The 60,948-nt window shown below is 51.4% G+C and overlaps 2 protein-coding genes across 2 annotated transcripts; one reads left to right on the forward strand and one right to left on the reverse strand.

Moving 5' to 3' along the window:
- Window positions 1–8,052: 8,052 nt before the first annotated feature.
- LOC136138431 (basic proline-rich protein-like) lies at window positions 8,053–9,095 on the forward strand. Its single transcript, XM_065897111.1, has 2 exons — window positions 8,053–8,549; window positions 8,654–9,095. The coding sequence occupies exons 1-2, from the start codon at window positions 8,053–8,055 to the stop codon at window positions 9,093–9,095; spliced, it is 939 nt and encodes a 312-aa protein (XP_065753183.1).
- An 11,997-nt stretch (window positions 9,096–21,092) lies between these two features.
- Window positions 21,093–49,286, reverse strand: USP36 (ubiquitin specific peptidase 36). Its single transcript, XM_065897113.1, has 19 exons — window positions 49,034–49,286; window positions 48,325–48,546; window positions 41,422–41,532; window positions 40,665–40,767; window positions 37,194–37,261; window positions 36,660–36,730; window positions 35,948–36,030; window positions 34,664–34,775; window positions 32,594–32,734; window positions 31,892–31,992; window positions 30,795–30,933; window positions 27,729–28,394; window positions 26,999–27,129; window positions 24,842–25,429; window positions 24,239–24,432; window positions 24,036–24,089; window positions 22,413–22,514; window positions 21,589–21,704; window positions 21,093–21,224 (listed from the first exon to the last, which is right to left on the reverse strand). Exons 1-19 carry the CDS (start codon window positions 49,284–49,286, stop codon window positions 21,093–21,095), a joined length of 3,387 nt encoding a protein of 1,128 aa, XP_065753185.1.
- Between the last annotated feature and the right edge of the window lie 11,662 nt (window positions 49,287–60,948).

Consider the following 60,948-nt stretch of genomic DNA (forward strand, 5'->3'; position numbering starts at 1 on the left):
CTGAAAACTAGAACCCTCCAGGCTCCCACAGCATTTGTTTATATCTTCATCAGAGCATCTGTCCTATGTTCTTCATTGAAATGTTTCAATTCATCAACCCCCCTACACTGTGAGCTTCTTGAAAACAGGGCCCGTATTTTAAAATTCTTCATAGCCTCGGCATCAAGCAAATGCCCCAACACAAAGAAGATAATGAAAATGGGATGAATAGATGGACAGATGATGGACAGCCGGGAAATAATTTAGGAGGCAAGAAAGACAAAGGAGTAGAGTATTTTTTTCAAGCCTGAGTAACTGGGGTGATAAGTAAATGGGGATAAAAGTTAAAAAAAAAAAAGGGGGGGAGGAGGAGTCTGGAGAGGAGAGTAGAAGGGAGAGAGGCAGAAGGTCACCTTCCGGTGCTGAATTTGAGACGATGGAATACCCAGGGGGAAATGTCAAGCAGGCAGCTGAAAATGCAAGAATACAGCTAAAAATCAAAACACTCTCTTAATTTCAATCATTAGGGCTGTTGGAAAAAGTATTTCAGGGAAGCAGAGATCATCAGAGAGAGTAACTTAAGCTAAAAAGGCTGCAAACACATGCAGTCCAGCAGCTGCTGTGTGTAAAAGCCTCAACAGACAAGATGAAATACGAGCCCCATCCTACACGGGGCTCACAGCACATGGTCCACGAGAACCTCAATCCAAGACTGGTTCAGAGGAGTCTTCAAAAAAGAGTCTATACACAGTCTCAAGTGTCCCCAAATTTAAAACAAAAGCCTCTCCATTCTGCATTGCCTTCTAGCCGCTGCCCCCTCTCTGTTCATTTCATCTAGTTTCTTAAAAGAGTTCTATGTATACATATATAGAACTGCACAGTCTCCTTTTCCGGCTGCTTCCTCTGCCCAGCGCTTCAACGGTGGCACGCCCAAGATGACGTCCCTGGACCTCTTCTCAGTCAGCACGTCACATCACCCCTTCCCTGCTTCCACTCCCACTCGTGTGTTGGTAATTCCCTGAGCTCCAGTTCCTAATCCAGCTGCCTAAACAGACCTCCCCCCGTGGAGGGCCCGTACGAACCTCACGACTCCACTCAGTGTGTCCTCACCTGAGCTCCTGCGTTCAACTCTGCACACTCAGGCTAGACACTCTCTAAGTGGTCGGTCTCCCCGAGACTCATCCTGTTTCCTTATCGTCCTTCAAAGCTCTGTCCCTCCCAAACTCTGGCAACCAAATCCTATCAATTTCAACCAAATCCTTACTCAGTCTCGTGCTTGTTCCCCCCTTCCTCCCACCCCTACTGCCTTAACTCAGGCCCCATCCTCTACCCCGCCCGGATGCCTGCAACAGCTCCCAAAGGGGCTCCACGCTGCCCAGCTGCACCACACCAGACAGGGGAATCTTTCCAAAATGCAAAATAATCACCTCGAAACAGGCCAGCCCAACCCCTCATGGCTCCTCGTGGCACAGAGAAGAAAGTCCTGGGTCCCACGCAGGAGCCCTCAGGACCCTCCCCGCCCTCCCCCCAGGCACACAGAACCATCTGCAGCTCCCCGCAGGAGCCGGTTACTCCATTCGCCTGGCCTCTGCTCAATCTCTCTGCCTGAAATGTATTTCTTTGCCATATCCACCTAGCTAGCACCAACTCAACTCAAAATCCAGCCCAAGTGTCAGCTCTTCCGTGAACTGTCCTCTGCCCAATCCGGTCCCATCCTGACCCCAGGTAGAACTGCTCTCCTCTGTGTGCCTGAGTTTTCCTGTACACCTGTCACGTCCACTCTAATACTCTCCTTCACAGCCTTCTTCCACGTCTGTCGCCTCCTTCTCGGCTCGAAGCATCTGTGACAGTAGGGGCTGCGTGGTGTGGTCACTAGTGCTTGTTGACTGAATAAGCCTTTATAAATTGTTCACAGAAACCAAGCCTGTTTCAGGACTACTGAAGGGGAAAGTTTTTTAATAGCATTAAACCAATTCCATCATTCATACCCAACTTTAATAATTGCAATATAGGCTGCAGGGGCTTCCCTGGTGGCGCAGTGGTTAAGAATCTGCCTGCCAATGCAGGAGACACGGGTTCGAGCCCTGCCGGGAAGATCCCACATGCTGCAGAGCAACTAAGCCCATGTGCCACAAGTACTGAGCCTGCGCTCAGAGCCCACGATCCACAACAACTGAGCCCGCGTGCCACAACTACTGAAGCCCGTGCACCTAGAGCCCGTGCTCCGCAACAAGAGAAGCCACCGCAATGAGAAGCCTGCGCACCGCAACAAAGAGTAGCCCCCGCTCACCACAACTAGAGAAAGCCTGCGTGCAGCAACAAAGACCCAACACAGCCAAAAATAAATAAATACATAAATTTATTTTTTTAAAAAAAACAATATAGACTGCAACAATGCCAGATAAAGGCATGCTTTTGAAATAGAAATGCCCTTTTTATTTTGGGCCATGCCATGCCACACGGCTTGTGGGATCTTAGTTTCCCAACCAGGGATGGAACCCAGGCCCCCAGCAGTGAGAGTGCAGAGTCCTAACTACTGGACTGCCAGGGAATTCCCAAAGAAATCTTCTTGAAGACTCAAAAAAAAAAAAAAAAAAAAAGTGGAAGACACAGAAAGCACTAGGCTAAGGAAGGTGACATCCTGACCCTCTCTAAAGCGGCCAGGCCTCACAGGAAGCAGCTCACAGCCATCTCACCACCACAAAAGCGGAAAGACGCAGCATCTTGCATCTTGCATAATGAAGAATAACAAAAATCCCCTACACAGCCTTCACCCTATATTACATTTTTTTAGTCCATGGGAAGAGAGAAGGAAAACAACATTACCAGCAGTTTCAAAGCATGTAGGATTCACTTATTGAAAATCTCTAAATAATTTTCCACCTCCTCCAGACCTCTATTATTGCAACTGAAACTGAGTGACAATAATTAGAGAGACAGTCAAGAGGCAGTGTGGCAATGGAGCAGACGGACAGGTTCGGGCAAAGTGCTTTTCTTTCAGAGCCCCCTGTCTACAACTTTTATCTTGGAGGGTGAGCAGGAAAGGGGTGAGGAGGGCTACAGGAGTGGAGACTCCACCAGCCACATGGCTCTCAGGCTCAAGCTTTCCGTCCTCTGCCTCATGTCTCTCTCATTCACTCATACACACACACACACACACGTCCCCACCCTCCTCCACCGCCAAGTAACCTCTATGTTTGCTCTCACATTGGAATAAGACGGCGCTCTCCTTCTACTTCTTACTGGAGAACTACCTAATCTTAAAGGCATGAAATACATAAGAAAAAACTATTTGGCAAGATGGTTTTTGACTAACACCCAGGACATTCAGAAAGGGGCAGGCTGGTATGAACCCTAAGATTCCACAGACTGAACCCAAACCAATAAAAGCCACTTAACTCGCAATTTCTCCCCTAAAGGAAACATTTTGTATCTGGCCAGAAGACAATATATGGGTTGAGAGATCTTCAATCTTTAAGACAAAAACTAAGGAAAGGTAAATAAGTGACTCTACAAATGGTCAAAATCTGACCCAAATCCCAATCAGAACAAATATATATTTTCCCCACGCTTAAAATATCAGAGTGAGAAAAATGTAAATCAGCTGATTTAACAGAGGCCTTAAAGAAGGAGTTAATCTCAGGTAAATAAATAAAGAAACCATCATCTCATGTGAACAGCCAGGTCATAATACACAAATATGCAAAAGAAATTTTTTTTAACCTAGCTAGTAATCAACAGATATAATGAGGTGCTATTTGTAACCATTAAATTAGTTTAAAAAAAAAAGCTTTCATATGTTAATCCTCACCGGTGGCACATTTGCAGTGATACTGGAACACATACCCCGATACATGGCTAAGAACAGGGTAGACCGATACAGCCCTTTTGGAAAGCAAATTGGCACCACGCATCAAGAATTCTCAAAATCGGGCTTCCCTGGCGGCGCAGTGGTTGAGAGTCCGCCTGCCGATGCAGGGGACGCGGGTTCGCGCCTCGGTCCGGGAAGATCCCACGTGCCGCGGAGCAGCTGGGCCCGTGAGCCATGGCCGCTGAGCCTGCGCGTCCGGAGCCTGTGCTCCGCAACGGGAGAGGCCACAGCGGTGAGAGGCCCGCGTACCGCAAAAAAAAAAAAAAGAATTCTCAAAATGTTTATATCCTCTGACATATTAATGTCACCCCTGGAAATCTACCCTAAAGACCACAAAATGTATAATTATGGTAACCTTATGTTCCAGATTTTCTAAGAAAGCCCTGACTTCATGTAATTGTATTCTTTTCAATTAACGCAAATCACTAAGAGTGGAACTACCCTGGAAACAATGAAAGTCATCAATATCATAGAAAAGTGAAGGAAACTGGTTTGGCACAGGGTCAATCAGCAAAGTGTTCTAGTTTCTGTTTGGGATGAAGGGTTGAAGACAAAAATTCAAGCTCAATGAATGTTAACTTTTGCCACATGGAGCCTGGTTCAATCTGTTATTCCCTCAACAGTTGCTGAGCTGCTTCTATTGGGTACCGGGCCCCAGGCTTGTTCTGGAGGCACAAAGACGAAACAGCAAATCTCTCTAGACGCCACGGGCTCCCACGCACCATCCTGCGGCAGCGCCCATGCGTGTCACTGCCCACACCTCACTTTAATCTTCTGAGGACGGCAGGTGTGCCTGGTTAAGATCAACATCTCCACTCTCTCAAGAGGCTTATTTCTTAAAGACCTCTTGTCCCTCGTGCTGCAGGATAGGGACCAGCCTGGAGCTAATAAAAGCCGAGAGGAGTTAAGATCTGTGTTTGAGAAGTAAAAGCCTTGAACGGCCCGCTGAGTTTAACGATCTTAAGAACCCATGCTCAGAAATTTCATTATTTTGTCAGAGTCATCACCACTAACATTTCCGATGTTACTACTAGATGGACCCCGCCCATCTCTACCTCGCGACCTGTCCTAAGAGAGAGGCAGGCAAACACACCCTGGAGCAGCAATTCCCAGAGTCAGAGCCGTCTGAGAACCGGATTAAAGCTAAAGACTCTCCAAAAACGCACATTCACAGAAACTCTCACATAGAATCTCAGAGGGGCCTGAAAGCCCATTAAGGGGCAGGTTGCAGGTTAAAAATGTCTGCTCAAGTTCAGAGGTCACAAAGAGGAACAGAGTCACTGAGTCTTTTCTTGGGCAGGGAACCCTATGAAGGCAAAAATACCTCTTCCTTTTGCAAATGAGAATTGTGACATCCAGGAAGTACAGTCATCTAATAAGAAGGTAAAATGACCGGAAAAAAACACCTCCCGATTATTTCACAGTGTTTAGAAAGAAGCTGCCGGGGGATAAAGACCAGCCAGCCACAAGCATTATGAACATCTTTCTTAAAGTGTCAATTAAGCATTCAGAAAACCCCTAATTCCACATTTTTCCAAAAAAAAAAAAGCAGCTTTGAAATGACTTTTGTTTACCCTTCCCCCCCCCACACACAGGTCTTCAGAGTACAGCTTATCACACCACGCGTGTAGCCTGAACCACGCTGCACTGGTCTAGTGAGTTAAGACCCTCAGAATAAACAATTCAGGATCACGGGGAGTATACAGGAGAGAGGGCTGACAAACTCCGTGGTGTGGTCTCTGGGTCCGTAAAGGACACCAAAGAGTATGCAGTCAAGAAAGGCCCTCTGGGGCTTCCCTGGTGGCGCAGTGGTTGGGAGTCCGCCTGCCGATGCAGGGGACACGGGTTCGTGCCCCGGTCCGGGAAGATCCCACATGCCGCGGAGCGGCTGGGCCCGTGAGCCATGGCCGCTGAGCCTGCACGTCTGGAGCCTGTGCTCCGCAAACGGGAGAGGCCACAACAGTGAGAGGCTCGCGTACCGCAAAAAAAAAAAAAAAAAAAAAAAAAAGAAAGGCCTTCTGGTGAGTTTTCGAAATTCTCTTTCACTGAACAGAGAAACTCTAAGACTAAATCTCTTTCTTTAGCTTATTATAAATGAGCTATGTTTCAAAGGTTTTTTATACCAAGGTGGCAGCTTGGAAATCATAACCCATTTCCCCAAAGATACAATGTTAAAAACAGTACTAGTGTCCCAGGCTGATTCATGAACCACCAGTGGCGGTTCTGAGGGAACCCCTGGACCTGGCATTCTATGTGCTTTATGAGTCCATAGCACGCACTTCCTTTTGAAATGTGGAATCTGAATAGTTGTCTTATCTTTTGAGGTAAATTCTCTGTAAAACCTAGGAGAGAAATGGACAGTTCTGGAGACTAAGGCAAACCCTTAAAGAACTGGGAGCCTTATTCTTCAAATGATCATCTTGAGCTATTAGGTACTTTTTGTGTGGTAAACCCTATGGGTGGGGAATCTTCTTTAAGTCAACATTTCTGGCTCCTCCAAAATACAAAGAACATGATTTTTTTTAATTGCATAAAGAGAAAGAAAGGAAGAACTTCTTCCTCATCTTTATGAGTGGTCAGCAGAATAACGGAGCCCAGAGATGTCCCTGTCCCAATCCCAGAACCTGCGAACATGTTACCCCTACATATGGCAGAATCAAGGCTGCTGATCCTCATCCATATCCAGGTGGGTCCAATGGAACCACAGGGTCCTAATTAGAAGAGGCAGAGGTCAGAGAGAAATGAGAAGATGCTACCTGCTGGCTTTGAAGATGGAAGGTGGCCACCAGCCAAGGAATGTGGGCAGCCTTCAGAAGCTGGAAAAGGTAAGGAAACGAACGGACGTTCCCTTAGGACCTCCAGAAAGGAACACTGACCAGTAAACACCTTGATTTTAGCTCAGTGAGAGCAAATCTGGACTTCTGACCTCCAGAACTATAAGATAATAAATGTACGCTCTTTTGAGCCACCAAACTTGCACTAACCTGTCACAGCCACCACAGGAAACAAATATCCCCTGCTTCCATTCACCCCGTCCAAGCACAAATTCATGCCACTGGTGGCAAAGCAGTCACTGTGTTAAAAGCAACCAGACCAACAGCTTCCTGCCTCGCCCGGTGGGTAAGAACACCAGAAGAGGGCACGAAGAAAGCCTGGCAGAACACTGGGATCTGCAAGAGATTAAACAGCAAGAGAAGGCACAGCGGCAGGCAAAGCTGGAGAAGACTTCTCCCGGGTGGGCAGAAAGACAGAAGCCTCGAGGAGCCAGAAAATCCTTCGGGACCAGCCAGGAGGTGATTTGTTTTCAATCACAGAAGAAAAGCACACACTACTTTTACTTGGAAGGTAACAAGGGGACATCTGATGGGTACCCATCCCTCACATGCTCTGGGCTTCAGGCCACAAGTGGTGGGCCTTCCCCTGTCCGCCACTCAGGGTTGTGGGTCATTAACCCACCTTTTCTGCGGTCAGTGGTTCCTCAATGACTTACTCATAAATAACAGAAAACCATAACAACATGCTTCACCCGTCTCCTTTTACCATACTCCATGACAAAGCTTGCTCGCTCAGAACTTAAGAAACAAACACCACCTATGTCAATTAGTCAATAAAGCAGGATTCGGTTCCCTTTAGCCACACAAGCATTTTTAACTGTGCTCTCTATATTCTGCTACCAAACCACAAAAGTTCACCACTTGTTCTATCTGCCATTCTTTCATCTCTCAGGAATAAAACGTTAAATTAACTGAAGCATTTCACAGAACCTTCTAAAACCCCGGCGATCTGAAGCTATTTGAGGGAGGAATGCCCTGCCGATGGCCAACAGTTCCCAGGATAAGGTTAGCTGGTGGAGGATTTGGAAACTGGTAGTTTTGTCAAGTTTTCCCTGTCTGTGTGATGTGATGACTATGCCGCGTCTCTGTGCACAGATGAGAAAGCAAACTTGCGTTTCTCCGCGTCCCTCGGGCTTCACCCGCAGGCGCTTTGGACCAGCAGCCCGTTCACACGGAACGGCGGGCAGCGATCGTCAACCCGGGCCTTGGAGTGGACGTTGGCCGAGGTCCTGGTCCCGATGGCACCCCCTGGTAGCAGCCTGTCCACTTCGGGTTCGCTGCCTGTGTTTTCTCATTTTCGTTTCTGAACAAAGACATGGACCCGGGCACACAACTTGCCAACACCTAAGGGGCCGGAAACTACGGAGAATGCCCGGGGGGAACTTAAGCATTCGCGGGGGCCCGCGGCGGGGCTGTGGGGCGACCGGGCCTGCGCCGGACAGAGGCCCGCGACCCCCTCCCGAGACCCTGGCCCCGAATTCGCGGCCCCGAGATCCTCTCCTCGCGAAACCCGCCCGAGACCCCGGCCTCGAGACCCTCGCGCCGGAGACCCCCGCCCCGGAGCCCCAGGCCCTGAGACCCCAGTCCTACGAACCCGGCCCCAGAGACCCGAGCCCGGCGACCCCCGGCGCCGACCCCGGAGACATGGGCACTCCGACGCCGGCCTCTCAGCGCCCCTCAGCCTTCAGCCTCAGGGCCCCGGGTGACCCCTGCCCTGCGGAGGTCCCCGCCCGGCCCGGCCGCCCTAGGCTCGCGTCCGGCACCACAGTCCCCGGGAAACGCGAGCCGCCAGAGGCGCGGCAGGACGCCGGGCCGGAGAAGGGAGGAAGCGAGGGAGAGGGCGTCCGCCGGCCGGGCAGCGAGCCGTACTGACCGTAGCTGTCGTCCTCGTCCATGGTGCCGGCGCCGCGTTCCGCGCCGGGTTCGCCGCTCGCCCCTGGACCCTTAGCTCCTGGCCCTGCTCGCCCAGCGCGTCTCGGAGCCCCGCCCCCGGCTCCGCGCCCGCCACCCGCCCCTTGCCTCCCGCGGGGCGCCCCGCCCGCCGCCTGCGCGCCCCGCCCGCCGCCTGCGCGCGCGCACACACACACCCCAGCACGCGGCTGCCTCCTGGCCCGCGCCTGCGCACGCGCCCGGCCAGGCCCGCGGCCCCGCCCTCGCCGCCCGCGCGCCCACCCTTCGGGCTGCGTCCTGTAGCCTGCCCGCGCCTGCGTACGCGCTCCCGCTCAGGCCCCGCCCCTCCGACTGGCCCCTCGACCCGAGGCCCCGCCTCATACCACGCCCAAGCCCGAGGCCCCGCCCCGGCCGCCTACAGGGGCGCATCGGGTTTCGGATTTCTCAAGGGCGGCAGAGGCCTAGGGTACAGCACGGACTCTGGCTGCCCACAAAAGCCCAAGGTCGTGTCCGGCCACTGAAGGGCAGGGTGGTCCTCGCTGACGTCAACCTCGCAGGTCCGGCCCTCCCCAGACTGCCAGAGACGGCCGGTCCTTGGTCAGAGACCAGAGCATTTGAATTCATTATTTCTGAGGTCTGAACCTTAGCACCGTGAATGTCATGAGCTCACTGCCTTTATACTTCCTTTTATTTGTCCTCTGAATTTACCCAGATCAAATTTCAAAGAGAGGCACCTCATCTCCCAGCATTTCAGGATTTGGGTGACCTTGATTCCTGGGCCTCTTAAATTTACACGTTTCTAGACTGTGCCTTACATGTTTTATTTGTCCGCCCTGGGCGGACCAAGCCCCTCCCACTGGTAAACTGAGCTGCCCTTCGGGGAGCATGAGCAATAGCTCTTCACCGGGAGGTGGGCACCTCTCCAATTTTTAATTTAGAAAAATCAAGGAAAATGCCACTTTTCCTAGCCACTTCTGGATGCATACACTCTGTCTTGGTTTGGTGCTACCCCTAAAAATTATAAGTGCCTCAGTTGGAAGGAATCTCAGGATCACATATCACACAGGGATGGTCCAAGACCCCCCTGGGGGGTCATAACCCTGGACACCTAGCCAACGTGCTGTACCCAGGGGCTGCTGGAGAAGAGCTCAGCCCAAGGACCTGGCAATGTCCCTGGCAGTGTCTCCATCAGGGGGAGTTGTGACCCTCCTCAGCAGCCTATTGGGTGAGCCCTAAAATATGTCTCCCAAGAGACAACAAAGAAAAGTAATTTCCCCTCATGGAAAAGGAATAAATGAATGATGAAACTCTAGGCTTTCTTTCCAGATCTGCTTCCTATTAGCCTTGTGACCTGGGCAAACAGCTCAGTGCCCTGGACCTGTTTCCCACCCACACAATGGAGCCACTGCCTATAAAATCCAGGCTTCTACCCAATATTGATCTCTGAAGTGACAGATCTGTCATTGTCTTCCTCTTGACCTCTGCACATGGATGGAGGGATGGATAGATTTCAACACATCACCCTAAGGGATCCTAATCTTTACATTCCATCAGGGTGCAGCTCTGGCCCACCCTTCTGGTGGCTAAGAATATTGTACATTCACAAACAAACATCCCTCTTACTCCGCTGAGCTGTCTGACCCAGCCTTTGGTGGAGAAGCTTGATGTCTCCGGAAAGTCTAAGAAGATGGTCTCCATTTCCTTAGGCAGGTGTTTCTTTCGAACAGTTCCAGAAATTAGACACTTCCCTTGTATAGATTGTTATCTTACTCCTAAAAGGTTGATTCTGGTGGACCTAGCCGTTTAATCTTCACTGATTTCACCTAACTCTTGCTCAATGACCAAAACTTGGGAAGAAAAGCAATTGAGGCCACAGGTTAATTCTCACTATGATCTGAACTCCCAAACCCAGTACCTTTGGATGGGAAGGAATACGGGTGTGAACGCTAATCACTTCAATTAGCCTGGTACTTAACTGTTTACAAATTCCCCTAACTTACATTATTTCATTACAGCAGTGTTTTCCAATGGCAGGTCCTGACTCTGAATGGATGAGAAACCAATCACCATTGGATGAAAGTAAGATAGAATAAGACAGAATCAGTGTCCATCACATACCATAAGGATAATGTTTGTTTTGGTTGTAGATGAACGCACTGGGTAGGGATGTAAAATGTACCTGACTGCAAGTCACTGTCAAAGACCCTCTGTTAGCTCACACTCCTGGCTCCGGGGCTTTGGTGAGCTGTTATCTCCATATTGCAGATTTGGAAACTGAGGCCCACAGAGGTCACAGTGTAGAATGGGAGCCACCAGGTCAGCTTCACTTGCTACTTGTGTCCTCAACCCCTGGAGCATAGCGAGACCTCAAAGGGAGAGCCAGAGGCAGGGAGCAGAGGAGCTGAGAGGGCACTGGCCGTGGGTCTGGAATCTGCTGGTCTGCTACTTACCCCCAGACCTCTTCCCCCACGTCAAGAACTTTGAAAATGGGTCAGGGACTTCCCTGGCGGTCCAGTGGTTAAGACTTCGCCTTCCAATGCAAGGGGTGCGGGTTCGATCCCTGGTCAGGGAGCTAAGATCCCACATGCCTTGTGGCCAAAACACCAAAACATAAAACAGAAGCAGTATTGTAACAAATTCAATAAAGACTCTTAAAAAATTGTCCACATCAAAAAAAAAAAAATTGAAAAGAAAAAGAAAATGGGTCGGCGCTCCCTGCAGGCCTCTCACTGTGGTCTGTTGTTTTTAGTGGTTGATCCGCCTGACGAACGTTTTTTTTAAGTTAGTGCCTCCCTTCTGTCATCCTTGCCTTACATAATAATTTCAAAAATTAGAATGAATTAGGAAGGTTTTTGAGCAGAGGTAACCCAAAATATTTTTTTTTTCCTGTGCTTATACTGTGATGTTTAAAACTTTTTCAGAAACAGTATTCAAAAAGGGACAGGTTACTGGGTCCTGTCCCTTTCCTACAAGGGAGCACCCACAGGCTTTTAAAAGATTGAGCCTGGGCTTCCCTGGTGGCGCAGCGGTTGAGAGTCCGCCTGCCGATGCAGGGGATACAGGTTCGTGCCCCGGTCCAGGAAGATCCCACATGCCGCAGAGCGGCTAGGCCCGTGAGCCATGGCCGCTGAGCCTGCGCGTCCGGAGCCTGTGCTCCGCAACGGGAGAGGCCACAACAGTGAGAGGCCCGCGTACCACGAAACGAAACAAAACAAAACAAAAGATTGAGGCTTATTTCCGCATTTACCAACGTGAGACTATTCCCAAGCTGTATGAAGTGGAAAAACCAAGGACAGAACAGGGGTATATAATATATTTCCATTTCTAACAAAAATACATCAACATGTGATGTACATTTACATTGTATGTTCAGCCATTTGATAAATATTTGTCGGGGGCAGGGCGCAGTGCCGTGCCATGCGCTGTTCAAGATGCTGAGGACACAGCAGCGAAGAGAGCAGCTGGAAAGCCATGCCATCTCGGGACTCCCAAACTAGTGGGCAAGCGTGGACTGTGGCTAACAGGGCACACAGGAGACTGGGGGCCTCCCTGCCTCTGGGAGGAGAGCCAGTTGCCAGGGAAACAGGAGTGGGAGACTCTTCATTAAATACCCTTCAATACTCAAAGGGGTTGAATTGTGAACCCAAAAACCTAACCTCCAGTACCTGTGAATTGTGACCTTGTTTGGAAGTAAGGTCTTTGCAGATGTAATCAGGTTAAGATGAGATCATTAGGGTGGCCCAAATCCAATAACTGGTGTCCTTCTAGGAAGAGGAGATTAGGACACAGAGACACATAGAGAAGGCCATGTGAAGATGGAGGCAGACACTGGAGAGGCCGAGCAATGCCTGGGTCACCAGAAGCTGGAAGAGGCAAAGAAGGATTCTTCAGAGAGAGTGCAGCCCTGCCAATACCTTGATTCCAGACCTCCGGCCTCCAGACGTGAGAGAACAAATTTCTGTTGTTTTAAGCCCCCCAGCCCATGGGACTTTGTTATAGCAGCCCTGGGAAATACACAGCTTTTAAATTAAACACAATATGCCATGTATTACCTATTTTATTTTTTTAATTGAAGTATAGTTGATTTACAATGTTGTGTTAGTTTTGGGTGTACAGCGAAGTTCAGTTATTTATATATATATATATATATATAAAATGTATATATTCTTTTTCATATTATTTTCCATTATGGTTTATTATAGGATATTGAATACAGTTCCCTGTGATATACAGTAAGCCCTTGTTGTTTATCTATTTTATATATAGTAGTGTGTATCTGCTAATCCCTAAACTCCTAATTTATCCCTCCCCCAAGCCCTTTCCCCTTTGTTAACCATAAGTTTGTTTTCTATGCCTGTGAGTCTGTTTCTGTTTTGTAAATAAGTTCATCTGTGTCATATTTTAAATTCTACATATAAGTGATATCATATGATATTATTACCTATTTTAAATTAATGTTTTAAATAAGAATTTTAGAGGGGGCTTAGATATAAGATACCATGGTAAGGGACTTTACTATTACCTCTCTGTTCTTCCTTGTGCCCATATTTCATCTGGTTCCTTTTTCTAAAACAAATGATTCTACTTCCTTGCCTTTCTCTTCTCCCATCAAGATGAGTGAGACAGCAGGGGGCCAAGTGGGCAGCGCAAACTGGAGGGTCTCGTGAGAAAGGGGAGGACGGTGTCCCCTCCCTGCATGAGCACTGACACCCCCTCCATGTGCAAAGGGAGCAACTCACCCCGCACATGCTGAAGGAACACGGTCCCCTGAGGCCAACAGAACCACAGGAAGCACCACGTCCTAAGGCCTCCCATCCATACAGAATTATAAATGGCTACCCGACACGCCACTACTCAGAGCTCCACCAAGGCCAGGGAGGGACAGTTACCTCAGACAACACCTGCTTCACAGAAGAGGAATGGGCTCAGCTGGGCCTGCCAGCCTCACCCTCCAACTGCTACGTGAACCCTTCATTCTCCCTGAGACCAAGGTGAGAGGCTGACGAGGCTGTCCAGCGGCGCTTCCGGAAGCCAGCCTCTGAGCCCTCCCCATGCAGGTTTAGACAGGTGTCCTCAGTAATACAAGACAGGGCCTGGGGGCAGCCCCTGCCAGCCCCGCCAGCCTCTCCAGCCTGCACTCGGGAGGGAGGTGGTGCTGGGGAAGGAAGCGCGCTTGCAGACGCAAACCGAGCCGCTCACACGGGCCGAGGCTGGGGCATTGTCTTGCTTTGAAAACCCCCAGATTTTATTCTGCTAAAGCTTGCAATTTCTTCTGTGTGTGAATGGCACTTGAAGTCTGTTTGTAATGGATCTTGATTGTGTCCAGCTGTCACAAACGGTTCCCCTGCCGCCCGACAAGACAGCTGGCCACGTGCCACACAGTCCAGGCTTTCACTTCAAATAGAGGAGCTAATGCTTCAGTTCCCGCCAGACCTGCCAAAATATTTTCACTTGTGAAAACAACAAAGGTGGGGGGGATGGGGGGTGGGGGCAGGGGCTCAGAGACAGAAGCGTCGGGAGGACGGCGCAAGGAGGCTTCTGGGCCAAGGACATCAACGGAGGTGGGCTGGCTGCGTTCTCCCAGGAGTCCAAGGGCACGGTCACCAACCACACTCCTGTCGGGCTTACCCCTTCAACCAAGACTTCCTGGGGGCCTGGAATTCGGGACTGACAGAAGGCAACACCCACCGGTCTCTGCCAAGGGGAAGTGCCTAACCGAGGCCATGTAAGGCAGAAAACAGCAGATCAGTACACGTAAGAAGGGAGAATAAAGTACATGAACCACGGATCATTTCTATGACTGTAAGAGCAAAAAACCACATCAAGGTGCATTTTAATAGTCCCAACAGTCAGCGCGGGATGATGAAGGCTGACACATCCTTTCAACAACACAGCTGTGACAGGTGCTGGGAAACCTGAGAATGGGAATGATTTGATTAGGGCTTTTTTTTTTTTTTTGCAGTACGCAGGCCTCTCACTGTTGTGGCCTCTCCCGTTGCAGAGCACAGGCTCCGGACACGCAGGCTCAGCGGCCATGGCTCATGGGCCCAGCCGCTCCGCGGCATGTGGGATCTTCCTGGACCGGGGCACGAACCCGTGTCCCCTGCATCGGCAGGCGGACTCTCAACCACTGCGCCACCAGGGAAGCCTGGGCTTCTTGTCTTGAAGGACTATCCTGGGGGCCAGGAAGGCAGACCAGGAAGCAGGTCCACTGGAGGTTGGAGCACTGGTTAGAAGACAATTTGAGTCCAACAGAAAAGTGGTGGCGACTCAAGCTGAGAGCCAGGCAGTGGGGACGGGAAAGAGAGGACTTTCCGGCAGCCAGGTGGAAAGATCAGAATTCTGTCACTGATGTGTGGGAGTAACGTGAAGGAGGTGCCGAGCGTGGCGGGCACGTTTCTGGCTTTGGCATCAGGGTGGATGGTGGGCCCCCAGCCATGGGAGGGACACAGGTGGAGCAGGACACAGGTAAGAGGAGGGCAGACAAAACAATGAACTCTGTCTGGGCCACAAATTTGCCAGTAGGATATCCAGGAAAAGATGTTCCTCGGGCTATATTGAGTACACAGTGGGGAATATTGATTGGAGTGGATTGATTCTGGCTACATCTAGGTATCCAGGGCTCACCAGATCCAACAGATTAACACTGAAGGGACAGAAAAAGAAGAGCTCTTCAGGGAGATGGGGGTGAATAGTGTCCAATCCTGAAAAGAAGTTGTGGCAAAGGCTCATCAGTTTTGGGAACTGGGTCACTGAGCGGAGTGATGCGGGCAGAAGGCAGACTGAGGACCGTGGAGAAGGGAGCAGAGGGCAAATCGAAGCTTAGGTGAGGGAGAGGGTGGCTGGGAGGGGACACGGAAAAAATGGGCCTTTTTTAGGATGGCTGACACTTGAACATGTTCACGAGAGAAGGAAGGGGGAAGAGCGAGACACAGGAGGCAGACGGGAAAATCACTGAGGTGAGGTCCCCAAGGGGTGGAAGAGGTCAGTCTGGAGAGCACATTGAGGACCCCACAGGGGCTCCTACAGACCATCCCATGTAAGAACCATTAGATCAGAGCTGTGAGTATGGTCCCCACCCAGCAGTGGGTTCAGCATCCCCTAGGAACGTGTTAGAAATGCAAATTCTCAGACCTCACCCCAGACCTGCTGAATCAGAATGTCGGGGGATGGGGCCCAGCAACCTGTGTTTTAACAACCCCCTGGTGATTCTGACCCTCTCTCAAACCCGGGACTAGCACAGCAGTTCTCAACGCCGGCCGCCCGGTAGAATCACTTGGGAAGGGTTTGCCCAAGCCTCATTTCCTTCACATTTGTATTAAATTAAATTAGTATTAATAACTCTCCCAGGTGATTCTGGGCTCCGTGAGTGTTGGAACCACTAGGTTAGAGAGAGAATAGACCACGTGGAGAGGGAGAGAAGTTGCTTATGGTTTTGGTTTCCTCGTGTTTCACTGTTTATTTTGCAGTGGGAGGGAACTCCTGCAGTGGGATGAAAATCATTTGCCAAGAGTAATCTGGACTGAAGAGCCACTTGCTGAGGACTTGCCACACAGGTGGTGGGAGGGCACAAACGTGCAACAGCCACTAATGGGATGGGAGAGAGGGGCCCCCTGAGACAGAGCCTAATGAAACATGGCAACTAGCTTTGGGCAGCTGGATGGTCCTCCCTGACGGTACCAGCCGGTCCTGATGCAGGAGCGGGGAAGGAAGGAGCAGGATGCAGCTGGGCTAAGCAGAGTCTGTGCAGCAGGGGCTCCTCCAGGCACGAGCCTGGGCTAAAGGGAGGAGCCAGTGCAGGTGACCAGCCATGAGGCCCGGAAGGCAGAGAGAGAACCACACCGCTGAGCTCCCACCAGGTGTCACATGACACATCCTCAAGCTGCCTGGGATTACCAGAACCTAGCTTCACCTAGGTCCCATCTACATGGAGGCTGTCCACGCTACCAAGACTGGGCAGGATTCGAACCCTGGCCTTCCTCACTCCATCGTACCAGCCAGCCTTTCACTGCTCGCTCCTGACTCCCGAGGTCGGCCGAGCTTCTAATGGATGGTCACCTGGTTCCCCAGGTTTCCTGCACTTTCTTAATCGGGAGACTCCATGCTCCCTGGTCACCTCCTTCTCACACCTGTGGTTCTCCCCATTCTGTTCTGATAACGCAGGCTTGGCTGCATCACAGCCTTGGAATCTGTCACCCACCTGCCTCTCTGGTATGACGTGCCCTACCACTCAACTGACTTCCCAAGCCAGAGGTCGTCCCCCAGCCCTGAACCTTCCACCTTATGTTACCTTTGCTCTTGATTCCACCTCTGAATACCGAAGTGGCCCCACCTCTTCTGTTCCTACCATGTCATAGTTGCAGACATGAGCACTTCTTGGCCAGCCTGTTGGACTGGTCATCTTCACCTGTCTTCTCCACCCCCGCCCCTGGCCTGCACGCACACTGCCATCAGCCTTGGGTGTGTAAAGAGCGAATCAGACCTCGTAGACCCTTGCTGATGACACCGCAGGCACTCACTGTAATCCGAAAGACACACAAAGACACACAAAGAAAGGCTGGCATGAAAGGTTCCTACCGAAATTATCAATGGAGAAGCTCCTGTGCTTTTGCCTTGCCACCTGCCAGGGTCGTTCAAGCAAGCCCCACCAGCTGGAGCCTACTCACCTGTCAACCCCCCATTCACAGCCTCCCCTCCTCCCCGAGGCCACACCAGGCAGAGCTGGCACGCCCTCCTCCTGGTTCCCACTGGAGCCGGCAGCTCTGTGCTTGAGACCACGGGCTGCCAGTGGGAAACTTGGCCTTATTCATCTTCTATGCAGCCAGAACCGTGTTGCTACTGATGGGAACCAGTAACGACACACAAAAGCTATGGTCTTGCTTGTATGACCCCTGTGCCCAGATTTGTAGTGGATCAACTCCAGCTGCCTCCCAGCCGGTGATGCAGAACCTCTGGACACAAGTTCCGCTGGTGAGACAGGCCCATGAACTACATCAGTCACCCCAAACTCTCTCCCACCTGCCGAGCACCCCCTCTGGTTTGGGTCCAGCAGATGTCTCACCTCACCTGTTCTTACTCTGCTGTCCTCATTTTGAGCTGTCTGGCCAACCACCCCCCCCACCCCCCACAGTGACTGGAATAGAGAGTCCCCGTGCCTGAGGAGCATGTTTGGGTGGGGCACTGTGGGGTGTCACTGAAGGGAAGGAAGGGGTAAGGAGCCGCGGAGCTCGGGCACCAGAACCCACTCAACGGAAACCTGCCTTTGCCTGGGACGACACTGGTTCCTGTCACCCACTCACAGGCACTGCTCCTGCCACCTGCAACCTGCGGATCATGGAGCGCTCTGCAGACACCTGTGCCCCCTTCTGGCCTTACCCCACTTCCAGGACGTGCGGTATCAGCCAGACCCTGCCCCTCCTGTTCCCGTCAAGCCTGACAAGAGCTGCAATGTCCACGTGGGTCCAAATTACACTCTGTACCAACACTGAATTCCAGTCCACACAGGAGACCAGTTTTCCTCACCACGGCCTCCGGTATGTGGCTGGAGCAGCAGCTGGGCGTGCCCACTCGGGTCAGGGGAGACCGAACAGGCACCGACCACATCGCCGTGCCCTACCCACCGCTGTGCACAAGCCAGGCTCAGGAGGGGGTCCCCAAACCGGAGGCCTGGGTCGTCCCTGCCAACTGTGAGGAAAACTCAGTTTAGCAAAACCTATGATTTCTCCCTCGTCTTTCCCTGCAGAATCCAACCATTTGGTTCAAAAAATTTTCAAACAAACCTCAGTGGAACGATACTGTCTCCAAGTTTCAATCTGGTGCTCACTGAAAATCACCCTCCAAGCTCAAGGAGTCACTTCAAAGGACTTCTCCCTTCTTAAATTCCAAGGACGTATTAAGACATTCAAATAAACCTCTTTATGCCCCTTTATTCTTAACAAAGACCTGTTCTAAGCTTTCCTGCACAGACTGCTAAAGGCACCTGACTCCCGCTCACGGCAGGCGGCCAGAAAGTGCCTGAGGCCAACCTCACGCGCAAACTGGGACAGCAGACTGGGGTGGGGTGAACCTTTCAAAAGTCATAGGGGAAAAAAAACAAAGACACAGGCAGGACTCACAAAAACTCCTCGTTTTATTGCACCGAGACCCTGACAACATCTGGGGCCCCTCAGCCCCTGGAGCGGAGGTGCAGGTCATGTGCCGTGGACTCACGCGCACACGGGGCCAAGGTGTGAGCAGGGCCCCAGCCGAGGGTCCGGGAGTGACAGGACCCAGGACCACTGGGAAGGGTGAGTTAAATTAGACCCATGTTCTAAGTCAACAAAGTCTAAGACTGCCACTATAGAAGCTTTATACACGGACACCTAGGCTCTGGACTCGTTTTCTGGGCCTATCCTTCCCCTCCCAGTTTGGCCGATGATTCTCCGTGGGACGGGAGGACTTGTCTACTTAACAGTGATACTTAAATGCTGCAGGGTCAGGCCAGTGCTCATCCCTGCCCAGGAGAAAACGGGTACGTTCTCCTCAGGAAAAGCCTTTATAATTATATAGTGGAGAAAGGAAGAGACTTGCTCAGAGAAGAGGGAGAGAGAGAAAGGAGATCGATTCTGTGCTAGCAGACAACTGAATTTTTCTTTTTTCAGCTACAGAACATGTTAAAAATATGGTCGGGGAAATAGTTCACGCAGGAATGGATGTCAACATCTCAAGAGAGAAAAAAACCCTGCCCACGGAGGCACTTGCCTTCCCTCCTGAGATGACAAATGACAGAGCCACAGGGCACTGGGGTGGGCCCCTCAGCTTTGACCTCAGCTTTGAGACATGCAGGAATCAGTCCTCTGAAAACGACAAAAAGGCTCCCGGGCCAGTCCAGGCAGAGCCCGGTTCCCATCTGCTGGGACCAGAGCAGCCCCAGTGCAGGCCACTGGTATTATTCTCCCCAACTTTTTAAAGAGAAATACAAAAACAGGAAGAAAAAAACATAAAGACCGACCCACATGAAAAAATTAACATAGCTCCCCGTATAAAAAATGCAACGCTTTTTCGATACCACCAGGATCCCCCAGGCCCCAGAACGAGCAGCAGAGCAAAGGGCAAGGCTCCGTGAGGAACAAAGTGGGGGCCAGACAAGTGCATCGGGCCTCAGGCCAAGGAGACCACTCGAAGGACAGGACCAGGCACTGGTCCACTCCCACCCGAAGCGGTACCAAGAGGAGAGGAAGCATGGACACGCGCTGAGGGATAATCTTCCGATTTACTTCCATACCTTCTACCACTGGGACATGCGTCCTTTTTCTGGACAGTATCACCTCACTGAGGATTTTCCGTATTTATTAAATTATAAGTTCGCAGGCACAGCTTGAGCAAGGTAAAAGAGTGATCGTGATCTTCTCGAGTAATACAATCATCTAAATTCAAAAAGCACTCACAAAATTGAGCAAACAAAGCCAGTATTTGCATATTAGGGAGAGGAAACATATTGCCGATGGAAGCCACAGGCCTGGTCAAAAATAAATGTTTTATATCAAGTAGTAAAATAAACAGAGAATCTACCCCAAGACCACCACCTACCTCAGTAAGGACCCCCGGGTTACTGCAGCTGCAAGGGAGGGTCCAGCATAGCCACCTCGGAACAAGTAGCAGCCTGAGAAGCAGATGTGTCGGCACATCTTTTCGGCCCCCAACCTGCCCCACTACAGCCACCTGCTCTCCAGAGAGGGTCTAGAGTTTCTTGCAAGAGAGAGGTACACTGGCAGGGCTGCCCGCCCCGCAATTCCATAAAAGGGAGAGGCAGCGGCGTGGGGCCGGCCCGGGGCGCCGCCGACTCTCTGAGGCTGAACAGGTAAGGCATACAGAGCCCCCACCTGAGGAAGCGGGAGGCGCAGGATGAGCTAGCAGTGCCAGCCGCCAGGAGTGGGGGACGGAGAGCCCGTCGAGAAGGGCAGCTGGCTGCACGCCGTCATCTCTGGAGCTCAAGGTCACGCTGGGAAGGCGCAGCCGCCGTCCTCCCTGCCGTCCCCCGCAGCCCCAGGACAGCATCACAGGGCACTCAGCCCCATCTCAGGTCCCCGTTCCTGTGCTGCCCCCTGCTCTAAGAGTCCCCGTGTCTGTCACAGTGCGTGTTGTGTCACCAGAGGTCCTGATCCACAGAAGCCCGGGGCCTCTGCGGGCCGTCCCCCATGGCAGGCTTGGAGCCGACAGAGCCAGCAAGTCCTCGGCAAGTGGCTCTTCAGTCCAGATAGACGGTCCCTGGGAAGGGACCGTGTCTCTGGAGGCTGTAAGGCAAAGAACATCATTCTTGAGGGAGAGAAACGAGACCCTAGGCGTCCCACCACCACCCCGGGAGAGCACGTCCAACACAGGCAACGCCACTGACACGAGATGGAGCCTGGAAACAGCCTGGTCCTCAATCTGCGAGTGACCGGTGTGTGCACACCACACTCCACACCGTACACACCACAGCCCATGCACGACTGCACACACACACACGCACAAACTGACCCATCCTGACAGCTCCAAATTCAGCGGCGATAGCTGAGACTGGAAGCCTTAGCTGGATGAGTCACAGACCAAAAGTTCCGTCTACTCTGAAGTTTCTGGAAGGCGTTGAAGTTTCTTTTCTTCTCTCTCTTGAATTTTTTCAATTTCTTTTCCTATGTCAAGAATCACAGTGTCACAATTCCCAAAAAGGGCTCCCTCGGGTCCCGGGGGCTCCTTTCCAAGTGCTTACTACGTGCTAGCACGAGTCTCAACGTGCGACCTAAACTAACAGATTGACACTCCAGTGACCCACGGAAGGTGTCCTCACGACCCCCACTTCACTGATGGAAGAGCAGGAGCGACTGGAGGACACAGGCTTCCTGAACCGGGGCAGCGCGGCTCCAGTCTCGCCCTCGGCCACTCTGCAGTGCTGCTGCCCCTTCAAACAGCCCTGAAAATCCAAGTCCTCCCCAGCACCCTCCAAGCTGAGCTACTCCGCGGCGCTCCGCCCCCGCCAGGCGCCACCACGCATCACACCTTCCCTCGGTCGAACTCTTCGTCCCAGTCGTCAATGACTGTGGCCATGCGGGCCAGCCTGCTGTCCTGAATGGCATCCTGACTGACAGCTGACACCTCGCCGTCCCACGTCAAAACTGCAAGACAGACACTGGCATTGCGACCTGTGTGGGCACCTGGCTGCCCTGTGGATTTACTTCAAGGGTGAAGTTTACAAACTAGGCTGGTCTACTCCTAATTATTCAAAAAGTTTTGAGTGCCACCTTTTGGTGAAAATGGATACACAGAGAAGGAAAAGGGGAGGAACAGAGTGGTCTCCGGTGTGTAGGCCAGTCAGTGATCCCGTCACTTAAAAGCAAACACTGTTAACCCCGAATATTTAGTTCTTTTTAAGCCCATGCCCTCATTTGAGAAACAAAGATCTTGCGTTCTTTCTCCGAGTCCGAATTAGAAAAATAATGTTCTAAATAAAAACTTACAGCATGAGTGCTGGATGAGTTTTTGGGTCTGTTGCCTGCCCCGACTCTGGAATTCTAACGCTCTCCCTGGCTGGCCTGCCCTGCCCTGCCCAAACGCCCACGCTCTGCCCCCTCCCCGGCTCCCAGAGCCCAGCAGGAAGCTGCTCTGGATCCCCACCGCAGACAAAACCCGCCTGCAGGGCTCTTGATCTTCATACAATGGCAATGGGGTCGGAGAGGGTACAATAGACATGTACATTCCTCTTCCCATCTTCAGAGCCAAGCAATTCCTATGCACGAGGCTCAACACAGGAGGCCTTTTTCAGGCCTCTCTAGCTCCTCATAAGCCAGCTGCAGAAGACAGAAGTCAAGTCTCAAAACCAGTACCTCTTCTCCCATAAGCTTTATCAGATGAATATTTGAGCAATTCCTGGACCACATCGGATTCTCTCTCTCTGTCCCAGGATACAAGAGGAGCCCGTCCCAGCCCTGCAATCAGAATAACATTTACATACATTAAAAATAAACCACCGAGGAAACACTCGTACACCTTTTATTTACAACAGAATTGCAGAACTTACTAATGACAAATTCTTTAGAGAATGTGTAAAAGCAAGCTCTTCCTGCCTGCCTGCCTGCCTGCCTGTGACAAGGGAGTTAACGATTATTCTTTCTCAAGAGAAGAGGTTATTGGTCCAAATCAACTCTACAAAAGATGAAAACCTGAACACCGAAAACAAAACAAAAAACCTACAGGCAGCAGTGAGCCCTCGGTCTGAAGGAGGAAGGGATAGGAGCTCCCGACGGAAGCTCCTCGCCTGCAGGGAAGGGGCAGAAACCCGGAGCAGCGCCAACTGGAGGGACAAGGTGCCGCCGCCACCACCACCACCGCAGCTTCGCAGGGCAGCTCCCACCTCCCTGCCCGCAGAGAGCCTGGCCAGCAAGGACATCTGCACAGACAGCACTGACCACCCCTTATCAGGGCTCTAGAAACGACGTCTTAGCTGCTCCTGGCCTCTGCCCAGTCCCCCTAACCACCCACAACTGTCAGAACAGACAGACTCACCTCCCTAAACACAAGCCTGACCTCATCTCTCTGGTCCGCCCATTTGGCGATGACCTGGTGCCCTTCAGGCTCAGTGCTCTGAGCAGGACAGCGTCCACCGTCTGCCCCCGGCCTGTCCCCCACCCCCTCTCCAGCCGCTCCGCAGCACAGCTCGGGCCCGGTGGTCAGGTGGAGCCACCCGCAACCCGGGCTCTGGCCTCTTTAGGGTCACAAATGCCTGCCCCAATTTTGGGATCATGAACAAACACCCGGGGTGCTGGGTGTGCCCGCCACGCACTTCCTGCTCTGCACTGGGCGGAGAGCCCCGGGGCCCGGCAGCACCTCCCACTTGGCTGACGTGCTCACAAAGTGACCCCGTCTGACGACAGCCGGTCTCTGCAGCCTTTTCTCCAATGACACACGGGCTGCCTGAAGTGGCCATTCCTCACTGCCTAGCAGTTAGTGCTTTTGCCGTGTAATTAATGGAATTCCGTGTTTGTTCATGAATTCGTTTCTCCGGAGTTTGATAAACTACAAACCCATCCCCGGGAACCAGTGTGCCCGCAAAGCACAAACAGCAGACCCCAGACGATCCTTCACCTGGGGGCCCCTTCCTGAGGCGCTGAGGACCTTCTCTCCCCTCATTTAACAGACACATTCCACCAGGAGAGCCTGGTGAAACGAGCTGGCCCACTAAGGAAAAAGAAAACACAACGTGGACGAGGCGCTTGGTGGAGGCCTCAGCCCAGGCACGGCCACAGCACACAGAACCCCACTGCAAAAGGCCACACGATCTTCAGGAAGGCCGGCTACAAAGAGAGGCAGAGGGAGGTGAGCTTCTGACCCCAATGCTGCAAGTTCAAGTGGCAAAGAAAAACGCCAGGCTGGGCGGCCCAGGAGTAATTCCAGTGGGAAGGTTTAGATGGGAACACTGCGCTCACAGAACGTGTAAAGTTTACACGTACCCCATCTTTTCCTACGGGGTAGTTTGGGCTGAACGATCTGCCAGGTCAGGAGGCCTGAGTGGGCAGACAGCTGGCACGAGGGCAGAGGTAAGAGGTCTTCTAGCGGGCCCCCTCCCAATGTACCGCACCTGCCTCTAGACGCACAGGGCAGGCTGGCTCCCACCCCCTGCTCCCCTGGCGTCCCCTCCCGGCCCAGTGCACACCTGTGGGGCCTCCGGGAGCCTGGCCATTCACAGCTGTCCCTGGTCTGCTCCCAGGGACTACAGAGCCCCTCTGGCCCTCAGGCTCATTCTCTTCTACTTCCTGCTGTGACTCCTGCTTCCTTTTTTTCTTTCTCTTTTTCCTTGGTGATGCTGCAATAGCCTCTGGCTGGACGACATCGGAGGAAGAGCAGCTCCTAGGAAGTCAGAGTTGACAGTCAGCTCCTAGCAAACCGAGGCCCAGATACCCCGTGAACTTTGGTGCATGTGCCTCAGCCCTCCAGAAGAGCCCCAGGAGACTCCACCCGAACCTGACCAGGACCTGCCCACGGCCACAGTCCAGAAAAGCCCACAAGTGCGTTTTTAATCCGAGGCAAGTCCCACAAGGTGGACGACAGGACCCCAGCGCGGCCCGGCCCGGGTCACGGGACCTCCCAGCACCTATGGGGCTGGCCAGGTCCGGAACGCTGTTTCCACTCGCCACCCGCCTGGGACACCTGACGATACAGTCAGGTCCCAGAGGGCCGGGCAGCGCCTGTATTTCCAGACAGCACCCACTGGGAGTGGGCTGTGTGTGAGCGGAGGCGCAGGGCTCCCTGCTCTCACCCACGCCGAGGTGGGTGGTCCCGGCAGAGGCCGTCTTCTCCGCCAAGGCCCTCAGCTCCCTGCCTCCTCCTCTTCCTGCGGCTCATGCGGTGGCCGTCGCTCATGCATCCCACGGGCCAGCCGTTCCCCGGCTGCTGTCCGCCCTCTTCCTCCGGTCTGCCCGCCGGCGGCTCCGCCCGACCCTCCTTCCTATGCACGGGGCTCCAGGGTGGCCCCGGCGTGCGCCCCGCCTGCAGAGCGGAGGCATCCGTGTCCCCCGTGTGCTTCCTCTTCCTCTTCCTCCTCTTCCTGGGAGACCCTGGAGGGGCCGCCACAGCCGTGCAGGCCTCTGAGCCCTGGCCCTGGGTCTCTCCCACGCGGGTCTTCTTCCTCTTCTTACAGAGACCCTGGGGGGGCTCGCTGGCCTCTGGCAGCTGGTGTGAGGGGGCCCGGAAGCCCCCGTTGACCTGAGGCAGGGGCGCAGAGGCGGGCGAGTGGCTCTGTGGGTCTGATGTCCCGAGAGGTGGGGGGCTGCTGGACAGTGACAGGGAGTGGGGGCCAAGGGGGGGCTTCAGATGGCTGGATGGTCTCGGAGCAGGTGACACAGCCCTGTAGGGACAGTCAGGTAGTGAGGACAGGCTGAGCTCTCCCTGCCTGCCCTCCCTCAGCCCCTTCCCTCGCAGGTCAGGATTTTAAAAGACTTTCGCCTGTAAACCTCAGGTATATGTACATTTCAGTGAACGTTAGAAAATACATGCTAACAAATTCAAATCTTAAGATCAAAGTTAATAAAAATCGTTACATATCTCTTAGTTTCTTGTCACCAGGCAGTTCAAAGTACTTTTGCAAACCCTAATGTTTCAGATTCTCAGTACAAATGTGTTGGGAGGAAACCTCCACTAAGCAATAAATGTCCAGCCTCCACAAGTATCAGGTGTCTGAGCACAGGCGGTGAGTCTTATAAGAAAGGCGGCTCTGAGCCTACGCATCTTCCACTATTACCCTTCAAGGATTTTCCTCTGAAACTTGGGGTTCAGGAAAATCAGGGAAACAGACTTTCCAGTCAGATGATACAGCAAGACAAGTAAAGGGCAGGATCTAGAGCAAATCAAGTGAGACTCTTGGATCTCCTCCTGCCAGCTATGCGACCTTGGAAAAGTCAACTTTCCACTCTGGGCCAGAATTTTCTCATCTGTGAGTATGTGACAATAAACCCATCTCCAAGGGTTGCTAATTAAACAGGACTGTCTCAACATCATCTAAACTAGACAACAAACTCTGATGGCAACACACAAACTGCACTACTACATCACGCTACTCTGCGTTTTCTGGAATTAAGAAAAAGTTATACGTCAAAGAAACAAAGAAAAAGATACCCAATAAATGTCCTGGACGTTTAAGGACCTAGCATGTGCAAAACTCCCGTGCCAGGACTGAGAGCGGGAGCGGGGCTGGACAAAGGGAACAGCGGGGCCCCGAACGAGGAGGGCAGGGAGGGCACGTTGGAGCCGCAGCAACGCCAAGCCCGCCCAAACCACCCCACGGCCTCGCGCCCCATCTTCCTTCCCTCCTTCCTCCCTCCCCAGCTGCCAAAGGCCTTGATAGCCCCTCAGCCTTCAAACAAGCCGTTTATCGGTAATTCTGGGCCTTTGGCCCTGGACTCACAAAGGAACACGAGCACCCCTGTACGGAGCGGGCCAGGAGGCGACAGCCCAGACCTCCAGGGGGGCATCTCCGCAGGAGCCTGAAAAGCTCCCAAAGAACCTCGCCTCCCGCAGCAGCCTCCGCAGCGCACGGGGGGCGCCGGCGTCCACTCGGGAGGCCCTCAGGGCCAAGGTGACAGACCCCACCCCACCCGAGATAAGCCAGGGAGCACGGCTGGGAGACACAACCAGTGCACAGGACCCTGAGCTCACGCACGGTCTGTTCAAACGCCCCCCCCCCTCCACTTCAGGGTCCTGTCACGGGGCTGGGGGGCCATAGGCAGATCAGCTCACAACACACGCATCACCACGAGCCCGTGGCAGACGACGGAATATGAAGACAGAGTAAAAAAGCCAGGGCCTGAGAGACCAAGCCGCCTCTGCCCCACTGAAGCCCCTTCAGCAGGAGGACAGAGGAGACACCGGGCAGACCTGTGTGCTGTCCCCACGGGGGAGGAGCGGCCGCCCTGCTTACCGGATTGTACTGACAGGCCAGGTGGAGGCGACGACGGGGTGAGTGGGTTTCCGGGGGGAGGTGAGGTCGGAGGATGGAGAGAGGGGAGGTGGACGGAGGTCATTGCCGGTTGCCCTCCGCAGGGTGCTGGCCTGCAGTTATTGACATAAATAAAAACTTGGTGCTCTAAAAAAGGTTGCCGTGAGTGAAGAGAAAAAGTAAAAATAAAATAAAAATAAAATAAAAAATAAAAGAGCCCAGAAAGAAAGATGAGAGGACAGAAGAACAAAAAAGGGGGTGTGAGGGGTGGGAGAATGGTAGAAGAAGAATCAGAAGTGTTTTTGGTTAGAAACAAAAAGGAAAAAACGAAGGAAGTTTAAACAAAAATCTCAGTACGACAATAACATCACGGAGCTTCGAGGTGCACACAGAGGTGCCAGCCAGCCCGTGTCCCGCGCGCCCCGTGCTCAGAGCTCCCTGCCGGGGCCCGTTCCCAGAGGCTCCCTTAGGACATCTGTCCACAGATGGAGACAGAGGACAGCTGTGTGGCCCTGACCCTCGATCGGCCACTGGCCTCATCCAATGACAGAGATGCCACAACCAGCCTGCGCCTGGACAGCCCTCTGCCACCTAGGGACGCCCAACGTCTCAGCTCCTCGGGCGGCCAAATGCCCCTGTGCTGCCGCCCCACCCCCCAAACTACAATCAAACCTGCTCCCCAACCCCGACCGACACCCTCCCACACACCCACCTTCCTGGCAGAAAGGGCCAGCTTTTTGGCCGGCGGAGGAGACATGGTGTTGGCGGGCTCGGGGGAGGCGCTGCTCAGGTCGGGGCACTTGGCCTTCACCAGCTCCGCGTCCTCTCGGGCCGGCAGCACCTTGGCGGGGCCGGCAGAGTGGGTTCCCTGAGAATCACCAAGAGGGGCGGCTCCACTCTGGGGTGCCGGGGGGGGCCTGGCGGGGCCACCACCAGCAGGGTGCTCAGGGCTGGAGCCCCTCCTCTCGGCGGCTGGGCCCTCATCACCCACCTTGGGCCCGAGCCCGTTGGCGGTCCTGGCGGCCGGGGGCCGAGGTGAGGTAGAGAGGGTGGCCCTGCCGTCCCAGGAGCCGGGCCTGCGGCCCTCACACCTGCTGCCGCCCAGCTCGCCGGCGCCGGAGGGCCCCGGGGAGGTTTTGAGCGGTGGGGAGAAGTGCCGCAGGGGGGCTGGTTTCTTGACTTTCTTTCCAGGCTCATCCAGAACAGTCGGCACGTGGGTAGGCGTTTTGCAGAGTTTGGGGGAAGGGGACCCCAGGGGTGGCTTGGGAGGAGTGTATCCGTTCTGAGACTTCAGGCCCGACACAGAGCCATTCCTGGCAACGGGCACCCCGAGCTCTTCAGGGGTCTGAGGCTTCTTCATTGTCACAGGGTCTGGTCTCTAAAGGGGAGCAAAGCAGAGGAGGCGGTCAAAGCCAGAGGGAGCACAGCTGGCTGGCAGGGGCCCCACATGGAGGCAGCAGGCAGGGGCTCTGAGGGGCAACTCTAGACAAATTATTTATACGGACACACGGTACAGATACTGTTACTTCTTTTCAGTATCTTTTGAGTTGTGCACGTATGGGTGTGCCTCTTTATAATTATCTTTACTACGAAAGCAGTACATTTTCATCAAGAGTTGAGAAATACAAAAAAATTAAAAGCGAAAAAATGTACCAAGTTCCATCACCTAAACATAACCCTCCATTGATAGGCTGGTGTCTTCTCCCTTTGGTCTTTTCTTGACACAGGTGCCCAGGAGCATCTCAGCTTCACCATATGCCATTATCACCTTTGTACTCTGGCCCATCAACAAAGGTCTTTAATGTTTGACTAGCGACCATCTCATTGCATGAAGAGTTTATAAACCAGACTGGCTCCAGGTCTCCTTGACATGACCACTAAGGTGCTAAGTGCCCCATCCTTCTCCATAGCACCATCACAACTGGGTCTATGCCACTCACTCACCGAAATGCTCCCCGAGGCCTGCGTCGGTGCTGTTTACCACGACATGCCACCTCCACCCCCAACCAGATCAGGGTCTTAGAGACTATGTGCTGAAGAAATGGTCAAAAGACTGAATCTGGGGGCTTCCCTGGTGGCAGAGTGGTTGAGAGTCCGCCTGCCGATGCAGGGGACACAGGTTCGTGCCCCGGTCCGGGAAGTTCCCACATGTCGCGGAGCGGCTGGGCCCGTGAGCCATGGCCGCTGAGCCTGCGCGTCCGGAGCCTGTGCTCCGCAACGGGAGAGGCCACAGCGGTAAGAGGCCCCCGTACCGCCAAAGGGAAAAAAAAAAAAAAAAGACTTAATCTTCTTCTGTACTTAGTACTACACGCTAATTTTTTGGAAGTGGCATTACTAGGCTGTTAATATTTTCATAAATTAGGATGCATACTGCCACACTGCATTTACTGTACTCTTGCCGGCAACAATTTTTTCCCAAAATACTTGCTAATTTGATACTATTTTGAATCACTTAAGCATCCATATCCTCTGCACAGGCGACAGACTGGTTTTACGTCACTTAGGTCATTATTTCCTTATTAGCGTTCTTCCTAAAAGGAATACATCTTCCCACTGTGCTGCAAAACCGTTCACTTGTTGAGCATTTAAGTACATGGAACTTAACACAATGTTACTTAGAGTAAAATAACTTCTGTGCGACTGCAGTGTATTTGGGAAGTTATTTTCATGATGAAAACACGCAGGGTCAGTGAAGAGGCCTTGCGGTGGCCTGACCAGGGGGTGGGGTGGGGGGCAGGGCGGGGGGGGTGCCGCGCTCGCCCTCAGGCACCCCCATGCCCGTCGCTGTTCCTCTGAGCAGCACCCAGGGCTTCTGGCTTTCCTGCTCTGGCCACAGTGACCACCACCTTTGCAACCAGGTCACGGCATGTCATTGCTACGTCAACTCTAATGCTTCTATTTCAGCTTCTATTTTCTTGAATGTTGGAAAGGAAACAGATTTGCATAAATGACTAAAACCCCTGTAGACATGTGAAGGCCCCGGCAGCCTGTGTTTGGATTTGATCTTCAGACGGAAGGGAAAGGATCACAGAAGTAGTCAACAGAGAGGGCCGTTCTATTTTTGAATTACGAATTACATTATAAGGAAACTGCTATTATCTTATTAATAAAACTGAGTTCTTAACTTTTTTTAGTACAAAATTTCAAATACATACGAAAATAACTTCAAGGGTATTCCTTAATTGTTAACACTTTACCACATTAGCTTTCCTGCTCTCTCTCCTTCTGCATATATATGTGTGTATGTATGTACATATATATTTTCCTAACTATATGAGTTAAATTTCAGACACGACGTCCTTTTACCTCCATACACACCCACGAGTATTCCTAAAAACAAAGGACGTTCTCTTAGCATAACCACAGTATAATTATCAAAATCAGAAAATTAACACTGGGACAAACTACTCACATTTTTAGTATTAAAATGTGGGGATAAAATATTTTTTTCCCAGATGCTTAAGGCCAGAGGTTTGCTTGGGAAACCTGTCACTGCACTTCCGCGTGGCAGCTGCTCTAAGGTGGGGACACACTGGGAGCTCTAAGTCTTGATTTGCTGAGTCAGGTTTTCTCATCACTGTCCCCCTCTTCCTTCTCACCATTGTTGGCTCCGTGACCCACTTCAGAAAGAACGTGGAATACAGCAGGACTGCTGTCTGCACTCTCCTTCCATCGGGCCGAGCTCCCCAGCATGAAGAGGTCTGGGGGCTCCACGATCCCCCGAGAGGCACAGGCACGAAGAACGGCAATGATTACATCGATCCTCTTAAACAAGTACCTTTCCAGTCACTGATGAGGACGTGGTCCCATTGCTGATATTCTTCCTGGTGTGGTCTGGAACCACCCTGGGGTGGCTGGGAAGGGAGGAGGCTGTCCTGCAGATGGAGCCCTCAGGACTCTTCTTAGAGCCTGGAATCCTGTCAAAGGAAGAGAACAAAGTCAGGGAGTGTCTTACTAAAGCTGCAGAGGCTTTACCGAAACTGAGTGTGAGGAGGAATCAGAATACAGAAGTCAAGGTTACAATTCCATTCCAAAAAAAAAAGGGCAGGCAGGGAGTTCCCTGCTGGCCTAGTGGTTAGGATTCCAGGCTTTCACTGCAGTGGCCCGGGTTCAATCCCTGGTCTGGGAACTGAGATCCTGCAAGCCACGCTGCACGGATAAATAAAAAAAGACAGGCAAAGGCAGAAAAACAGCCAGAGGGAACCATGACTGTCCCAACGTGCTTCTCTGAAGCTGACTTCGCCCTTAAACCATGAGAACTTACTACGCAGCCCGAGATTCTGCTCAATGTAAGCAAAGAGCAAATTACTCAGTTCTTCCGAGATTATTAGAGTCTCAGTCTATCAGAAAGCCATCCTGGAGCAGCAAAACACCTCCCTGCTCCACACCCTCATCTTCCAGGTCGGTGACGATCAGTCCCAAGAAGAGGCATCTTCCAAAGGCCTACACCCTCTGACTTCTTAGCCTCTACCCACTGACAACCTACCTCACTGCCCACCGTGATCACTTTCCCCACAGAGGAAGGTCTGTACGCCAGCCGATAGCCAGATGGAACGCATCTAATTTGGGGCAATAATGTAATAGACAACCTTCCAATTTACATTCAAAGCCACCTCACTGTGGGGCAGATGGACTCCTGCTCTGACCTTCCCACAGGCTCTGGCTTTGACTCAACAGCCAAGTGGACGTGATCTAAGTGCCCTTCCCAGTGGCCGCTCTCCACTACACCTGACTGGCAGGAGGAGAGCTGCTCCAAGAGCTTCCCTCCTGCAGAATTCCAGTCACTTTCATGCAGGGAAAGGCCAGGGAGGCCGGTCGGGGCGAGAGCAGAGTGAAGGCGAGCGCTCTGGGGGGTGGGGGTGGGGAGCCGGTTACCGCAGGTAGAAGAGGACGTAGGCCTGCTGGTTCAGAACCACCTTGATGTTGCTGGAGTGGACAAAGGAGTCGTTCATCTGGTACCACTGTCCATTGCTTGCCTGAGCAGCGCAGGGTGTGGACAAAACAAAACACAACGATCAACACTTCTGCGATCCTTACTTTTAACAAGGGAAGGAAAAAACCTTTTAGCTGCCACATGTATCCCAGTGCTGATGAACTAACTAGCGTTTTATGACTTCATAAAATGTCAAGTATCCCTCTAACTTTGAATGTGCCCCTAAGTGTGCTGGAGTCCCCCTTCCTTCCTGGCACCCCAAAAGATGCGAGCCTTCCTTGTGGAAGGCTATTTTGACAGGTCTGCTCAGCACAGCCTCTCCCACCAATATCTGGCCTTCTGAGACTTCTCCAGGGGGGTCTAAGGACAGGGCACTGGCAGCAGCCCCCCCTCCAGTGTCTCATCGCAAGGCCAAGAGTGGGACAGATCCTGGTGAGACAGGTTTAAAACACGTCTTTGCACTCCACGAAGAAACAACAACAGGACCTGGACACAACCACAAAACACGGCCACTTTCCACAGAATAAACATTCTGCAGAGGTCACATCTGGACTTGTGCAAACAGGCACCGCAAACCTGCCCCCCGGAGGTAGCACGCATACCACCACCTAAGACAGCCTGACACCAACACAGGAGCCACTGACCTTCACGTAGCAGTAATAGTGCCCGGCGTGGCAGCTATAGCCCGAGTGGACCAGGACAGCGTACAGTCCGTACATGACAGGCTCACCATTACTCTGGGACATATACGGACGGATGTTCAGGAATTCCGGATATCCCACATCCTGTTTGAAAAGCCAAGGAAAAGGCAATTACAATTCATCATTGGGAGTAAGGGTCACCTTGCCCTCTCCATCAGCTGGTCTTTAACAATGTGGGGCAATGGGCACACAGCAAGGCTGAGGCGGGGGCCTCCTTTAGTCAGTGATTAAAAAAGAAGCAGAAAAGTGCAGTCTTTCTATGGGAGTTTCTATGAGAAACTCTTACTTTATTGTCTTGACAAGTGGTTTATGATCTCCTGTCTTGGCCGTGCATCCCAATTAGTTCTCTCACTACCTGGTCCCACATGTGAAAGGAGAAGAGTCGTTCATTCTCCTCCCTGCCACCATGCAGGAACACTGCAAGGGGAGTACAGGGGCACAGCGCTGGGAGTCAGGGCTTCAGGAAAACAGGTGCTGACTCCACACGGCTAATTGAAACAGCAGGTTAAAATTTTAATGGAGTAGCTCAGGATGAAGGTCATGCCATAATTTATTTTAGAAATCAACAATTTTTCATAAGAAAATATTACCAAACATGACCTTTGAATGATACAGATATAACATACTTGCATTTCTGCCTGTGCACATACAGACTTTTAAAAAAGTGAAGTACAGTGACTTCCCTGGCAGTCCAGTGGATAACACTCCACACTTCCACTGCAGGGGGCACGGGTTCAATCCCTGGTCTGGGAAGTAAGATCCCCCATGCCGCACGGTGCGGCCAAAAAAAGAAGTACGGTTTACACACAGTGAAAATAGGAGTACAGTTTGGTGAGTTCTGACCAGTGTACACTGATGGTAACCTACACTCCATTCAAGAGACAGACATGGACCCAGAGAACCCCCTTCTGTCCAGTAAGTGCCCCCATCTCAAGCACCCACGGCTCCAAGTCCTACGGCAAGTGGTTATTTCTGCCTGTTCTTGGGCTTCATACAGCTGGTACCTGTTTGTCTGGATCAACAGAATGTCATGATATTAACCGACATATCTTTTCCTGTCTATTGACAATCTCAAAATCTCAAAAGCCAACACATCCAATAGGCTCAGGAGCCCCAGTCCAATCTTGCTAGACATGGGGCCGAAATCAAACAGACCAGTTTCTCAAACTGTGTCCTAATGGAAAACTAGTTCCAGGAGATTTTATGGCGGAACGTGAGATCCTCAGGGCAGAAGCAACACGACCTCATTCAGCACTGATTATCTCCCACTGATTTCCCAGTGCCTCACACGGCACGGTGCAACGTAAGCCCAAGTGTTAGAACGGAGGAATGAGTGACTCCCTCAGTAACTGAGTTCAGTAAATTCCCCTTGGAGATTCAAAACACGACACAGCTTAATAAAGGCTCTGAGAAGGTCTGCAATTAAAAAGAACTATCTTAACTCGGGCTTGGCGTTTCCCAAACTCGGCTGAACACAGAACACGGAACACTTTTTTTCAGGGTACCATACTACCGTTCTGCAGAACACCAGTTTGGGAAATGCTGACCTAACCACTACCACTGCCAGTGAGAAGACTGAAAGCTCAGACAAGTGCCTCGCCCCAAACCACACAGCTAGGCTCTGCCAACCGAGAACACATCTCCAGGCCCTCATGAGACAAGGCATCTTCTATTAAAACACCACTGTGCAAAAAAGTAAATTATTACACTCCACAAAAAGGCACAGCTTGCAGCTGCACCTGCTTTAGAGACTAACAGGACATGGAGCACAGTGTTCATCACATTGATTCCTGGGCCACCCAGACCTTCTATAGCAGGAGCACCCCAAGCACAGGAAGATGCTGGGGAAAAAATGTTCTTGAACTTGACTGCATAATGATCATTTAGGGATTTTGCAAAAATGCAGACTCCTGGGCCCTGTCTTCCAGGGATCTGAATCCACTCAATCTGGAGTAGAGCCTGGAATCTTTCAGAAAGCGCTGACCAAGCAGCCTGGGCGCTGTGAGTGCTCACCTTGGTGATCTTCCCCCCACTGAAGTTGGCAAAGCGCTTGAGTGAGAGTGTCAGGACGTTGGACGTCCTGTGGATGGTGAACCGCTTGCTGGCCGGAACCTTCTTCTTGCATCTGCGAGGAAGGGGAGAGGAAGAGCTATCAGCTCGTGCTCTGAGGACTGCTGTCCTCACACTAGGTCAGTATCAGAATATCAGGAACTGCACTTTAAATAAGGGGTCTTCTTAAATGAGACCGTGCCCTCTGCACCCCTAAAAACCAATCAACACCACTTAAGGAAAGGAAAGCTACGGCAGGGCCACCAGGACTAGAGAAAAGGTGGAGATTCTAAAGCAAAAACAAAGTACTTTCCCAATGAGGAGACTAAAGAAGATGCATGGAAAAGTAACTTTGGGCTATAACACAGGAAAAGCAAATTCGAGCAGATGTGGCCAAGAGATAAACAGGCAGGCAGGAAATCACCGAAAGCAAAGCCAGAAGACCAGGAAATGAAGGGGGAGAAGACAGAGGCAAAAGTGAACAGCTTCTAGAGCCAAAGGAAGTGAACTGAGAGGGAGAAAAAGCAGGGCTCAGGCACAGAATCATCCCCCTGAAAAGCATAGCGAGAAAACTTTCATTAGTGATTTACAGCTCTTAAATGACCTGGATATAAAGTAACACACCCACACACTGAGACTGCACAACCCTAAAGAGGACGAGGTCAGTCACAACTGCTGAGATGGAAAAATGCCGAGGACAACTCAAGTCAAAAACGGAAGCCACAGAACACGGCTTTTCGAGGAGGCAGGACGGCCTCCGGAGCAGACGGCCATGTCCAGTCACTCCACTTCTGTGCCTCAGTTTTCTCCTCCTGTGAAATGGGGGTAATAACAGTCCCTGCTTCACGAGTGAGTGCACGCGAGGCCCTCAGAACAGGGCCCAGCACGGAGTAAGCGCCACATAATAAACAGCAGCTAGGACAACCACAGCTATCCCTCCATCTGTATTGTTTAAAGGTTTTCAGTTTTAAGACACATCTACACCACTTAAGAATGTGGACAGTGACTGGGAGTTCCCTGGTGGTCCAGGGTTAGGACTCGGTGCTTTCACTGCCGCGGCCTGGGTTCAATCCCTGGTCGAGTACTAAGATCCTGCAAGCCGTGAGGCGTGGCCAAAAAAAAGAAATGTGGACAGTGGTCACCTCTGAGGGCGAAAGGGAGGGAGGGGACGGCAGCCGTGTCGGGTTAGGTGACGTATTTTCTTTCTGGCCGGCTTGATCTTTTTGCCGAGAGCAAAACGAAACTTACTTCGCACACATATAGGCATTCTCTCCACTCAGGACATCGGGTTTCACAAAAAGTTCCAGGGCACGCACGATATTTGCAGCTTGCTGAGAAGGACAAAAACAGGGAATAGAACAAAGAGCGGAAGAAATAGGCTGACTCTCCAGAAATGCCGAATGTAAGGTCTTCTTCAGGCTGACGCAGCAAATCACAACATTTCACTTGCATAAGAACTGGCCTGCTAGCTGCCACCTTCTGGGACTCAGAGCATGGCAAAGGAACAGGGAGCCAGGCTGTTACCCCTCCTCTGTTGACGAGGATCACAGCCCCGGGGGTTCATCAAGGCCTCAGAGGGTCCAGTCCAGACCTCAGGCTGAGGTGAGCTCACCTCCTGCAGAGTTCGAGCAGGGAGAAAGGAAGGCCGCTCCGAAATGCGCAGCCTCTGTGTGAAAGCTGCCCGCAGCACACCGGACCTCCCTGCTCAAACCCCGCACTCAGTGTGGCCGCTATTCATGCCTCAGGGCACAAAACTGCATTATTTTCCCCCTTCTTTTTGAAAAAAATAGAGCTCGCACAGGGAAATGGCTAGGAAGAAATACACGAAAATGTAGGACTCCAAGTATTTCTTTCCTGATCTACCTGGATCACATGCCCTCATAGGTTTTTGTTCTTTGGGGTCTTTGCCCTCTGGCCTCCCTGTCCTAATGCAAATGAAACAGCATGACAGGGTCTATACCCGAATCTCCAGCGCCACATCCAAGTAGGGATCGTAGGTGTCTGAGACGCTCTTGCACACGGAGCACTTGACTGCGAGAGAACAAGGCGGGCAGTGGGGTGGGTGCAGGGCCTCCAGGGCACCACCCCCGTTTCCAAGTCTGAGAACTGGAGGCAGACCACCAGCTCACCAGCCCCCTGAAATCTTGGGATGGGAAGTGCTCAGGAGGAGACGAGGGCAAACCCCGAGGTGCCTTCCCAGCCTGGCCAGCTGCCCCGGGGTGCTCACTCCCACCCCAAGGGCAGCGGCCACATCTGAGCAACTATGGAGTCTGAGGAAAAGGAACACCACCCGCATCCACAGGCTCCTGATGCTTTGCTCCAAACCCCCTCCCAGGAACGGGGCCCCCAGCAATGCAGCAGGCAGGGCTGTGGTGCACAAACCAGGCTGCAGGCCTCCTGGGCCTGGCGGGTCAGCCTGGGTGCCAATACCAAGCCTTTCTGGTTAATACTCTAATCCCCAACAAGAAGGGGCAGAGAACATTTCTCCACTTACCTCGCGATCGGAGATAGCCTCCAAAAATCTGATGGACCAAAGTCGTAGCCTGCGTCTGACGATCCAACCTGCAGAAAGGCCATGGCCTTCAGGGGGAGGACAGGGGCCAAGAAGCAGGCCGGCAGCCCCGCCAGCCCCTGTGCCGTTACCCGCTCAGTGCGAGGATGGGAAAGGTCCCACCTGGTCAGCGACAGCTCTGCCCCGAGGCCTCCGCACGCGCTGACCCGCGTGGCCTGCTCCCCACAGCAGCCGCCTCACCTCCCACGGCACGGGGAGCAAGAGGCTGGATGGACCTGTACGTCACCCCACCCCCGGCCCACCCCTCCCCGCTCCAGCTCAGCCCCACAGTCCCTCGTGGGCACCGCACACGCGCACCTCTGGGAAAGGGAGCGCAGGGTGAGCAGGGACAAACTCCCCCTCTGAACCCTCTCAGCAGGACAGCAGTGGGCACGGGCGTGGGCTTTAGGGTCCGGCAGACCTACATTCAAACCCCCAGCCCCAGAGCTGCGAAGCAGAGCTCCAGAGAGCACCTAGCACAGCACCTGCACCCACAGCGACTCACGCAGCGAAGATTCTGGAAACAATACCCTACGCCTAGCCTCTGCTCCTGGTTTTGCTTGCAACCCACCGAATCTGACCCACTCCTCTGCAACTGTCCTGAGTCCCCGAGACCCCCGGGACACAAACGCAGCCACCCTTTTGGTCTTTTGGGCCACAAAAGCACTACATGGCAAGGCCCATTCCCTGCCGGGAAGAGCTTCCCCGTGTCCACCCAGGCCCCAGTCTCCTGCCCACCACCTCCTGCAGGTGCTTCTGCCTCCCAGGCGGGGGTGGGTGGCGGCGTGTGTGCTGCTAACCCGGCACCTCCCTCCGCAGGCGGCCACCTCCCACCACCGGCAGAGCGAGCCAGGCGCCCTGGTCTCAGCCTCCTGTTCAGGCCACACGACTATTCATGGCTGCACTGCCCAGACGCATTGAGGAGTATAGCTCCAAAACACGTGGGGGACAAACAAAGGGTCAGCAGATTTTTATTCTGCACGTTAGGAAAAGAAAAATCAGCTGCCACCTTCTATACTGTCACCACCACTCATCAAAGAAGGGACATTTTAGGTCCCCAAACTAGCAAGGACATAACCTCAGAGCAGACTGAAAGCCTCTGGGCGTGATGCAGCTGCTGAACTCCAGGTCGCCCCCGGGTCACCTGAAGCCCGTCAGGACAGGGGCCCAGAGGACCACATAGGACGCACCCTCATTCAGCCGGAAGCAGGGACAGCACAGACATTCAATCACCCAGAAGCAGGAAAATAAAGCCAGATCAAAAAGACATCCCAGGGGCTTCCCTGGTGGCGCAGTGGTTGCGAGCCCGCCTGCCGATGCAGGGGACACGGGTTCGTGCCCCGGTCTGGGAAGATCCCATATGCCGCGGAGCGGCTCGGCCCGTGAGCCATGGCCGCTGAGCCTGCGCATCCGGAGCCTGTGCTCCGCAACGGGAGAGGCCACAACAGTGAGAGGCCCGCGTACCGCAAAAAAAAAAAAAAAAAAAAAAAAAAAAGTCATCCCAGACGCTCCCACCGAGCGTCCCAGAGGAAGGGAGGGAAAGGAGAAGGGACGAGGGGACCTGAGGCCTGTGCAGCACCTCCTGTAAGGTGAGGCTCCCAAGCGTCCTGGCAACAGGATGTGGCTGGGAGGCAGTCCCCAAGGCAAAAACTCGGCAGGAGGAGGCAGGCAGCCTCCTTGGGGAGCAGGGGGTTCAGGGCAGGAGAACAAAGGGGAAAACCAGGGTCCTGAACAAGAAACATAAAAATACTGAGGCCACAAGCCCCTTCTGCCCGCAGAGGAAAAGCTGCCCACTCCAGCGTGTGCTTCGCTGTGTGGCCAGAAGGGGGCGCCCGAAGCAAGAGCCGAGCGAATCGCCGAATCCTCGTGGTACGGAAGCAAAGGTGGTTCCGGTAGAAAATGGTGAAGGAGACTTGACACCCTACCTGACCAGAATCAGCCCCCCGGAAGCAACATGAAGCAGGAGAAGACAGCGACACAAACTCCAGGCTGAAGTGAAGACCCCAAACAAGCATGTGGGGGAGATGGAAGAACACCGTGAACACGCCTTAAAACTAAGATAAAATGACCAAAAGGAGGGAAAGTTCACTAAACTCAGGAAAGAAACAAGGACTGAACTTCGAGGGGCACATGGAGGAGGGACTCAAAGGAGATGGAGTGAGGGGCACAGGAAGCAGGGGTGGGGGGGTGTGCGGTGCGGCCGCGGGGAGGGGGCGGCTGAGACATGAGAACACCAACAACCCGGCACCCGAAAGGGCACCGTACCATCAAACACATAAGGCAGAACACGAGAAACATTCCCAGGCGTTAAGGGGAAAAAAGGGCCTTTAACACAAGCAAAAGCAATGCCATCGTGTGTTCCCGAGGGGAGAGTCACTTCCCAACCAGTGCAGGGTCACCAAAGACAGACCACTTTACCAGGCTACGGGTCAGGTTTAATGACATCAGAGCTTCATCCGCTGAAACAGAGGTTTCCCATCCTCATGGCTACAACTCAACTAACTTTCCCAAAGGATGTTCCAGATATGACTCCTGAGTTGTATTTCCAGACTCCAGGACTCAGTTCTATTCCAAGCCTAGGCAGCACTTCCTGCCTCCTTTCTTCTCTCTGAACCCAAAAACCCAAGAATGATACAAAAACACTGCTGACAGTAGCTGTTTTACAAAAGGGAAGACCAAGCAACCAACCATAAATCCGTCATGTGCATTTGTCTATGCTCTCAAATTTGGGCAGAGTGAAACCTCAAAAATCATAATCTCCTTACCCTCAAGTTTTCCTGCAGCCTTTCAAGTTCTTCCATAAAGACATTATAATTCCTACCATCCCCATCCTTAGTACCAAAATAATGAGGTGATTTTTAAAAGATGGGACAAGTCCCTGTCAGTAGCGTAAGATCCTCGAAGAGATCTATTAAAGCATTTCCCAGGACTTCCCTGGTGGCGCAGTGGTTAAGAATCCGCCTGCCAATGCAGGGGACACGGGTTCAAGCCCTGGTCCGGGAAGATTCCACATGCCACGGAGCAACTAAGCCCGCGAGCCACAACTACTGAGCCCACGTGCCACAACTACTGAAGCCCGCGCGCCTAGAGCCCATGCTCCACAACAAAGAGAAGCCACCACAATGAGAAGCCTGCACACCACAGCGAAGAGTAGCTCCCGCTTGACGCAACTAGAGAAAAGCCTGCGCACAGCAACGAAGACCCGACGCAGCCAAAAATAAATAAATAAACATTAAAAAAAAAAAAAAGGCATTTCCCTCCATGAGTTGCTGGGACAGAGATGGCCACCACCTGCCCTGCAGCAGGAGAAGCCCTTTCCTGGGAAGCAGTGCGACCCCTTGCTGGAGCTTCAGCTCAGGGCCACAGGGCTAAGGTCCACAGAGGTGGACCTGGGGTGGGGGGAGGAGCGCGTACTTGGCACAGCCGCTCAAGCAGGCCTTCTGCATGGCGTCAATGGTGTACCGCAGAAACTCGTGTGCGTCCTCTTGGTTCCCGAAGCGGAAATGCCGGGCGATCTCTAAGGAGGAAAGGAAGAAGCATCAGGCCGGAAGGGAAGAGCTCCTGCCTGCTCTCCAAACGTCCCACTCCTGTCGGTCTCATCACCAACTCCTAGCAGACCCAGGACTAAACCCAGGCGAGGAAAAGGAGTCTGCCTGGCTTCCTACATCCCAGGTACCACCCTCACGGCAGTTATCTTCTCAAAGAGACCTAAGGGCTTAAACCCTCTACACTTAACAGAAAGCACAAATGAACACCAAGCATTAAGGATATGAGATCCATTGATGAACTGAAGCTGGTTTTCTAGGAGCCAATACAGACCGTGGCAGATTATCACCATGTCATCGCAATACAACTTACACCGGCTTCAAAAACCAACGAGCCCATCTTTTCTGCTAAGGGAGATATCTGACTGTCACAGCACATGGACACTGGTCTCTCTGACGTTGAGAAAAGGCCCCGCAGCCCTTCCTTACCTGCTCCCCACCTCCGGGCCCATGACACACAGCTCCTGGCCTGGCCAAAGCCACCTGATCTTCAGGGCGGGGACCACCACCACCTGGTGTGGACTCCTCCACATCCAGTCCCAGGGCTCGCTTGGTCTGCTACACTCTGTGTGTGCAGCCTCCCGAGCCCTCCCTTCTGCCCCCCGCCAGAAGGAAGCTGCTCTTACTTCTGAGGTCTCGGATGAAGGACACGGGCTTGATGGCGTTGCCACTGTTGGCGAAGGCCTGGATGATGTGGTTCTGCATGACGCATAGCATGCAGAAGCTTCCCTGGTGACCTGCGGGCACGGACAGGCGGTCGTGGTAAGGCGAGAGCTCCCAGGAGAGCTGACGACACGGCCTCCCGCCCGGCAGAGACAGCAGGAGCCCGACGGCCCGACCCAAGCCCCCACGCCGCCTGCAGCACCCGGGACCCGGTCTCTCCACAGACCGAGGAGTCTGAGTTTTCAAGCACCGTTTAGAACAATGCTTTCTCTGACTTCCGAACTGCATCACATAGTCAACAGGCTAGAATATTTTGGGCTTCCCGACACCCGCTTCATGTGCTCTTCATTGCAGGAACCTCTGCTCTGGTTTCCAGGAGACACAGGGGCTCAGCCAGCTCTGGGGAGACCCCGGGCACAGTGCTCCCCCAGCCTGATGGCCCGACTCTGCAGCTCTGGCGCCCCAGGCGACACCTACATGGTGGGGACGGGTCCATAAGGACCGGCGGAGGGCCACACAGAGCTCCCAGGCTGCGATGGGGCCCCCAGGCTGCGGCCAGTCCCCGTGCTCCGGATAAACTCTTTGTCCCCCAGGAATTAAGCGAGATAGCGTTATGCTTCTACCTCTACTTACAATTATGATCTTAAATACACAGAGAAGAGCAAAGACTACACCCCATTTTAGGTGATTTTTAAGTCAAGTACTGGTGTGATAGTTGAACTCCCCTCTCAACCTCTCACAACCCTGTTCCCCACATGCTTCATCCTTCTCCCCAACCAGGTCACCACTGTTCCCATTCACGGATTCACTGCATCCCACACGTGGCACTCACTCACCGGGATACTGCAGCTTCACGTTTAAGCGCACTCTCTATAAAGTGTAACAAACTGCTCTTTAATCCCTGCTCCAGACCACAGTTCATCCACACGACCCCCCTTTTCCTGCATGCCAACCTCCCCGCCTCTTCCTGCTATCACAAATGCTGTGGTGAATGGTCCTTGTGCGCATGTCAGTTTCTCTAAGGCATATACCTACAAGATACATTTCTGGGTCCAAGGGCAAGCACATCTTTAGTTCTACAAGATACTGTAGTCGTGTATATAGCACACGACCTTCCTCAACAGACCCAGCGCCTAACACAAAATTCACACCAATCTGTTACTCTCCCCCTGAACACCTCCAATCACCCAGTTACTTAGACCTATCTCAAATTAAAAACTGAAACAGCATGCAGCCTGTTTACCATATACATACAAAAAAATCCTAGAATCTACAAACGAAAAGGGCACATGTTGCTAAAGATGTTGAGAAACTGGAACCCCTGTACACTGTTGCTGGGAACGTCAAATGGTACAGCCACTGTGGAAAACAGTATGGTAGTTCCTCAAAAAATTAAAAATAGAATTCCCATATAATCCAGTAATTCCTCTTCCAGGTATTTACCCAAGAGAAGGGAAAGCAGAGTCTCAGAGATACTCGTACACCCACATTTATAGTATTATTCACAAGAACCAAAATGTAGAAGCAATCTGAGCGTCCACTGACAGACGAATGGATAAAGAATGTGGTCTATACATAAAGTGGAATATTACTCAGCCTTAAAAAGAAAAGGAAGTCTGACACCTGCTACAACAAAGAGAAACCTTGAGAACATTATACTAAGTAAGCCAGTCCTAGAAGGACAAGCACTTGTGTTTGTGTTACATGAAGTACCTGGAGCAGTAAGAGTCACCGAGACAAAAAATAGGATGGAGGGTACCAAGGATGGGGGCTGGCGGGGGGAGGGGGTGTTTTTAATGGGGACAGACTTCCAGTTTGAAAAAGTTCTGGAGATGGATGGTGGTGATGGTTGCATGACAGTGTGAAGGTACTTAATGCTACTGAACTGTACACCTAAAATGGTACATTTTATGTTATATGCACTTACCATAATGCAAAAAAGTTTAATTTTTAAAAAAATGCTAGTATTTACACAAAAAAATTCTTCTGGGAGGGAAATCAAAAAACCATTCATGTGATTAATGCCTTTACATGAAGGAGAGGCTTTTATTTTTCATTTTAGAGTTTTCTCAACTCTATATCCATTCATTACTTTCACTTTCTAAAGGGCAGTAATTGTGGAGAAGGCTCAAATTGAGGCAAAAAACCTAATGTTATTTAAGATAACAAACGTAACAAATGTTAAGCCAACAAAAAGAGCTCCCATTTACAAAATCTGATTCATGTTAAGATACTCCCATGAAAGTCGTGTGGAAATTAAGCCTCTAATCATTATCTAAAACGCTGAGACTTTTAGACTAATAAATCATCACTCTTCAATAGGGCAACTGGGAACTCCCTGGTGGTCCAGTGGTTAGGACTCGGTGCTCTCACCGCCAAGGGTTCAATCCCTGGTCCGGGAACTAAGATCCCGCAAGCCTTGTGACTTAGCACAAAAAAAAAAAAAAAAAAAAATAAATAGGGCAAAAGTAACAATTTCACCCAGAAATTCCTGGGACAGGATTTCCCAAACCCCTGGCAATGCGCAAGTTTAATTTTAAAAGCCCGTGGACACTTTGTTCAGGTAATTTAGGAAAATACATCATAAAAGTTGTATCCATGATTTGAGGGACACTACTACTTAAATTTGGGGAAGAAGGTACGAAAGAGTAGGATTTAATCCTGGATATTTTACAGTGTTTATTTTGTGGATAGATCCTGAAGTGGTCCCGGCACGTTGCAGGACTGGGGCTCCATGCAAGCAGCCCCTTGTCATGTTCAAGCCATACTTCCCTGGACCCTTGAGAATCTTCAAACAGTGAATTCGAGGAAGAGAGGACAGCCCAAGCCCACTTAGGGGTCACCTGGGGATCCAGTCAGGTGCCAGGAAAAAAATATTAAAACTTCTCTTAATACATTTTACTCTAAAAAAGCCAAGAAATTAAGGCTTACTGACATTTCATAGTGACATGGAGGGACACTGGCACTCTCCCCAGGTCTGCCTGCGTTGCTCACAGGAGGAGGGGCTGCTCCCAACTCAAGCCCTTGCCCCCATATACCACTGTTTACTTGTGCCAGGTTACACGGACTTACAGATGTGACCTACTTTTAACTGTATTAACCCTTGCAAAGTTGACAATAGCTCAAAGATTCCTGCAGAGAAACCAACAGCAAAAGCACAGGGAACACGAAAACGGCAGTGACCTACAGGCTCAGGAGAGAGGCTCTCACCGCCAACGTCATGAGATAAAAACAAAGACAGCCCAGTCAAACCTTAGTAAAGTCCACCCAAAACAACCTCAGCCATCACCATCACTGGCAACAGAGATTTATCATCACCTTCATCTTAGAAGTGTGCACTGTGCCTTGGTATAGTAGCTAGTGCTGCTGTGAGCCACTGCAAGACATTTAAATACTACAGTAGTCCCACAGCCTGGCCTCCTTCCATTCTTTTTTAATAATATAACTAATATCCCTGAACACGTCATGCAATCCCAAACTTTTATCATAACGATGTTCCTCCCACACTCCCACGTCCCTGCCTCTGGTTCTGCCCTGATTTCTAATTTACCTACTTTTAAAAATCACTTTTATTTATTTAAGTTTTATCACATATACGTACACCTAAACAACAAATTATCTGCTTTTCAATGATATGAATAGGAATTCATGCTGGGCTTTTTCTTCACTCGACACTGCTATGCGGACTCATCCATGGAGCGAGTCCATTCTTCTGCACTGCTGTATAATATTCTACCACGTGCCTATATAATTCAGGTACCCATTGTGTTGATGGGCGCCTGAGCTGCTTACAGTTTTTTGCTGTAGGTTTCCTGGTGCACAGATACCAGAGCTCTTCTGTAGAACTGCTAAGTGTAGATTATATGACAGAGAACACCAGATTGTTTTCCAAAGCAGTTATGCCAACTCAGACCAGGAGTTTACAAAGAATCTCATTGACCTCCATCCCCTGTGACCTTCAGTACCGTCAGACTTCCGAACCCTCGACCACAAAGGTGTAAAGCGTCTCCCAGGTTACGCGGTTACTAGCCATCTCCTCCTCTGCCCCGTGACGTGAGCTTCCTCTCCTATAAAATGCCTGCTCCTAATGTTTATCTATTTAATATGTTATTCTCTTTTCCTTGTTGATTTGTGGTTTTGTGTATATTCTTGGTCCCAACCCTTCGTTGTTTATGCATCCCAGGTGTCATCTCCTCGTTTGTAGCTCCCTGTCTTTTAATTTTGTTTTTTCATGAACAGAAGTTCTTAATTTTAACGCAGCCGAATTCATCAATTTTTTTAATGGTTAGTGCTTTCTCCCAACCCAACGTCAGAAAGATACTTGCTCACGTCTGTTATAAAAGCATTGTTTTTACTTTTGAGAAGTTTTTTTTTAAAAATAAATTTATTTATTTATTTTTGGCTGCGTTGGGTCTTCGTTGCTGTGCGCGGGCTTTCTCTAGTCGCAGTAAGTGGGGGCTACTCTTCGTGGCAGTGCACGGGCTTCTCATTGCAGTGGCTTCTCTTGTTGCAGAGCACGGGCTCTAGGCATGCGAGTTTTAGTAGTTGTGGCACGCGGGCTCAGTAGTTGTGGCTCTCGGGCTCTAGAGTGCAGGCTCAGTAGTTGTGGCGCATGGACTTAGTTGCTCCGCGGTATGCAGGATTTTCCCAGATCAGAGCTTGAACCCGTGTCCCCTGCGTTGGCAGGAGGATTCTTAACCACTGTGCCACCAGGGAAGCCCTTTTGAGAAGTTTTAAATCCATTTTTTGGTGTGAGTATGCTGTGAAATGGGGATTCTATTTCATTTTTTCCGTATGTAAACCCTAATTATTTTTAAGTTCCATTTATTTAAAACAGGAGACACATGTATATGTGAAAAAATGGTGTGTAATGCCACACGTCCACGCATTCATGGCTCTGTTTCTGGGTTGTCTCTCCATCGGTCAGTACCTCCCTCCCTGACTCAACTCTGCCGCTTTAACGTCTCTTAACTTTACAGAAAGACTTTACGGCTGCTAGAGTATACTGCTTCTCATATTCTTCACAGGTGTCTTGGTGATTTTGGTCCTTTGCTTTTCTTTTCCATATAAATTTTAGAATCAGCTGGAGCTACAATAATCTCTACGTTAATTTGGGAGAGAACCAACATTTTTATAATACTGAGGCTTCCCTCTCTGAAGGCAGCGATCTCCATGTGTGTAGGTTATCATAAAATGCCCTTAAATTCCCAGGAAAGGTTTTCCACGTATATCTTGGTAATTTGGGTCTCCACACTTTATCATTTTTGTTGCTGTTATACAATTTTTTATAATAGCAAATTTTTTTTTTAACAATTTCTTGTTTGGTGTAGAGAAATTCAAGTAACTTTTTGTATATTGATGTTATATCTAGTCATAGTGCCAAATTTCTTTCCTATTCCCCCGAATTTCTAATTTGTCTATGGATTCCTTTGTTTTTCTACGCAGGAATATCATTTTCAACCAACAAGAGTGTTACTCCCTCCTCTTGTCTCCTGGGTCACTGCTCTGGCCAGGACCAGCACATCAAATGCAAGTATAGAGAGTGGCCACCCTGGCTTCTCTCCTTATTTTTAAAAGGTGTGCTTCTACTATTTCCTAATTGGAATGCTTTTTTGTAGTTGTTGCTAGATACCTTTTATCAATATTAGTAAAAAAATCCCTCTGTTGCTACTTTGCTAAGAGTTTTCTTTATCATAATTTTTTGGGGCATCTATTTTCAGGTGACCTTTCTCTCTTAATCTGTTGATAAAGTGACAGCAACTAAGGTAGCAAGATTAGCAGTCATGGATGTAGAACTTACTGTGTGCCAAGTACTATTCTAAGCACTCTACATAATTCATGTAAGCTTTACAAAAACGCTATGAAGGAAATATTATTATTACTCTGCAGATAAGAACATGTCAGGTAATTCTCCAGGACTCAGTCGCTGGGTGGCAGAACCAGGATGTAAACCCAGCAGGCCAGTCTCCAGAGTGGTGCTTGTAACTGCTGTGCTATACTGGCTCCACAATTACATCTGGAGGTTTTCTGATATCAGAACATCCTTGTGTTACTAGGATGAACACAAGTTGCTCACAGTGTTTAAAAGACTATTGAATTTGCTAGTATTTTATCTAGAATTTACATGTATATTCATGAACAAGAGGGAACTGTAGTATTTCTTTCTCACATTGTGCTTATTTAATTTTGTTATCCAAGTTAAGAGAACCTCATTGAACGAGCTAGGGAGCTTTCTCTCTTTTTCTTTTCTCTGAAAGAGTTCAGGAAGCATTGAAATGATCTGTTTCTTAAAAGTTTCATAAAACTTACCCATAAATTGTCTCAGCCTGGTGTTTTCTTCATGTGAAAAGTTTTAACGACTGATTTAATTTTGTTAATGGTTGAAAGGCTATTCAGACTTTCTGTTTTCTTTACTTTGGGTAAGTTATATTTTCTTTCATCTTTTTTTTACCCACATTCAATGTCCACTTTGGAGGATGTTTTATGATGTACATAAAACACTGCTACAAAAACAGGTGTATAAAACAACCGAATGCACGTATTTCGCAGGTATCTTTTGAAAACCCTTTTCTCTCTTTAGGTAATTACTTTCAGCCCAGTTTAGAGACCATTACTCTACCCTGATCCTCTTTCACGGCCCATCCTGCAGCTGGCACAATTCGAATGTAGGATTTATCAGTTACTATAAAGCGTTACTATTTATCAGTGACTACTTCACTCCTGAATTGGACCCGGGCTGAACTGGCAGCACCGTGAGCACACGGGTTTGTCCACTTAGGAGACCATCTGGCCCCGAGGACCAAGGGCGCCCCCACAGACATGCGTGTGCACAGCACCCCCCACACACACACACAGCGCTCACTTACAGCCTCGCGTGTGCTCCTTGGAGAGCAGGTAGTTGGCCAGGGGCGGCGTGTAGGTCAAGCACTGCACGGTGGAGTTGAGGAAGCAGGTGTTGCCGAGGTTGTGCAGCCCCGCGCCCACACGGTAGACGCGCCCCCAGCGCAGCGACAGCCGCTCCACGGGGAAGAGCACCTTCTGGGGCGCGGGGACGCCGTCACCGCAGCTCTCGTACGCGCGCTCGCTGCCTGGGGGGGGAGGGATGGGAGAGAGGAGGCCGTCTGACTCCGTGCCCAGGCAGACCGCCCAGAGCAAGTGCCGTGGCGCACTCGGGCACGTGCTCAGAACGCAGCATCCGGGGGTGACTGGGTTCCTGCTGCGGAAGCCCAGGAGAACACCTGTCACCCCACGGCTCTCCCTGACGGCGTCGGTCTAGCGCCCCAGGACCCCTCGGTGGATGAGAGGACGAGGCTGTGAGAATCAGCAGCTGGAAGAACTGGGCCCTGGCACTCTGAGCCCACCCCACTTCTCCGTCTGGTTTCCAAGGCCTGCTCTTGAACCTCTAAGGACACAGATCTCTTTCTGACCAACCCTGTACCATTACTTCCATAACTAAAATCTACTGACCCCACGCACGACATTCACAAGTGACCACACTCTGTTTCTGGTCCTACTAATCAGTCAACGCTTCGTCCCTCCACTTGGTCAGCACAGAGCGAGGCCCCCTCCCAGTACCCTGTGTCCTGGCCTGCGGCTCATCCCCGCTCCTGTGGCAGCCGGCTCCCTCTGTCCTGGGATTCAGCAGCACATATTTGCTCTTCAGTGACTCCAGCTGGTAGGAGAAACTCTTGCTGGCGGGCTCAAACTCCAGCTTCTGCAGAAGGACCTTCCTGGCAGAGGAGGCCAGGAGCTTCCCCAGCTCCCCATCGTCAGCCGAGTCCCTGCGGCCAGGCTTGAGGGCTTCCTTCAACTTGTCGACTATGGGCATGGTGCATCACTGTGGGGACAGGAAAGAACACGGAGCGGCGGGTAAGTGGGTCCCAGGAACAGAGCATCCCTTCCCTGACAACCCCCTCCTGGGCCTTACAGATGTGACCCACCATAAAAGCGGCTCTGGATCGGCTGCCAACCTTACAAAGGAGGAAGGGTGACACGAGACGTAGTACTGACCACGTGGACACAGCGACGCCCACGCTTCTCCTCTCAAAAAGACAAAGTGCCTCCGCAAACAGCACTAAACAGACTGACACGGCCCGGAGGAGGCGAGACTACCTTCTCGGCGTCTTCTCTTCAACAAGTACCATCAAGTGACTTTGGACGTCATACTTGGTGCAATTTCCCTCAAGAGGTGACCATGTCCTCCTAGCGTCTGCTCAAAACCAGGAGAACACTAATTCTCCCAAGACACTCTGGTCACACACACAAATCCATGCGATAAAGGAATCTGCATGGAGAGTGAGATGAGCTCACTCATCTGTTCGGAACCACACTCTTCAAAACAAAGGCCACGAGCCTCATGGGGCCACTGAACAGGAGAAATGAGGCTGGGCCAAACTGGGACGTGCTGTAAGTGTAGAACACACACTGGATTTCGAAGACTCAGTTTGCAAGTGTAAAACATCTCAGTAATTTTAAGACTAGTTATATGCCAAAATGATTATATTTTACATATACTGGGTTAAGTAAGTTATATTGTGACAATTCATTTCACCTGCTTCTTTTTATTTTTCAACGTGGTCACTGCAAAACTCAGTTATACTTGTGGCCTGTGTTACTGGATACTGCTTGTACAGACTATCTTTTTAAAAGTGATGGAGAAAAGATAGTAATAGGACTAGAATGGTGTACACAAAAACGCCTAAACTTAAGGGGGGGGTGGGGTGGGGCGGAGCAGGCAGGGGCCGTGGTGGCAGCTCAGGCTCTGGAAGGCGGCAGGCCTGGGTTATTCCATCATGGATTAGCTACAGCCTCCAGGGACAATCACTGGGACTGCCGGAGACCGTTCTTTGTAAAATAGGAAAAAAAACAAGTGTCAAAGGTGCCTGTGAGCTTAACGGGGAGAAACACACTGGGTGAGAGCTGAGCGCTGGCTGCAGAACAGTCCCTAAAGCCGCAGTGTAGAAACTGTAACAAACCCGAAATCCCCATCACCTCTAACTGCACACACTACCTGTCAACTCAACCACCCTGGCCAAAGCTCAAGGACTATTTGAGGCACAGTTAGAAAAATAGTTCCTTACACAGCTTACTCCCATCAGAAAAATGATGACCTCCCCCAGGTATGTGGTCGCTGGCCTGAGCCAGGAGACCCAACTAGTCAGGTGGATCCAAAACTCTGCTTGAGTGAAAGGACCCCGTCCAGCACCTCTTGGTAAACCGTCCAGATTCATGGTTATAGGGCACCTAATTCTGTATGTGGATCGAATTTCTTTTTCTATAAAAATTTCTGTAAAGAACAGAAACGTAAGACCATTATTTAAAAAAACGCAAGCACAAGTTCTTTGACATGAAAAAAATAAAAGCAGCTTTCCTAAGGGGAATTATCTAAGCGTTCTCACCAACTGAACAATGGCTGCTGGACCACATGTGGGCTTACCTGGGGTGTCTGAACTTGGGTGTGCTATTCCTGCAGCATGGAGTCAGGTGCTTGGCCAGACTAGGTAGGTGTGGTGCTGGGCCCTCAAAATCACGTGCTCCCAGGCTTTGGCCTGTTCAATCACCAGAGCCACAAGCGTGTCGTCCAGAATGGGTGTCAGAGTCTGTGGGATGAACACAGCATCACATGAGGCCAGCTCTCTTCCCGCTGTCTCATCAGCTCCATTCCCTGGACACGGAGTAGGAAGGCCAACCATCTACCAGGAACAGTCAGCATTAAGGCGGAAGGAATATGGACAGTGCGGGACTTAGGAAGAGTGAAGAGCTGAGCTAACTAACTACAAACGATTTCGATGGACATGACATGAAAACACTGCCCTTTCTTCCATACCTTAACCTTCACGCCAGTGACAAGCCCAGTGAACAAAAATCTCCCCACACGCCAGTCAACTCCAGACTCCATCACATTTGCAAAGACTAAGAGATAACAGATAATCATCTCCAACCTTCAGATTTCATGAGCCAGTAAGAGTTCCCCAAAAAATGGCGCAATGAGAGTTGCCAAATTTTCACTCTGCTAAGTTTGTTTTTTTTCCTTAATTACCAACCACAATCACTGTGATTACAGAAAATTAAGGTACTTAAAAACTTTTTACTGTGAAAACGTTCATTTACGATGTAGAGAGAACATCACAAGGAACCGCCACGCTCCCCTAATTCAGCGTCAATAATTATTGTGTAGGACCAGTCGATTCTTCTGAGCCCACATTACTTTACAGCAAGTTTCAGATATACCATGTCTGATGTCCATAAGTAAAAGCATATTAACAGCAAAAAAAAGAAAGAAAGAAAAACAAAAGAGCATAATAAACACGATCTCAGCATGAAGTCAATCTGTAAAGGTTTCTGTTTCATGAAAACTCCCTACAATGTCCCTCTTCTTGTCAAGATCACACGTTGCTAAGGACTCTTGTCATGGGCAGATATGGGTTTGGGAACCTCTCGAAGCTAGAGGATAAAACAGAACTTGGAAGATTTAACCCAATTTAATTCGAGATAAATAACGTAAAGAACACCCACCCATTCCACATAGCCCACTCCTCGATGTGGAGTCAAGAGATTTTGAACAAACAGAATTTTTCAAGTTTCAACAGGAAGATCAAACCTCTACATCACCAATTCAACCCGAAACATTAAGCAACAACCTAAAAATGATTTATTTCTGAGGTGCAGCGACCCAGAGAAAAATGTCCCTGTAACCATCACAAGCCCTCTGATGTACACACTTGCTTCAAAACTCAGGGAGGATGCTCTCTCCAGTGCACGTTCCTCACGGTCCAGGAACAGCTCACACTTATCTATGCCCATTTCTACCTCTACTCAAATAAAGCTTCCTTAAATCAATCACCATTCAAGAACGTTTTCTCTCCCTCCTCCCTTTAAATGCATTTTTCCAGCATAAAATGCACTGAAGACTCACAGGGTCAACCACGTGCTGGCGGGGAGGAGCCCCAGACAGCACAGGGCTGGGGCCTCCCTGGGGCGCTTTTAGAGGGGGCTCTTCTGCAGAGCAAGCATCGGTCCCCAGCCAGGAAAGAGCAAACTGAGCGCCCCTCTCCTTGGAGGCCTGATTCTCCCCATCCCTTACAGACAGTGGACTGTGTCACAGCCAGGATGTTTTCCTCTCATCCATCCCTGTTTTAAGACGCTGCTCTAGCTCCTAGAACCCCAGGGGAGACCCAGTACTACCCGCCCAAAGAAATAGGTATTTTAAAAACTCATATCTTGTACCCATCCCCTCACCAGGACCATGACCACGATCAAGACCGTAAGGAATGTTACCCTCTCCAGGGGTGAGTTTTCCCACATATCTTACTAAAAAAGAACAAACAAGATATCAACTCTGCTGCCAAACTGAACGCCCTCCCCTTTATTTGGACTTAAGCCATTCCAAAGAAAGTCTGAATTCTGCATAAATGATGCTACTGTGCGTAACACCGCCACGGGCTGCTGCCTTCTCCCCTGCATGGGCTCCTGGCCGGGGCAGCTCTCCCCTGCACCGCGGGTCGCTCCCGGTGTGTGGAGAAGAGCAGAGAGCAGACCCGAGGCAGCCCGGACGGAGGACACACTTCCAGGGCCTCCCCGTGCGCCCCCGAGCCCTCGGGGACGGCGCAGCCCTAGTACCTCCCCGTGGACCCCGGAGCCCCCCGTGGACGCGCAGCCCGGGGCCTCCCCGTGGACCCCGGAGCCCCTTGCGGACGGTGCAGCCGTGGTGCCTCTCCGTGGACCCCAAGCCCCTCGCAAACAAACACCCGTGTCTCCCCGGAGCGTTCGCCTGTGCGCCCAGCGTCGGGAATCACATTCCCACGCCCCGCGGGGCGGAAGCTCTCCACCCGGCCCTCGCGCCGCCCCAACCCGGCCCTAGCCTACCAGGCCCTCAGCTGGCTCCGCCGCTGGCCCGGCTGCAGGCCCGCAGAGTTGGCGTCTGCTCGGCACGGGCCCCGCACACGCACCATCCGGGCCTCCGCCGCCTCACACACGTGTCACGGCGACGCTTAAAGGAGCCGCGGTCCACAGTCCTCAAGGCGGCACACCGAAAGGCCCCGGCAACTTTAAGAGGCGGTGCTAGCTTCCGCCCTATTCCCTGGACCCGCCCACAGCCACTTTACGTGCCCTATACGTCACCTCCCCATCCCGCGGCCCCGCCAGCCTACGCGATGACGAAAGCACGCAGAGCCTGAGACGCCCCGCCCCCTTGGCCGGCGACCCCCGAGTTCCCCCAGAGCACGTGAGGTGCCTGCTTCCGGGTCTGGCGAGCCGGCGCACTTCGGACGGCGTCTGGGCGCACTTCTTTCTCACCTGCAGTAGGGGCGGTGGCGCGGGATGCTTGATCGCACCCTCTAGGGCATTTAGTGACCAAGACACAGGCCGGGCGAGAAGAGGGCAGCGGGCCCAGTGAAGCCCGGAGGGCGGAGCAAAATGCTCTTGGGATTAAGGGATCGGGAGCGATGGTATTTGACCTTTGCAGTGTCCCGGGCCCTGTGCAATTCCCTGACCCCACTCCCTTCCTTCAAAAGCGTCATCCCGTGATGACTACGTTGAAGTTTGGGTTGAATGTTTGCAAATGCGCTTTGCTTTTGCGGTACTTTTAAAAATGTCTTTCACCTAATCCACTTGGTTGCCTTCCGTCCCGTTCCGCAGGGCAGGTGGAGAGAGTGCAGTCCCAGACCTGACCTCCAGATACTCTCACATAAGCAAAGGAATATTGTTACTCCACAAAAAACGACTTTTCCTAAAAGGGAACACTTGGAGTATACAACACAATCTGCTGTGTCCTTGGCAGACAAGTGTGAAGGGCAGGCTGGGCGATCCTGGGTGAAGCAACTAGAAACCTGGAGCTAGTCGTTATATTCCCCGCACAGTCCTTCAAGCAGGGACTGGCAATGGAGAGAGAGAATGGGTTTAATTAGAACAAAATTCACCTGTAGTTATCACTTGGAGAGTGCTGGTTTTTGAAAAAGCAAACAAGTATAAATAGATCCGCAGGAGCCTGAGGTTGAGCTCTGCCCTGTCTGTGAGAATCGTCAACTACAGAGATTCAGATTGGGATTTGTCCTGGAGTCGCGCCCTAAAGCAATGATTCAGACAAAAACCTTCTCACTCTTCCAGGTCTGAAACAATGTATAAATGAGTGGTTAAAAGGATGGGAGCGGGCTTCCCTGGTGGCTCGGTGGTTGCGAGTCCGCCTGCCAATGCAGGGGAAATGGGTTCGTGTCCCGGTCCGCGAAGGTCCCGCATGCCGCGGATGTGGCTGGGCCCGTGAGCCACGGCCGCTGAGCCTACACGTCCGGAGCCTGTGCTCCGCAACGGGAGAGGCCGCGGCAGTGAGAGGCCCGCGTGACGCAAAAAAAAAAAAAAAAAGTGTGGGAGCAGGTGGGAGGCGGAGGGCTGGCAAGTAGCCCAGGAATGAGGAGACCTCAGTTTTATCCCAGCTCTGCCCTAGTTAGCACGTTGCTTTGGACACTTCTTTTGGGCCTCCATGTGATCATCTGTGAAATAAAGACGATCTCCAGCAGATCTTTGATTCTAATAACAATACTGATGACATTTGTTCCCGTTGCTGAGTTCATATGATGTGCCAGATACCAAGCTGGCCACTTGCCCACACTATCTGATTTAATCCTCATGGCAACCCTACAAAAAGATATTGTTTCCATTTTACAGATGATAAAACTGAGTGTGCAAGATCCCAGCAAGCAAGTGGTGGTTTAAACCCAGGTTTCTCAGGCTCCAAGTTCACATCTTCAGCTCAGGCCCTCAGAGGTAACCCTGAACATTTTCTTAGATGACAAAGCTATTGCCCGAAAAGGCCCGCATGCCGCTTGAGAATGTGATCTGAGACCTGGAAGTCGAGAGGAGCCTCTGGCCACCCACACTCCCACCCTACTCCCCTTTCAAATTCCCTCCTAGAAGGCTTCCAAGTGGAATCTCCTAGAGGTGTGTTCACATGGCCCATAGGAAAGTCTTTCTAAAATGCTCCATCTCGGGCTTCCCTGGTGGTGCAGCGGTTATGAATCCGCCTGCCAATGCAGGGGACACGGGTTCGAGCCCTGGTCCGGGAAGATCCCACATGCTGCAGAGCAACTAAGCCCGGGCGCCACAACTACTGAGCCTGCGCTCTAGGGCCCACAAGTCACAGCTACTGAGCCCACGCACCACAACTACTAAAGCCTGCGCACCTAGAGCCCGTGCTCCACAACAAGAGAAGCCAGCGCAATGAGAAGCCCATTGACACAACTAGACAAAGCCCGCGTGCAGCAACGAAGACCCAACGCAACCAAAAATAAATAAATAAAATAAATAAAATTTAAAAACATGCTCCATCTCAAATGTCACCAGAGAAATGCAAATTAATACCACAATGAGTTGACGTTCCACACTCTGTGGAACTGCTAGAAGCTAAAAGACTACACATTGGAAACAATGTGTAAGCAAATAGATTGTAAAACTGCAGGGAATGTAAAATGATGCAATCATTTGGGAAAATATTTTGAATGTTTCTTTTATGTAACATACTTAACCTATGAGTACATCCATTGCTGTCACCACTGCAACTAACTACTTCCTGTAGGCTGGTAAATTCCAAATGTGCCAACACAAACCTCTCCTCCTAATCTTTGGAAAGGTGGATCCAGTGCCTCCTGGACACCCCTTCCCCAGAAGGGGGTGTCCTTTCGAGGTGTCCCACCTCGAAATTCACCATGCCCAGAAACGCCCCCCCCCCCCGGCCAAACTGCCTCTCCTTTCTGCCCTGTTGCCCACTTGGGCTGCTGTGCTAGAGCTCAGACCAAATCCTTGCCCTTTTCAGCTGGTTTCCCAGTGGGTCAGGCCACTTGGGGGCACTGCTGAGACTGGAGGGCAGACGAAAGGAGAAGCAGGCCTTTCTTCCCCTCCCTCTCTGCTTTGAGTGGAGTTTCCAGCAGCGGCTTCAACTCCACCCAGACAGACATACTGTGGTTGCAGCCTCCCACCTGGCCTCTCCCTGGGCTCTTGTAGGGCAGCCTACAAGAGCTGCGCCTCCCTCTGCCCCTCCACCCTCGAGCTGCTGACAGCTTCCTGCTGTTCCCTTCTTGGCTTCCCAGGGAGTTTCTTCCATCAGGCTGTCACCAATCCCTACCTTAATCCCTGCTGTTTTAAAGGCTGTGCAGAGTGGTTTTGGTGTTCCTGGTTGGACCTGGACTGATGCAGACAGTAACCCCAACGATCACCTGCCTGGCCGCATCCTGTGGACTCCCCCTCTCTCCCTCACCCCGTGTAAATTCTCAACAAATTTTGCTAGTTTTACTTTCCAAATATTCCTCAAGCCATTCCCTCCCCTCAGTCCAATTGCCCAAGTAAAGCCGCTCTCCGCTCTCTCCTGCGTTACTGGAATAGAGCCAAGTCCATTGCTCAAGCTGCCAAACAGAATAATATATTTAAAAGGCCGACCTGAACCCATTTCACTCCTGTCTGAAACCCTCTCCCGTCCACCCCTCCCCCTGCCTCCTGCTGATGGGAAAGCCAAGCTCCTTCGCATGGTCTCTAATAGCCTCCCAGGGGCTGGCTTTTGCCTGCCTTTCCCCCTCCTCCCCAGCCATTCCCTGCCCTGCATCCTTCAGCAGAGCTAAATCCAAGTGCCCCCCAGGCCCCAATCAGGCTGTCTCTACTCCAGGCTCAGGTTGGTCTTTGGCCTAAAATTCCCTTTCCCACTTGTCCTTCAACCACCTCCTCTGGTGCCACTTCCACCAAGAGGTCTTCCTGGATTCCCTCCATCCCTACCATTAGGTTGGTGTTGCCTTGGGCTAGCGGCACATTCCACTTATACATTCAATTGGAATGTTCTCGGGACTTCTCCTCCCTCCCTCATCAAGTCTCATTTCACTGGTGTGTCCCTGGACCGGTGTGCTGGAGGTACACTGGATAAACGTGAAATCCAACTAAATGGCAAATAAAATGCTGGAAATGAGGGCTTCCCTGGTGGCGCAGCGGTCGAGAGTCCGCCTGCCAATGCAGGGGACACTGGTTCGTGTCCCGGTCCGGGAAGATCCCACATGCCGCGGAGCGGCTGGGCCCGTGAGTCATGGCCGCTGAGCCTGCGCGTCCGGAGCCTGTGCTCCGCAACGGGAGAGGCCACAACAGTGAGAGGCCCGCGTACCGCAAAAAAAAAAAAAAATGCTAGAGATGAGACAATTGAATAATCTCTAAATCCTGAAAGAGAAAACGGGCAAACACTGAAGATGAAAGAATAAAGCATTCTCAATTAAAAAAAAAATAAAGCTGTAACCAAAATGAATCAAATTAGAACTTACCTTACAAAAGGTGCATTAACAAAGTAACAGTATTGTTGCCCAGAAGTCACCTGGGGGCTCCTTACTTTGGAGGTTGACGTAAAAGAGACTGGACCCCTCCCCCGGTTTCACAGCCTGTAGATAACCAAAGATTTAAGCTAATTTCTGGAAAGACCTATGTCACATTTCTAACTGTAAAGTAATCAGTGTTCTTCTGACCTTTACGTCAGTCACTGTGAGTTTTGGTTCCTGTGAGCCGCCGCTGCTGGGCCTACACAACCCTAACAATTTCCAGTTTCTAGAGACTGCCAAGCCACGGCTCTCGTAACACCCCTCCGCACACCCGCCTGCCTCCCCCAAACTCCCCCGCAAGGTCTCTCACTTGATCCGTCTGGGTGTTGCTCCCGCTGCTGGCCTTGGTTTGATCTGCTCCTTTGCCCTCAGGTGGCTCTGGTTTTTCTTTGTAGCACAGGGGCACTTTGCACAGCTCTGTTACTGTCCTCAAAGCACTGCTTGCATCTTTTTGGCCTCAGGACTAGATTATACAAACTTTGCAAGAGTGTTCAAGACCCTGCCTTTTAAAATTTATTTTTATTTAATTAAATTAAATTAATTAATTCATTTATTTTTTATTTATTTATTTTTTTTGTGGTACGCGGGCCTCTCACCGCTGCGGCCCCTCCCACTGCTGAGCACAGGCTCCGGACGCGCAGGCCCAGCGCCCACGGGCCCAGCTGCTCCACGGCACGCGGATCCTCCCGGACCGGGGCACGAACCCGTGCCCCCCGCATCGGCAGGCGGACGCTCAACCACTGCACCACCGGGGAAGCCCAAGACCCTGCCTTTTAAGTCCTGGCACCACCTTGCTTTTGAGCCCGCCGCCCCCAGCACTGCCCAGGGAACACATAGTAGGCCCACCTAGACTTCTCCTTGCCGTGTCTGGGCCCGCCTGGGAAGCAGGTGGGTAGAGGCAGAGGGGCCATGGCCCGAAGCTGCCTGTTGAATGGTGTTGAATGGCTGAATGGCGACTCAGTCTGTCTAGTACCTGGGAGAAGAGGTGGTAGATGTCACCCCCAAGCCAGAGAGGCTAAGAATCTATGGTGCCTCCTCTCCCCTCCTCTTTCTGGCTGAAAACCAAGGACTCCGAGGCTCCAGAAGGTGGTGAAGGACACTGAGGGAAAGAACCCAGGTCCTGAATCAGCCTTGGAGGGCACCCACCAAACATCCCCATTGGTCTTGGCAAGAAATAAACTCCTTTGTGTTAGTCCCTGGGATACTGGGCTCATTTGCTACGGTATCCAGAGCTGCCTTAGCTGGTACACCTTCGCTCTCAGATCACGGGAAGGTAGGATGAGGCTTTCGGGCCCCAGGGTTGTGGGCGCGCTGCATCTGAGGAGGAGCTCTAGCAGCTGGGGATACAGCAGAGGGGGCTTGATATACCTTGTGTGTTCGGAAGGTGTCCCGTAATGACAGGGTGACACTGCATAGCAGTTTGCCCAGGACAGTGCTTCTGGACACCTCTTGATACTACTAATTGTTAATAGCACCCGCTTTCTCGCTCAGAAGTGTCCTGGTTTGGAAGAGAAAGCACATAGGGATGAATTTCCCAGATAATTGAATTTTATTCTTTTTTTCAGTTTAGAAATTACAACTTGGAACAGGGTATCTTGGTGTGATCAAGTGTCTTCACTGAGACTAGGATTTTGCTGTCATTGTTTCAAAATTCAGAAAAAGGGAGAGAAGTTTGCCTTTGTCCTGGGGGGGAAAAACAAACCACTACAAGGCTCTTCCTGCAAGTGGAAGGAAAGGGTCCCCACCTGCTGCTGGGTGGGTGTCGATCTGTGGAGGATAACCTGCTTCCACCTGAGCCATGTCCTTGTTGGAGTCTCCGTCCGTGGTCCTTAGGCTGGGGAAGTAGGGCAGGCGTATGTCCTACTGAAGAGCTAGGCCCAGGATTCCGACTCCGCCTAGGTTCAAATCCCAGCTCCAGCGCTGAACGGCTGGGTGACCGGTAACTCAAGCTTCCCAGGCCCCGGTTTCCCTATCTATCCAATGGGAAGGTGAGAGGACCACCCCTCAGAGTTGGCAGATGTTAAATGAGATCATGTACGTGAAACCTTTAGCACAAGTCCTGGCGTGGGATAAACGTTAGCTGTGACTGGAATTATTAGGTTTATCAGAATGATTTCCTAAGCAGTTGCCCCTGGGAGTTTAGGAGCAGAGTCTCCTGAACTGGGGACAGATCACGGAGGAAGACGGAAAGGACTCATACGCGAAAAAGAGTTATCACGGCAGGCCCGAGACCTCTCTCCCCCTGGAAGGTCTGCTTCCGAGGTCTGGGAGCGTGGATTTCTAATAAGACTGGCTCCCGTGCCCCAACTGTTTGTGGATGTTGAAAACTGCTTCTGCTCTGGGAGTCTGGGGTTCTGCTACACGCTGGGCAGAGGGCGCCAACCTGACCAGCACCCAATACAAACGCTGGGGGCTAAGTCTCCAGGGAGCCTCTCTGGTTGGAATCTCGTTCCTGCTGCCCACCCGCCCAGCCCCACCACCCAACTTCACTTCAAAGGACAAAGCAAGGACACGTTGATTGGCCTAAAAATAAAAACGAAACTTTCAGCTTTCTTTCTAGGTGATGTACGCAGCCTTCCCTCTGCATCCCATCCTGGATCCTGTCCTCAGATCCTCTATAACACTCGCCCTTTCTCTGATTTTGACCCCCACGTGACACCCCACCATTCTGCAGACTCCGACTTGGATTTGGTTCACGCTTCTGTTTCATTTACTTAGAAAGAAACATCCCTCCAAGTTGTTACTGAATGAAAACAAGCAGAATTCTCTCCTGTTTCTGAATGTCTTTTTTTTCTTTTCCCCACAATTTGTTTCTTGGAGGAAGAAAGCTATTAGAGCTAAATGATTCCCCAAATCAAAGCACTGCCTTTCACTGCAAGATGATTCAAGGCAACTGCCTGTGACAGGGTGAGCTCTGGGTCGGCTTGAAGCTTGAACCCAAGGCCAGAGATAGATCTGTCCGTGAACTTGAAAGGCTTAATGTAAAACCATGGCAACAGCACGTCGCTGTTAGGATAAAGCTGACCCTGCTGAAATATTGCAGCTCCACCATCTTGGTTTGATTTTAAGTTGGATCAGATAAACAGATCCAGGAATAATTAGGAGGGAAAAGATAGAGCCCCTCAAACATCTGAAGGATTTTCACCAGCCCTGATG

The sequence above is a fragment of the Phocoena phocoena genome, chromosome 19, assembly GCF_963924675.1.
Source record: "Phocoena phocoena chromosome 19, mPhoPho1.1, whole genome shotgun sequence".
NCBI classification, from domain to species: Eukaryota; Metazoa; Chordata; class Mammalia; order Artiodactyla; family Phocoenidae; genus Phocoena; species Phocoena phocoena.

What these genes read in the sequence shown, in the direction of transcription:
- LOC136138431 (XM_065897111.1), top strand. Translation starts at nt 8,053, where the DNA reads ATGCCCGGGGGGAACTTAAGCATTCGCGGGGGCCCGCGGCGGGGCTGT. An exon ending in CGCCGGCCGGGCAGCGAGCC is followed by an intron (nt 8,550 to 8,653) that starts GTACTGACCGTA and finishes CTGCTCGCCCAG; the next exon opens with CGCGTCTCGGAGCCCCGCCC.
- USP36 (XM_065897113.1), bottom strand. Translation starts at nt 49,286, where the DNA reads ATGCCCATAGTCGACAAGTTGAAGGAAGCCCTCAAGCCTGGCCGCAGG. An exon ending in CTTCATCCGAGACCTCAGAA is followed by an intron (nt 40,768 to 41,421) that starts GTAAGAGCAGCT and finishes TTTCCTCCTTAG; the next exon opens with AGATCGCCCGGCATTTCCGC. An exon ending in ACCCCGTAGGAAAAGATGGG is followed by an intron (nt 22,515 to 24,035) that starts GTACGTGTAAAC and finishes TTCTGATTGCAG; the next exon opens with GGCTGGGACGGGCTCCTCTT.